Consider the following 72089-nt stretch of genomic DNA (forward strand, 5'->3'; position numbering starts at 1 on the left):
ATCTAACGAAAAAACAAAACAAAACAAAAAACTGAATCTAGTACATTAGACGATGTGGAGCACTTAAGAGCATCCTATCGGGCCTCATACTTTATTGCGAAGTCTAAGATAAGTCTGATAACACAAGTCTGATAACACAAGGTCTTCGCCTATAGCTTATGTTTATACGCCACAGGCGAAGATCTTGTGTTGTCAGTGACAGTAGAATCCAATTAAATTGTTCTGGGATAAAAACTCGCGAATGAATCTCAGGAAAAGTCACTGACAAATAGAGTGAGCTGAATGTTACTAAAATGAGCAATGACTAATGCGAGCAGTTTATTGCAAGAATAACAAGAACTGCGAATCTGCATTTCGGCTGCATGGATCGAATAATGCTACAAACTTCGTGCAGCTGTTGGCATATAATTACTACTGCGATGAGAGTGTGCACGAAGAGGTATTGTCTAGTTGACCTTTAGCTGGGCATTTTGCGGCTGAGAAGATGTCTGAAATGGAACAAATAGGTCGGAGAAGCATCTGCATCTGCGTCAGTACTTTGCAAACCACTGTGAATTGCAGAGCAGAGGGTATTTCCGTTGCACCACGCGTACTCAGTGCATAATTCATCGGGAAACTTCAGTGGTTAAGGAAATTTCTGCAGACCCTGTAGTAAAAAATGCAGTTAAACTTGTCAGTCCGATTAAAATTCGGGTACTTCACAATAATCTCTTTGCAAATTTCAGCACACGTTCTCTGCTAGAGAAGTGCGATTGTTATCACGGGGACGAGCTATAAAGCACCTCTTAGAATTAAAAAACGAAGTAATACTGTATTTTTGTCTCAAAATAATTCTGAAAAGGTCATATTCTTCCACAGTGGAACTGTCGTTCAGATTAGGTCTGTTTCCTTTGCGAAAGCCGGCCGGGGTGACCGAGCGGTTCTAGGCGCTTCAGTCTGGTACCGCGCGACCGCTACGGTCGCAGGTTGGAATCCTGCCTCGGGCATGGATGTGTGTGATGTCCTTAGGTTAGTTAGGTTTAAGTAGTTCTAAGTTCTAGGGGACTGATGACCGTAGATGTTAAGTCCCATAGTGCTCAGAGCCATTTTTGAACCTTTGCGAAACTCAAGGAGCTGAAAACGTCTCTCCTCGGGTGGAATACGAATATCTTTAGGCTGTTATGAAATGCGAGTAATTAAAAATTTGGAAGCCTAAGGTGGAAAACAACTCCTTGGAAGTGTTTTTATTTACAGATAATTTAATAAGTTTGATTTTGATTTGGTTACTCAAATATGGTATGTCAGGATAATAATTTTTTCAGATGTTTTCTATCACAATGAAACGATGATCACTTAGATTGGATTCAGTATCTTTTTGTCTCAGGAACGGAACATGTAAATGTCTCTCGCTATTATCTCAAGAAAAATTTGTAGAACTATCCTGTGACTCAAATAATGAACTTCAGTCTTCGAGGAGGACATCCTTGGTGTCAAGACTAGGGTTGCCATCTGTCTCGATTTATCTGGACCTTCACCATTATGGACCTTGTTGTCCCGACATCCCCATAAGACCCAATTTTGTCCCGATTTTGCAAAAAACTGTTACTAGCTTGGCTCAAATACAGTCGTAACGCCATCTGTTAGCGAAACATGCAACTACAGCCTCAGTTAGTTTTTATTTGTGTCAACATGTTTATATTGATAAAATCGTCTCACAGATGGCGTTGCATGTTGCGTATCCAGTATCGACTAAACAAGCACCTTCTAGTTCTAGCGCTATCAGTCGAGAAAATACCAGACTCCTCCAGGAGTACGATGCTGGAACTGTTTAAACATCGCCATCTCAGTGTGTCCCGACGAGACGAGATAGAAATTACGATACTATCGGATTCAGCCATTTGGTACCACTTATTTGTGTGAATCGTTATTTTCAGCCACGGTGGCCATTAAATCAGAATATCGCTCAGTCCGGCAGAACTTCGAGAGTGTCACGAGAACAACAATGAAGGACATTTTAAGCAACACTTTTACATCTACATCTGTAGCTACTCTGCAAACCACCGTGAGGCGCATGGCAGAGGGTAGTCCCATTGTACCAGTTATTAGAGTTTCTTCCTGTTCCATTCACGTACGGGGAGCGGGAAGAATGATTGTCTGAATGCCTCTGTGCGTGCAGTAATTATTCTGATCTTATCCTCACGATCCCTATGTTAGCGATACGTAAGAGGATGTAGTACATTCCTAGAGTAATCAATTAAAGCCAACTTTGTTAATAGACTTTCTCGGGATAGTTCACGTCTTTTTTCTAGAGTCTTGCAGTTCAGTTCTTTCAGTATCTCTGTGGCATTCTCCCACGAATTAAACAAACCTGTCACCATTCGTGCTGCCCTTCTCTGTATACGTTCAATATCCCCTGTCCCCTATTAGTCTATCTGGTACGGGTCCCACACACCTGAGCAACATTCTAGAACCGATCGCACGAGTGATTTGTGAGTAAGCAATCTCCTTTGTAGACTCATTGCACCGTCCCAGAATTCTACCAATAAACCTAAGTCGCCACCTGCTTTACCCACGACTGAACCTGCGTGATCATTTCATTTCATATCCCTACAAGCTGTTATACCCTGGTATTTGAATGAGTTGGTCGATTCCAACAGTGACTCACTGATATTATAGTCATAGGATACTACGTTTTTTTTTTTTAGTTTTGTCAAGTGCAAACTTTTACATTTCTGCACATTTGGAGCAAGTTACCAATCTCTGCACCACGTTGAAATATTATTGAGATCTGACTGAATATTTATGCAGCTTCTTTCAGATAGCGCTTCGTTATAGAAAACTGCATCATCTGCAAAAAGCCTGATTTTACTATTAATATTGTCGGCAAGGTCATTAATATACAATATGAATAGCAAGGGTCCCAATACCCTTTCCAACCAAAAAATCCTCAATCCACTCACAAATTTCACTTGATATCCCACATGATGGTACTTTTGACAACAAGCGTAGATGCGGTACTGAGCTAAATGCTTTTCGGAAATCAAGATTTCACTGCTTCTACCTGGTTGACTTGATCCAAAGTTTTCAGTATGTCACGTGAGAAAAGTGCGAATTGGGTTTCACATGATCGATGTTTTCGAAATGCTGGTTGGCATTGAGGAGGCCGTTCTGTTCCAGATACCTCATTATGTTTGAGCTCAGTATATGTTCTAAGATTCTACAACAAATCAATATCAAGGATACCGGACGGCAGATTTGTGGATCACTTCTACTATCCTTCTTGTAGATGGGTGTGACCTGTGCCTTTTCCAAGAACTGGGTAAGTGTTTTTGTCGAGGGATCTATGATAGATTATCGTCAGAAGAGGGGCCATAAATTCCGTGTAGACTCTAACAGGGACTCCATCGGGGCCTGAAGCTTTGTTCAATTTTAACGATTTCAGCCGTTAATACCTATTTCATTCAGCTTTTCAGTGGTACGAGGATTAAATTGAGGCGGTTCTCCTGGGTTTTCCTTTGTAAAGGAACATTTGAAAACGGAGTTAAGCAATTCAGCTTTTGCCTTGCTACCCTCAATTTCAGTTCCTGTCTCATTCGCTAGGGACTGGACACTAACTTTGGTGTCACTAAGAGCCTTTACATGCGATCAGAATTTCTTTGGTCACTTGACAATATTCTGTTACGGTAGTCATTGAAGGCATTATGCACTGCTGTCTTGACAGTCAAACGCGTTTCATTCAGCACCTCTCTTTCTCTCTCTATAGCCCCAGCCTTTGTTTTACACCTATTACGCAGTAATCCCGGTAATCTCAGTGTCTTTAAAAGTTTCATTCAGTGACTGTATACCATGGAAGTTCCCTCCCATTATGAACTGTTCTACTGGGTACATATCTATCCAGACAACTATTCTTTTACACTTGGGCCAAAGTTCCTCTACATGCTCCTGACCAGTGCTGAAAGTTTCAAGTTCCTCACTGAGACAGACAATATTGATTTTTTATCTAGTTTACTGAACATATATATCTTTCTGCTTGTTTCAGTTGTCCTTTGTACCTTGGTAATCATTGTTGCCATACTCATGTTATGGCTACTGATACCAGTTTCGACGTGAACATCCTCAAAGAGGTCAGGTCTGTTTGTTGCCATTAGATCGAATTATTTCCATCATGAGCGCGGTTTCTAACTATCTGTTCTAGTTTTCAGAGAAGATATTTAGTAGTGTTTCACAGAATGTCCTACAGCGCCCACCATTAACAAAATGGTTCAAATGGCTCTGAGCACTATGGGACTCAACTTCTGAGGTCATCAGTCTCCTAGAACTACTTATACCTAACTAACCTAAGGACATTACACACATCCATGCCCGAGGCAGGATTCGAACCTGCGACTGTAGCCCACCATTAACAAAATCGAAATTTTCCCCCTATTGACTGTTGGAAGATTAAAGTCTCCACCGATGATTACAGTGTGACTGGGGAACTTACATACAAGAAACTGAGATTTCCTCTAAAGTTTGGGTTACATCAGGAAATGAGTCTTCTGTGCGATAGAAGGGTTCAATTATCATTTTATGCCCACCCATGATACTGACTCTTGTCCAAACAGATTCACATGCAGCTTCAATTTCTACCTCGGTGGGTTTGAGTTTCTTGTCTACTGCGACAAATACACCCCCTCCATTTATCATTTGCCTATCCTTTCGATATATACTTAAAATTTCCCAAAAAATCTCACTGCTATCAATTTCAGGTTTCAGCCAGCTTTCTGTACCTAGTGTTATGTGAGCTTCACTGTTTTTTCATGAGCACTTCGAACTCTGGCACTTTGTTGGGAATCCTGCGGTAGTTTACCATTACGATTTTAATACTGTCACCTGTGGGAAGCATTTCTTTCGATCTTACACTGATACTTCTGGGTTTCTTACAGCTATCGTTATTTGGATTGGATGGAGGGTCACCTAATCTAAAAAAAACCTTGTGTGCACGCCACACACAGTCAGCTACCTGAGTAGCAACCTCTGACAAATAGTGCACACCTGACCTATTCAGAGGAACCCTACAGTTCTCAACCATGTGGCGCAAGTCCAGGAGGTAGAAGCCTAGTTTGTGACAGAACCTTCGAAGTCTCTGGTTCAGTCCTTCCACTCGACTCAAAACCAAAGGGCCACGATCAGTTCTCGAGACAACGCTGCAAATTGTGAGCTTCGTCGAAACTCCGCGCGCAAGGCTGGTCTTTTCAACCTTCTCTGCCAGTCGCTGCAATGACCCAAGAGTGACCTCGGAGCCCAGACGACAGGCATCATTTGTTCCAAGGTGCGCCACAATCTGCAGTTGGTTGGACCCCGTTCCCTCAATGGCTGTCGGAATAGCCTCTTCAACATGTGAGCGCGCCTGGTGCCCTTTTCTGTCTCTTGCTGCCATTTTCCTAAGGAGTACCACCATTCGTTTGAACTGCCGACGATTAATATACCCTGTCCTTTAGTGTTTGCCTGGTCCTGACACCGGACAAAACAGGTTTCCCCAAAGCAGGTGAAGTGAGTCCCATTGGCTCAGTTTCAGTGAAAGACAGCACCTTAAACTTGTTGGTTAGGGGGATCAGTGCAACACCCTGAGTCCTCTCTGGTCCCCGTCCACCCCGTACAGGACGCCTAGTCTACCACTGACACGTCACTCGCAATCAAGTGGACGGTTAATAAGAGATTCTGTACTTTCTGCAGAGGAGACAGGATTTACAGGATAGGCCGTGCGGTTAAAGGCGCTGCAGTCTGGAACCGCAAAACCGTTACGGTCGCAGGTTCGAATCCTGCCTCGGGCATGGATGTTTGTGATGTCCTTAGGTTAGTTAGGTTTAAGTAGTTCTAAGTTCTAGGGGACTAATGACCTCAGCAGTTGAGTCTCATAGTGCTCAGAGCCATTTGAACCATTTACAGGACAGGGTAGTATTTGAGGTAACTTTGGTACAGATATCACAGGTACACGACTCTCGGGAGCTCTTGCAACACACTGATTCGCAGCAGCAACCAAATTCGAGCTATTGTGTCAGGATAAGCAGCCACATCCATCGCACTGAAGGCAAATTTATGTTTTTTCAGCTTTCAGTAAAATATCCTTTTATATTCAAATTGTATTTATAAATTAATAGCGTTTTTCTGAAATTTTAGTATCCCATTCTTTTTGTTCATTCCCTTGGTTGGATCGTAGTATGTTGTAATCATAGTTCTTTAATAATTTACTTATCTAGTTCAAGTATTTTTTATCAAATATTTTCCGCGTGCAAAAATTCACTCGGTCAGGATTTCAGTAAAAGAGTGTCGTTGTGATAGTGTTCATATAGAAACATACGCAGTGTATTGATTCTTTGTGTTCGCTGTCAGCATTGGTTACAATTAACATTTATTACCAAATCCTTTTCCTAAAAACTACCTGGAGCAAATAGTTCGGAACAGTACTAAAGACGATAGAGAGATGCGGAATGAAGCGTGTTTTGCCGTCAAGAGAGCAATGCGTGAAGTCTTCAAGGATTCCACAAATCCCAAAGAAATTCTGGTCGTATGTGAAGGCTGTTAGTGGCACAAAAGGGAGTGTCCAGACACTCATGGGCAAGAAGGAACTGAAATTTAGAGAAGCAAAGCAAATGCGGAAATACTTAATTCTGTTTTCAAATGTTCCTTTAAAAAAGGAATCTCCAGGAGCATTGCTCTGCCCAAATTTAATTCTTAAGCCACTGAAAAAATGAGTGAAATAGATATCAGTGTCAGTGGCGCTGAGAAACAGCTAGAATCGTTAAAACTGAACAAAGCCCCAGGGACCCATGGAATTCTATACCCAGTTAGCCTCTCTGTTAATTATAATCGCTAGTAGATCCCTCTAACAAAAAACCATGCTCACCGGTTGCAAGAAAGCACAGGTCACATCCATCTACAAGAAAGGTAGCACAAGGGAGCCACAAAATTACAGTGCTATATCCTTGACATCTGTTTGATGTAAACGTAGAATCTTTGAACATACTCTGAGCTCCAATGTAATGAGATGTCTCGGACAGAAGGACCTCTTCCATGCCAACCAGTACGGATTCCGAAAATATCAATTTTGTGAAAACGAACTCGCGCGACTTCTCTCGCATGACATCCTGGAAGCCATGGATCAAGGCAGGCAGATGCTGTATGCCTAAATTTCCGACAAGCATTTCACTCACAAGGGAACCTCCCCATCACACCCCCCTCAGATTTAGTTATAAGTTAGCACAGTGGATAGGCCTTGAAAAACTGAACACAGATCAATGGAGAAAACAGGAAGAAGTTGTGTGGAACTAGGAAAAAAAATAAGCATAATATACAAACTGAGTAGTCCATGAGCAAGATAGGCAGCATCAAGGGCAGTGCGAGCGCAGGAGTGCCGTGGTCCCGTGGTTAGCGTGAGCAGCTGCGAAACGAGAGGTTCTTGCTTATGCTTATTCCAAATTCACTCTGCCATACATACAAATGTAGCGTACCAAGACTCAGACAATAAACGGTGCAAGAAACATCTAAAAAACTCTGACTGACAGACTCTCGAAAAAAAATATTTAAAAAAAAAACACCAAATGAAATAATTACCTGGACAGTACAGTAACAGAAAAATAAAAGCAAAGAATGGATTGTCTCGTCTTTACAAGTAAAATTTAAACTGTATTTGTAAAACTAAATTGTTATTTTGTAAATAAAAGTCTATATACGTTTAAAAAAAAAAAGGTTCAAGTCTCCCCTAGAGTGAAAATTTTAATTTTTTATTTTCAGACAATTATCAAAGTTCAGGCACTCACACAAAATCAACTTCGCTCTCCAAAATTCCAGGACATGTTCAGATTTGTTTGGACATATGCAGGATTTGACGGTCTACACACGGAAAATTTGAAAACGTTAAAAACATATGTTTTGACAGAGTACAGGGAAAACTGAGCGACTGTGAAACTGTTGCATTCATTTGTTGCAGTTTATGTAACAAACTCTTATGTTTTGATCACTTTTTTAGGAGTGATTATCACATCCACAAGAAAACCTAAATCGGGCAAGGTAGAAGAATCTTTTTACCCATTCGCCAAGTGTACAAGTTAGGTGGGTCGACAACATATTCCTGTCATGTGACGCACATGCTGTCAACAGTGTCGTGTAGAATATGTCAGACGTGTTTTCCTGTGGAGGAATCGGTTGACCTATGACCTTGCGATCAAATGTTTTCGGTTCCCATTGGAGTGGCACGTCCTCTCGTCTACTAATCGCACGGTTTTGCGGTGCGGTCGCAAAACACATACACTAAACTTATTATAGTGAACAGAAACGTCAATGAACGAACGGACAGATCATAACTTTGCGAAAATAAAGAAAGTAAAATTTTCACTCGAGGGAAGACTTGAACCAAGAACCTTTTGTTACGCAGCTGCCCGCGCTGACCACGGTGACCCTGAGCTCTCATTATCCTTGATGTTGCCTATCTTGCGGATGGACTAGTCAGTTTGTATATTTTGCTTATTTTTTTCATAGTTCCATAAACGTCTTCCTGTTTTTTCGAGTGATCTGTGTTCAGTGTTTCAAGGCCTATCCACTGTGCCAACTTATAACTAAATCTGAGGGGGTTGCGATGGGGAGGTTCCCTTGTCAGTACCACACCTATGCTAAACAGCAAAAGTACGATCGTATTGGATATAAACGAAATCTATGACTGATCACAGGTGGAATCTGTCAACTCACACAAATACCTGAGTGCAACACTTTGCAGGGACATGAAATGGTAAGGGGAAGATCACATAGGCTCAGTTGTGGGTAAAGCCGATAGCAGACTCAGTTTATTTCGGGAATACTAGGAAATGCTTTCAGTCTACGCAGGAGATTGCTTACAGTTAATTCGTGCGATCCATCCTAGAATATTGCTCTTGTATAGGGTACTCGTACTAAATAGGACTAACAGGGGGTACTGAACGTACACAGGGAAGGACAACACGAATGCTCACAAATGTGTTTTGAGTTTCACAGAGATGTTGAAAGAACTGAACTGGCCGACTCTTGAAGATAGACGTAGACTATCCCAAGAAACTCTACTTACAAAGTTTCAACAACCGGCCTTAAATGATGACTCTAGGAATATACTGCAACCAAAAATATATCGCTCCCATGTGGATCGTGTGGAGAAGATTAGATTAATTAGAGCCAGGTTCGGCTCCAGGGATTTGGCTGTCCTGCGAAAATTTTAAGCGCCCCCCATCCCCATCCCCTCCACCCCCCTCACCCCCACCTCCGCTCTCTCTCTCTCTCTCTCTCTCTCTCTCTCTGCATGTTCAGACATAGTTAACCTTTTTCACAATGTCATTCGTCCGTGGCGTCTTATTGTCACATATCACACTTACTCACACGTCTTTTTGACGTGAGTACGTCTTAAAGCCCGGAGCCATGCATGGGACACCAGCTAGTGAAACTGAAGCATTTACATTTTGAGTTATAACTCCAAAATAAATTTACGTCACTCGCAGAGTACATTACTAAAATCTGTTTAATTTTTGTCGTTCCTTGGGCAGAGGGAAGCATGCTATGCCGAGGGAGAAGCACCATGACCACCGCAAGGGAGTAACAAGAGGGAAGTAGAAGCGAATAGAGTTCTCGCTGTTCCTCCCACACTCACGGTATGCACTTCATACCGATTGCTTGTTCTTGTATAAATGGCGCGCGGGAGAGTCAGATTTCGGGAAATCGCCTATTTACTTAGACACTTATATTCATATGCGGTACATACTCATATCACACCACAAAGGCAAAGAAATGAACGCACACTTGTTCAGTGCACTCTTAACGATTGTTCACTGCGGCGTAAATCGCAGACTGTCAGAAGATGCAAAAGCCACGAAGCTTTCCGAGTTGCGTCAACGAGTTCCGAGCAGAACTATGGGGCTCAGGGAACAAGAACAAGTAAACACACCATAGTAGAAGAAATAGGATTTCCAAAAATGGGTTTCCAAAGGCGGATGATATTTGGCAACCTGTATCGCCGTTAGACAAAACAGATTTAGGCCTATCCTATAACAAGTCTTTATTAAGTAAATGAATGAAAAACCACAACATACATAAATAAATAAAAACTAAAATTAATGGTAACGACTGCTCCAATATTTATTCCATAGCGAGAAATGTGTGGGGTTTGGATACAGTTGCAGAAGTGCAAAGAAGTGATGTGAAACCAAAAAAGAACAGATCATACCGTTGGGCCTTTGTGGCCTGTTCGGACAGAGTTTAGCTTTTGCATAATAAAAGTATGAGCGAGAACTTATGGAAAATTATTAGAAAAGAAATGTAGATACCAAAACGAGATTGGGTATCCATTATCTTTACGATTGTTCAATTATAGAAATCGAGAGTTCGAAATCAGATAACGACGGCTTCTGACCGTATTTCCCTACGTCTCAAATACCATATTACGCATTAGTCTGCTTCAACTTTGCATCCGTCGGCGCAACAATTCTCACATCCAGCCACGTGCCTCTCATTTTGGATTATTATCGATTTCGATTATGTTATACATCAAAATAAGGACAGACGCTGCACGAGAACAGTCCACGCTGTCGACGAGTGGCGAACTGATGTGTCCACAGTCGACCAAGGGTGAACACAGAACGTGCAACACACAAAAGCGACGAACACGTAGTGGTCTGCCGCAAGCGAATTTCTTACACTATGTGATCAAAAGTATCCGGACACCTGGCTGAAAATGAGTTACAAGTTCGTAGCGCCCTCCATCGGTAATGCTGGAATTGAATATGGTGTTGGCCCACCCTTAGCCTTGATGACAGCTTCCACTCTCGCAGGCGTATGTCCAATCAGGTGCTGGAAGGTTTCTTGGGGAATGGCAGCACATTCTTCACGGAGTGCTGCACTGAGGAGAGGTATCGATGTCGGTCGGTGAAGCCTGGCACGAAGTCGGCGTTCCAAAACATCCCAAAATTGTTCTATAGGACTCAGGTCAGGATTCTGCGGAGCCCAGTCCATTAAAGGGATGTTATTGTCGTGTAACCACTCCGCCACAGGCCGTCCATTGTGAACAGGTGCTCGATCGTGATGAAAGATGCATTCACCATCCCCGAATTGCTCTTCAACAGTGGGAAGCAAGAAGGTGCTTAAAACATCAATGTAGGCCTGTGCTGTGATAGTGCCACGCAAAACAACAAGGGGTGCAAGCCCCCTACAAGAAAAACACGACCACACCATATCACAACCGCCTCCGAATTTCACTGTTGGCACTACACACGCTGGCAGAAGAAGTTCACTGGGCATTCGCCACACCCACACCCTGTCATCGGATCGCCACATTGTGTACCGCGATTCGTCACTCCACACAACGTTTCTCCACTGTTCAGTCGTCCTGTTTACGCTCCTTACACCAAGCGAGGCGTCATGTGGCATTTATCGGCGTGATGTGTGCCTTATGGGCAGCCGCTCGACCATGAAATCCAAGTTTTCTCACCTCCCGCCTAACTGTAATACTACTTGCAGTGGATCCTGATACATTTGGAGTTCCTGTGTGATGGTCTGGATAGACGTCTGCTTATTACACATTACGACCCTCTTCAACTGTCGGCGGTCTCTGTCAGTCAACAGACGAGGTCGAACTGTACCCTTTTGTGCTGCATGTGTGCCTTCAAGTTTCCACTTCATCATCACCTCGGAAAAGTGGACCTAGGGAGTGTGGAAATCTCTCGCACAGACGTATGACACAAGTGACACCCCGTCATCTGACAACGTTCGAAGTCCGTGAGTTCCGCGAAGCGCCCCATTCTGCTCTCTCACGGTGTCTAATGACTACTGAGGTCGCTGATATGGAGTGCCTGGCAGTAGGTGGCAGCCCAATTCACACCTAATATGAAAAACGTATGTCTTTGGGAGTGTCCGTATACTTTTGATCACATAGTGTGCATCTGGAAGCAACGCGCAGTGAATAAGCTGCTTAGGAGTATGTCCCTATGTGTAGAAAGTTTTGGCTCCCTTCTTTTCATTGTAGGGACAGATTTCTAACCCAATTAAGAAATATAAGGATCTTCCACCTAAAAAAGAAAAAATACAAAATAAGTAAATAAAATGCTGTGTTCTATAAATTCTAACAACCAGCTACATCATCCACTGCTGTAAAATCAATACTCGGTCTCTTACAGCAATGGTAGTTCCCTGGTTTCATTCTTCATTTCCATGAGATGAATTGCATTCGCATATTTCATTTAGCACTGATGGTCATCATCCGGTTAGAATAAAACAGCAGTGTTATGATACGGCACCGCCGAAGCAGTTCTGGAGGAAACAATAATTGCAGCGCGAGACCACATGTAGCAACCTGACATGTCAGAGCTGTATTGTCGGCAGTATCGCCGGCGCCTCTGCCATTACCAATTGGAAGGTCACACGACAGCGATTGATTTACGTGTAAATGTTTTACTTGTTGAAAAAAGTGTATAAATCACCACTGCTTATTTAGTGTGTAGTTAGTATGTTAAGCAAGTCGGGTATCGAGACAGCGTGCTTTCCGACGTATTACGACCACGATTTATGGCTTAAGACAAGCAATTTTGAAATCATTTTCATTTCTTTTAGCGAAAAGTAAGAGTTAAATCCTCAATAAAGTTGTTGGGACGCAAACGATGTGAAATACGGCGGAACTGCATAAACAGTTCGTGTAGTACAATTTAGTTGCTTCAGGTCCAAAATAGAGATTGATAGGTTTTTTCCTTATGATTTAATATTATCTACTGATTATGGCTTCAATCTGAGAAATAAAAGGGATTGAGGGAAAACTTAAAATATGTCACAGAGAAAACAGAAGAAATTAATTGAGAGGTGCGTGGCACAGTATTAATGGCAGACCCACAGCAGATGGAAGGATATCATGCAGCTTTCCACGTGTAAACGGCACTTAATCACACTGTCTGGGTTCAAACGACTTTCGCATAAGTTCAAAAATGGCTCTGAGCACTGTGGGACTCAACTGCTGAGGTCATTAGTCCCCTAGAACTTAGAACTAGTTAAACCTAACTAACCTAAGGACATCACAAACATCCATGCCCGAGGCAGGATTCGAACCTGCGACCGTAGCGGTCTTGCGGTTCCAGACTGCAGCGCCTTTAACCGCACGGCCACTTCGGCCGGCTATCGCATAAGTCGGGCAGTGCTTATTTTACTTATTCTTTATTTATTACAAAGTGTTTTTATCAGCGATATTGTTATAGGAGTTTAAGGCCCTGTCAGCAACTGTATAAATATTAATTTTAATTATGAACAGCCTCAGTTGCACCGTTTACCTAGGTTTCAGTCGGGATAACCCAACCTTCTTCAGAATAACAGTATCTACTGTTTGTCCATAGTGGACATCGTCAAGCTAAAACTACAAATCCATAAATTATCGTCAAACTGTGAAACTTATCTGGCACTTTTCTAGTACAGCACTCGTGGCTGCCGCATCGCGGTCGCGAAGTGGGGCCGAGGCAGTGCCAGATAAGTTCTACAGTTTGACGATAATTTTTGGATTTGTAGTTTTAGCTTGACGATGTCCACTATGGACAAACAGTAGATACTGTTATTCTGAAGAAAGTTGGGCTATCCCGACTGAAACCTAGGTAAATTCTAGGTAAACGGTTCAAATGGTTCAAATGGCTCTGAGCACTATGGGACTCAACTTCTGAGGTCATTAGTCCCCTAGAACTTAGAACTAGTTAAACCTAACTAACCTAAGGACATCACAAACATACATGCCCGAGGCAGGATTCGAACCTGCGACCGTAGCGGTCTTGCGGTTCCAGACTGCAGCGCCTTTAACCGCACGGCCACTTCGGCCGGCTAGGTAAACGGTGCAACTGAGGCTGTTCATAATTAAAATTAAGTTTAAGGTTACTTTATAGGAACTGTCAGGCCATCATAATACCGACATTTATCTTTATTTTCTTATTAAAAGTTTTTTCACATCTGTAGGGGCTTTCAAGCAGACGTAGGTACATTTCAAGTGGTTAGTAGGCGCACATGGTATAAATTAAACTGTCAACGCTGTCACTACAATCTTCGCTATTTTGAAGGACACACCAAAGGGATCTGTTTCACAATATTGTAGATAATTTCCAGTACCGTAAGAAACCATATTTTATCAGGGATTTGCATTTCCAAATTATTTCCACACTTTCTCATGTAAGGAAAAATTCCATTGTGTTATATAATTCATCCTTTTGGAACCATTTTAAAATTTAAGATTTTTTCGCCTCCCAAAAACCTACCACTCTGGGTCATGACACGCCCCCCCCCCCCTTTTCTATCCCTAGATCATAGCATCGTCATTTTTTCCCCACGCTCTATAAACGGAAGAAGCCCGCGTAATTGTTACAATGGGATGTACCTTCTGCCATGCACTTAACAGTGGTTCGCAGAGTGTGGATGTAAATGTAGAAACTTAGAGGAGATCGTGAGGAAACGCGCATGTACGATAGAGGTTGCCGAGGAAAAAGTTTGAGAAGCCGTGATCCACAGCGATAGTAACCTACGTACTGAACAACAACAAAAAACTCTTAAGGGGGTTTAGGAGTCATTCTCATACGTCGTCAGAGACGGCGAAGACGAAACGTATTTTGAAAATCCTCTTAAATTACAAACAGATTGTGACGCCTTCTTACCTCTACTCCCAAAGAACCGAACCCTGGATCCGCGCTTGACTGCAAAGCACAAAATAATGCTTATCTCTACGCTTCCGGGTATACAGCCGAGTTGTTTCCATCGTATACATACTGTGGAAACAACAGCTCATCTGTATACCCTTACAGATCACACAAAATTGTGGGAGTGGAAAAACAGACAATACGGTAACATTGTTACAGAAGATTGCACAATGAAGCATACAGAGTGACTTGCAGTTTGATACAATGTCACATTAGGACCCAAGGCTGTTAGCGAAGAGGGGAAGCGGCGTCTGCCTGATACGGGAAGAGGAAGGAGTGGGGGGCGTGTGAGTAGCGCAGGGGAAGAAGGCGGGTCCAGGATAAATACTGCGTTAAGCTGCCCGCCCTGTTTACATTGTGTCATCTGCTGGAAGAGGCCGGTAGTGGAGAGAAGAGGACCAAATTCTCAACATCATGGCGAAAAAAGTGGACATCAAGTACACACAGGTTAGTGCTGGATTTACAAAGTGTCAAGATCATAGCTGTCGCCAACAGTGCTTTCTTTTAAAGAAGAAAATGCCGCAAGAATGGACTACATAGAAATTTGTATTGTCTGTAGGGAACTGTATTAATGATGTTACACTCTGGAGCCCACTGTATGGTGCATGGCCGAGGGTACTTCGTACCAGTACTAGCGACAGTCATATACTATTCCATACGCGTATGGAACTAGGAAAGTTAACTGTCTTTATGCCGCTTTAAGTGCCTGATCTCTTTTCTTTTATTCTATTAGGCTCCACGCGAGGTTGGCGACGGTGGAGTAGAATAAATGATGCCTTCTTCGGGTACTATTTCTCCAAATTCGTCCCTAGACAGTTTCGCAAAAACCTCATCTTTCTTCCAAAAAATTCCTCACGTTCCCTGGGCATCTGTTAAACTATCACATGGGTTGTACGGACCCGTTACAATTATGTAATCACGTCTCTGAATTCGTTTAATGTTTGCTTTGTTGACTCCCAGTGAATAGTGACCACTCCGAATCCGAAAACCGGTTTTTGCAGATCTAGGAGATGTGGAAAAACGACGGCCAGGGGGTTGATAGAGAGGGCTAACTATGATGAAATTAGGAATGACTGTAAACATGTTGGCTGAAACAGAGAAACTGAAATAAGCCGCTGCACTTGGAGCAAGGCAGATTTCGAACCGTTCCCGTAGGTTGTTAACTAATAACTCCTACAGTTGGTCGGATGAAGCGAAATAATTGCAGACTTCAAGCAATCTGGACATCGCTCATAGACACACAACGTCAGTACGCTGTACGGTAGTACTGATTGTGGAACGAGAAAATGTTATTCCCCATACTAAAAAAAAGTGTGCGTGTGTGTGCAATATCAGAGTGAATCCTTGAACAGTTTTTGATTTTAGTTTTCATACTTTGTTGTTTTCTGTATTTTAGTCTGAAGGCAACGTAACAGACATAATCCTTTTTTTTTCAGATATTCATCAACAATGAATTTGTTGATTCAGTTTCCGGGAAGAAATTTCCTGTTTACAACCCCACAAATGGAGAAAAAATTGCTGATGTTTCAGAGGGTGACAAGGTACAGAAATTTTAATTTTCTCATTCTTACGAAAAAATGCTTACTCAACTCGTAAACACAGCTTTCTTTGATTGGTGATGAAACCGAATCTTACAGGCAGATGTAGACAAAGCAGTTGCTGCAGCCAAAGCAGCATTCAAGAGGGGTTCAGAATGGAGGACAATGGATGCTTCAAAGCGAGCAGTACTGATGCACAAGGTAAATATTACAATTCAGAACTATTGACATTTTCTACAACTCCTCTCCCAACATCAAGGTTTTGATTGTATAGCTGACTTCAGCACAGTTCAAAAGCTGGTATTATATTGTGTAGTCCATAAATATGTCGTGCTGATTCACAAAGTGATAAACAATTTATTTATTTATTGTATTTTTTTGCATGGAGACACCAACTGGTGTCTTTTGCAAACGTCATAGCATTTTTTTTCTTTCTTTCCTTTTTTTTTATTTTTTTTTATATATTTTTTTTATTTATTACAAGTTTAGTACAGTCATATGTACATATGTGATTACATATACATGATACAAATGCACCATTGTACCTAATAAGGCACAATATTGGGTGTTACATCGTACCTATTACAAATATTCAGATTTTACACATATATATAAAACAAAGATGGCACGTCGATAGACACACAAACATACACACAAAATTCAAGCTTTCGCAACAAACTGTTGCCTCATCAGGAAAGAGGGAAGGAGAGGGAAAGACGAAAGGATGTGGGTTTTAAGGGAGAGGGTAAGGAGTCATTCCAATCCCGGGAGTGGAAAGACTTACCTTAGGGGGAAAAAGGACGGGTATACACTGGCACACACAGACATATCCATCCACACATATACAGACACGAGCAGACATATTTAAAGACAAAGAGTTTCTTGTCTTTAATATGTCTTGTCTTTAAATATGTCTGCTTGTGTCTGTATATGTGTGGACGGATATGTGTGTGTGTGTGTGTGTGTGTGTGCGCGAGTGTATACCCGTCCTTTTTTCCCCCTAAGGTAAGTCTTTCCGCTCCCGGGATTGGAATGACTCCTTACCCTCTCCCTTAAAACCCACATCCTTTCGTCTTTCCCTCTCCTTCCCTCTTTCCTGATGAGGCAACAGTTTGTTGTGAAAGCTTGAATTTTGTGTGTATGTATGTGTTTCTATTGACCTGCCAGCACTTTCGTATGGTAAGTCACATCATCTTTGTTTATATATATATATATATATATATATATATATATATATATATATATATATACAATAATTTATTTCAGTTTCATTTTGAATAAGTTCCCTTTGTGGCACCTTATAGAGCTCAGTAATCTGTTGTACCATATTTGACCACTAATGCATGAACTATGGTCGGTTGTTTTTAATGCTATAAAGCATTCAGTGAATGAATGAAAAGAGGAAAAGTAATTTTGATTCATCAGTTTTCTTCTTTCCCAGTTCAACACTCAACTCAAGTTGGTTGAGCAATTTTGTTTTAGTTGGTTTTCAACTGCACAGGAATAGAATCTTGTCATTAGGCCATTACAGCAATAGGCAATGTCATGCAGTGGGTACTATAATACAATTGATAAATTCCTTCATTTTGTGGGATGGATGTGTGAATAACTAGTCATGAAGTGTTTGAATGCTTATTCAGGTATATCTTGTACAGTTTGTGGAAGCTTATTAAATAATTTGTGCCCCATGAGTTTATAACTATTAATTGTTTTTAAAAGTCTGTAGAAGGGATTATAACTCATCATTGTTGTAACATTGTAGATTCTCTCTGCATACTGCTTCTTGGAGCTACTTCTTCATATAAAAAACTGTTTTTGTCATGATTTTTTGTTCAAAAAGCAAAGGTATACAATGTGCCATTTTTGATGTAACTACTACTCTAATAACTTTTTCTGTAATGTTAGAGATGTCTTACAAACAAACAGCTTCCCCACAGAATAAAACCATATGATACTATGCTTTCGAAAAATGAAAAAGCAGGAAGTGGTAACATAATTTCAGGGACAGCCCATGATGTGTTTAGATCCTATTTGACAAATAGGAAGCAGTTAGTTACTATTAGTACTACAAAGGGAGCATATAAGTCAAACACTACTGACATTAATTTTGGTCATTATTAGGACCACTTCTTTTTATTATTTATGTTAATGATATTATTCAGTCTATAACAAACACCACTAAAGCTATCTTATACACAGATGATACAGTAATATGCCATAATCCTGGCTGTTCACAACTTGAAGTGGAATCCAATATTGCAGCAGGCATTATTCTGCAGTATTTTAATGAAAACAAACTAAAATTAAATACAAATAAATCAGTCTATATTGAATTTTATCTTGGGTGGCAAACTCGTGGAAACCAAATTTTAATGGATGATGAATAGATTAAAAAAGAATACTCAACCAAGTTTCTTGACCTGACACTTGATGCAGAGTTAAATTGGCATGATGATGTATATGATATTTGCAAGAAGCTATCTACTACCATACATGCTTTAAGAAAACTGACACCTTTTTGCAACGCTACCACTCTGAGGCAAACATATTTTGCACTATTTGAATCCCATCTAAGCTATGGGATAGAGATATGGGGTTCTAGCAGTAAAGATAATATGAAAAAGAGTACTTATCCTACAGAAGAAGGCATTTAGAATTATAGGAAAGAAATGTGCCAGGGAATCCTGCTGAATTTTGTTTAAAGAATGTAAAATACGAACTGTTCATAATCTGTATGATTATGGCAGTAAACTGTAACAAAATACTTAATAAAGAAATACACGACCACAACACTAGAGGTTGAGATAAACATCACAATATCTCTCATAGAACCACACTTTATAAGAAAAGCCCTCACTATGCAGGCATTAAATTACTAAATTGCTTCCACCATAATATCCACAAATTACCCATAACAGAATTAAAAAATAAATTAAAATTAAGGGTCCCAAACAATCCTGTGTATTCAATAGATTAATTTCTAGACTTAGTACCTTGTACAATGGAAGACTTTTTTCTAAAAATATGAATCACAGATCTGAAGACTGTGTCACAAACTGCAAATTTCTTAATCTGTGTATTGCAATAGCAAATTGTTTTTATGTATAGTTCATAAATGTAACATTATTTTCTCGACTGAATTTAGAAAAATTTGTGTAGATAATAATACCAGGTATATAATATGTAACTCTAGTAAATAAAGCTTTGACTAATCCAGAAGATGGAACATAAAATTTTTGTGATCAGTTGATGTTGGATGCAAAATAAAATAAATAAATAAATAAGATACCAACCCATAAGTTGCCTAAATGAATAAATCACTCTCGATAACTTGCTACTAACATATTTTATGTGCTGACCACAAGATAATTCATAAACTAAAAATACCCTCAAAAATTTAACGTACTTAGATAATCTGCTGGAAGCCTGTCTTTGAGAGTAGAAAACCATCTTGAGTTTAGTTTTCTTTCAGCAAGATACCATTTCCTTTAAACCAGTAGGATGTTTGAGTGATGATCTTTTCAACACAAGTTTTAAGTCTACTGACATTATTACTTACTCCTGCTCCTTCTCTTCACATGCCAATAATGACCATATAAATGAAGTGTAGTGCCTCGGCAGGGTGTGTAGTGTTGTTGGGCTTACTGATGCCACATTATCTTGTGCCATGATGCCTGAGGAGATGGCATATGCAGGGCAGTGAAGGAAATGGCTAGTCATCTACTCATCTTGGTTATCACAGAGTCCCCATTTTAACACAGCAGTTTTACTTCAGCCATTTCCCATTTGATGGCAACTGAGTGATGAGCAGATGTTTCCTGGGGGTAGCTACTCGAGCAGTGGTATCCAATCACTTTTAGCTCTGATCTGCTGCAAAGACACTGGGCAGTGACACATGAAGTGAGTGTCTTATCATAAGTGTGGATTTTGCTCCTTTTAGATTTTGCTGTTGCTATGTGTCTAATGTTTGGGGGTGCTCTTCCAGCCAGAATTTGGATCTTCTCAATTGGAACTGGTGTCAAGCATCCTGTCAGCTGGTGGCTAGTTTGTTGAAGAGCAATGTCAACCTGTTTTGGGTGGCAGGATTGGTATTTTCCAGGGGAAGCCTAGTCTTCTGCTGAGTAACACAAGGCTAGAGCCAACATCTAAAGCACATGTGGGCTCGCTCCCCAACTTGTGCCTTTTATTTTTCTTAAGACATTGTTTTGTGCTGTGTCCTTCATTCTGGTACTGTCACATTGCTCCTTGAATGTCAATCTGCCATAAAGGGTAGAGCTGTGTTTGAGAGGAGTTCCGAGCTGTAAGACTTCTAACTGGTAGTTGGCTTGTTTGTTGCGGAGGTGGAAAGTGCTGACTACTGTTTTGGTTGGATTTGGCTTCAGGATGTTGACTTCCTAATAGTGTCTCAGTTAGTTAAGAGCAGACAAAAGTTGTCTTTCGATGTCTCAAATGTCTTAGGTCGAGAGGGGTAGATTGCATTAACAAATGAGATGCAACCCTTATTATGTGGCTGGTTACTGGTATAAAGGCTAAGTAATGTGGGAGAAAGAAAGATTCCTGGGGAAAGACCATTTTTTTGATGTTTTGAAAGCTAACATAGAAGTTACTGTTGCTCAGCAGCTCTGCAGTGATCTTCATAAAGCTGTAATCTTTTGCTGTATTGTACACCTTTGGAAGCAGTCTCCCAATATTTACTGTGTCATAGGCTGCACTCAGAACAGGTGACATCATTAACAAGACCTTTCTCAAAGCCGGGTAAGCTGGGTACACCCACACTGTGCAAAACCACTCTTGTCAAAAGCCAGCTTGTTCTCTAATGAATTTATCTTTAATGAGTGGTATAAGCCAAGACAAAATAATTTGTTCAAATAGCCTGAATGACTGGCAATGTTAAGATATTGGCCAAAAATTTCTCAGGTCATCTGATGATTTTATGGGCTTGAGCAATACCCTTTCTCAGATGTAATAAGGAAGTTGGGTGAGAGATTAATGAAGAGAACAGGGTCCACTCACAGAGGTGAGGATGTAAGCTGATGATAGATCTCGACTCACTCACAATAGCGAGGAGGCCAGATACACAGTAAAGAAATTGTCTGATGACCTGCATGAATCTGTGCTGTTGTGCAACAGCACTGCAAAACAAACTGTTAATGGTATCTGATCTCTGAAATAATGCAAAGCTGTTGGGGTACAAAACGTACATTTAAAGTTGCCAAAACACCTTGGCGAAGGAGGTACTGACTGGCACCACCAAATGTCCAACTGCTCAGAAACCTTTAACATTCCAGAGTTCTGGAGACAAGCTCACAGTATCATTCTGATCATTACCACTGTGAAGAAAATTTGTGTCATCGACATCAGGATGTTTGTAGCAGTGCATTGTGCAGTGAAGAGTGCAGGAGATGACTTCACTATGTTGATGATAGTGCAAACTTCCACTCCTTGACATTGTGCAATAGTGCTGACTCTCTCTTTCTTTATATTTGTCTCGCTCGTTCCACCTATCCTGCCATTACCAAAACTTTTTTTATCTGCCATTTTGCTATTAAGATCTGGAATAAGGGATTGACTGACAGAAATTCTTGGAGCATTTTTTATATTACTATCAAAAATACTTGCTTGAAATCTAATTTAAAAAAAAAACTTTCATGTACACATGTGGATACAAAAATAATCTTTATTTCACTGTGCAGATTAGGAAATTCGTCCTTCACCAAATTCTGGTAGAATTTGGCCAAATCTTTGATATTGTAAAGTAAATTCTTTCTGCTATTGTCAGTTTGCAAATTGATTAGTTCAAAATGTAAATCAAGAGGTGGTTTTTAAATTGCTATCGAAAAGAGTATTACAAACACATCAAGTATTGGCTGCAAGTTAGTAATTTCTTGTAACACAAACAAAACCAAATGTTAACAAATAAAAGTAATGTATAAAGTTGAAGTACTAAAAATAGGTACGTTCTAAATACACAGGTAATGTGGACTATTGTTTTTCATGTATGTTACACCATGTACATTTAACAAAATCAGCTTTATTTTGCTGTTGTCAACATACGGGTACATTATCTGGAATCTGTCATTAAATTAATTTTCAAGGGACTGTAGCACCACAACGTATTTATCAAAGTGTGCTCCTTCCCGCTTACCTAGCTCAGGGAAATGTGTACTTTTCTCTGAAAGGTTGTCTTCAAGGAGCTGAAGTTTATATTACAAAGCTTTTATTTTGCCAACCATATCTTTGATGAGACTATTTTCATTTTGGAGTTTCAGATTTAAATATTTAGAAGAGCCGTAATGTCTGCTAAAAATCCTAAATCAGTTACCCATTCAGGGACAGACAAAAGTGGCTCCAGACATCCTTTGTCTACCAAAAATGAGTCTTGGTGTGGTAATTGAAAAACTTGGGAAATAATTCTTTGTTTGCTCACCCAGTGCACCTCAGCATGGTAGGGGACACCTGGATACTCCTCTTCAAATTAAATAAAAAGATTCTTCGAACTGGTGAATGAGCCTATGAGAATGAATATAGTTCATGATACTCACCATTGCATTCATCACATATTGAGGCTGGACGACTTTTGTACAAAGATCCTCTTGGTGTGCAAAACAATGACTATAAGGTAAATTTGGAATGTTATTTTTTTCCTGCATTAGGCCAATAAACCCTTTTACTTTACCACACATTGCGGGCAATTCGTATGCAGTTACAGAAAACAGCTTTTCCCAAGTGAGTCCTATTCATTCAGCTGCCGTTTTGATCACTTCTAAAATATCTGCTCCTGTGGCACTATCCTTCATCAAAATCATAGAAATCTAGGAACTCTTCCATTACATGTAAGTCATCATCTGAGCCTTGTTGCTAATATCCATGGACTCAAGTGCAATGGGCTTTGACAGGAGGTTTTCAATTTTGTCTGCAAATTGTTCATGCAGATTCCTAGCAGTGTCACTGATTCAATACTGTCGTATTGGAAAGTGGTATTTTTCCATATGTGGGAGCTAATGTGGGATTCATTGTCTCTGCCACGACCAACAATATATGATTAATTAATGACCCTGACACAAACAGCTTCCCAGCTCTTGCCAAATGTAGAACAACTGTGTAGCTAACTCTTAAGACTTCATTCACAGCACGTGTCATCTCCTTTGTACTAACTTAGAAGGGAAAAAAATCGTGTGTTAGGAATAACAAAAGGAAAAACAAAAACAAATATACATTTGAGGGGAATGTAGACAGTCTTCAGTTTGTTTTGCAGGATCATTAACATATTTTGGTTGGCAGGCATGCTAAATTGCTCGTACAAATCTCATTTGTGGATACAGACCTGTCTTCTGAATGATTTGCAACTTCCTTAATTTTTACTCTCTGGTGTCCCATACGATTTCACTATACTTTGCTGAATGCAATTTTCTGTAGTGTCTTTCAGTAGATGATTTTCTTACACTCACAGTTATTTTTGGCATTATCATCACAACCAACCAAAAATACTAAAGTTTCCACTCCAGTTTAAATGGTTCTTTGGAAACATTTGCTTTTTTAGGATCATGTTGTTCCATTATTGTAGTAACTGTCATGAAGTGACCTATTTCAGTGTTGAATAATCTGTCTATCAATCTATTTGGCAGCTTCACCATGCAAGCTGAGCTGAGGTGAATTGAGCCAACTTGGAACGATGCACTATGCAAACACTCTCTGCACCTTACTTTGCATGCATGCGATTTTCTGTGTGTGAGAGGCCCAGATCTGCATATATAAAACCTGATCGAAATGATCTGGACACCTTTTAGCAGATATCAATATGAGGTGTGTCCAGCTTTTGACTTTATGGTGGCTTGAACTCTGCTGAGGACTCTTCAGTAAGGTGTCTGAATGTATGTGGAGAAATGGCAGCCTGTTCTTCCTAAAGGGCTGAAATTAGAGGAGATATTGATGTTAAATGTGTGGATCTGGAGTGAAGTCAACATTCTAAGTCATCCCTAAAAGCGATCCATTGGGTTCTAGTTGGGACTCTGGGCAGACCAGTGCATTTCATGAATGCTGTTGTCCACAAACCATTACCCCACAATTGTGCTGCTTTATGACAGTGCACATTCAGAGCTCTTTTCATAGGCCAACTGCAACTGTACGTGTCCATTTTCACAGAATTAGGAAAACAGTAACATTTGTTGATCAGTAATGTTTTATTGTTTATGGATGATTTTGGAATAATATGATTCCATCTTCTGATACACTCCAATAATAAAAACAATACTTTACAATTCTGGATAAGCAGCGATTCAGAAAATGTAAATTGGACAGCAGCAAAATGATGATCAGGCATTACCCACTTAAAGCATAAAAAACTAAGGCTGTCTTCCACCCTCTGTGGCCTGTGGAACAAAAGTAATGTGTCTTGCTTTATAAAATAAGAACCTAAGAAGTTACCACAACAACAAATGCATAAAAAAAAGAAAAAAAAGACATTGCTCACAGAAGCACAAAATACTTAAGAAATATAGAAAAGAGGAAAAACAGCATACAATATGTGAAAGCTACTTAGGATCCCAACAGCAATCACTGTCTTGGTCATCTGGCCATACTAACAGGAAAACCATAAACTGATGAGAGAGGAGACCAGTGAGAGTGCACACCACATGTGACGCGAAGAAAGTTGTGTGCAGCTGTGGTTGGTGGAAGGTTTAAAACCAAGAGTGGGGAAACCAAATAAGACTAAGCATACCATTAAACACTAGGAGGAAGAGAACCTGTACATCTAGATATAAAACACAAAGATGCGTAACCAGCACTTTAAAAAATTTTGTAGAAAAAAATCAGATCTGTTAACAAAACAACAAATAGACGAGGATACGTTCCAACACAGGCTAAACATAAGAAACAAAACTTAAGTGTATGTTGTGTGAAAGAAAGTGCCCCTTTCATTACACGTAAATGAAAGAGCAGTGTTAGGTCCTGTAGGATTTGTTACACATCTCAGGAGATTGGAAGAAAAATTTTGATAGCCAATATTGTTCTGATATTTTGTACCTTGAAGTTCAGGCACTAGGCTAATAAGTTGTGAAGCATATAAGAAGGATCTGCTGTTTATCATGTTGATTGTAATGCAGGACAAATACAATGGCCATACAGGAAGGAACTGTCATATTAGATTTAAAGAACATAAACATGTTGCTAACTCCAGGTCAGCTCTGACTATGCATTTGATTGATAGCCAATATGAATTACAACAGTTTAATGGTGACGTGGTAGTCTTGCACACTGAAGGTATAGGCTCCACACTTAATGTACTTACAGAGTCAGATATTCTAAGCAGCCTCCACTCTCACCCCTGTCAAACTATTAATAAGTGTACATATTTGTGACATAAAAAATGTTTTAGCTAATTACAACTTACATCAAGTTAAAGGTTAAGTTTGTTTTTTTAATGTTTTGTCTGTGTTGGAGCATTTCCTCTCTTAAACATAATTTTGTTAACTGGTCTGATTTTTTTCCAGTAAAACTGGTTAATATGGTGGTCACACAACTTTGTGTGACATCTCTTCCTCCGTAGTGTTTATTTAGAGTCTCCAAACTCTTTTATTTTGTTTCTCCACTTGTAGTTTTAAATCTTTCACCTACCTTAGCTCATGCAACAGCTTTGTTGTGTAACATGAGGCACATGCTCTCACTGGTCTGTCCCCTCAGCTGTTCACATTTTTCCTGTTAGTAAGCAAGACAAGCATGAGTGTGGTTGCTGTTGGGATCCTGTGTAAGTTTCTCTCCCATATTGTGTGGTTCTTTTTCTACTCTTAATATTTCTTAGGTGTTTCATCATTCTGCAGATAGTGTTTGTTTTGTTAACTTATCAGGAACACTGTTTTATACAGCAGGACACAGAACTTTTGTTCGTCAGACCACAGAGTTCTTTCGTGCCTTTTGTGAGTAATGCCCAATCGTGAGTTTTCTCTTACATTTTAATTTTTTGAATGACTGCTTATCCAGAATTGTAATACTTTGTTTCTAACATTACATTGTATGCCAGAAGATGGAATTACTTTGAAACCATCACAAACAACAAAATATTATTGGTTCAGCAACTATTGTGCTTTTTAATTGTTGTCCTGATACAATCTTCTAACACTTCCTCAAATGTATGCAGCACACAATGCTGTAAAATGTGATCACGCCCTTCCACATTTGGAATTAAGTAACTCGTGCAAGTAACTGGGTGTAACACTTTGTGGGAATATGAAATGGAATGAATGCATGGGCTCCTTCATGGCTAAAGCAGGTGGTAGACTTCAGTTTATTGGTAGAATAATGGAGAAGTGCAATCGGTCTACAAAGGAGATTGCTTACTAATCACTCATGTGACCAGTTCTAGAATACTGCTCAAGTGTGTAGAACCCATGCCGAATAGGACTAACAGAGGATATTGAATATATGCATAGAAGGGCAGCACAAATGGTTACAGGTTTGTTTGATCCATGTGAGTGTCACAGAGATGTGGAAGAAATTGAACTGGTAGACTCTTCAAAACAGATGTAAACTATCCTGAAAAAGTTTACTAAGGAAGTTTACATGACCTGATTTTAAATGATGCTTGTAGGAATATATTACAACCTCCCTATGTATCAAAACTTCCTGGCAGATTAAAACTGCAGGAGAGCTTCTGTAGAGTTTGGAAAGTAGGAGACGAGATACTGGCAGAAGTAAAGCTGTGAGTACCGGGTGTGAGTCGTGCTTCGGTAGCTCAGATGGTAGAGCACTTGCCCGCGAAAGGCAAAGGTCCCGAGTTTGAGTCTCGGTCGGGCACACAGTTTTAATCTGCCAGGAAGTTTCATATCAGCGTACACTCCGCTGCAGAGTGAAAATCTCTTTCTGGAAACATCCCCCAGGCTGTGGCTAAGCCATGTCTCCGCAGTATCCTTTCTTTCAGGAGTGCTAGTTCTGCAAGATTTGCAGGAGAGCTTCTGTAAAGTTTGGAAGGTAGGAGACGAGATACTGGCAGAAGTAAAGCTGTGAGTACCGGGCGTGAGTCGTGCTTCGGTAGCTCAGATGGTAGAGCACTTGCCCGCGAAAGGCAAAGGTCCCGAGTTCGAGTCTCAGTCAGGCACACAGTTTTAATCTGCCAGGAAGTTTCATATCAGCGCACACTCCGCTGCAGAGTGAAAATCTCATTCTGGAAACATCCCTATGTATCGTTCCCATCAACTGCTTCGGATGGCTACTTTGTCAAGCATAGGTTTGGTTCCTGTTGATGGTGTTGGTAGGTGGGACTTCACAAGACATGGCCTGCATCTCAATAGGAAAGGAAAGGGTAAACTGGCTGGGATGATAGCAAAATCTTTAAGGTGAGGGGGGGGGGGGGGGGGGAGGCACTGAAACTCATGGGAGTACTTTCTTTTATAGGCTAAGTTCAGTATCCAATCTTCCTACATTGATTGAAATTAAGCTTAATGAAACGTTCAGACAGGCAGGTACTAGAGATGTGAAAACATCACAAAATTCTCCTAACAGTACAGTGAACAATAATGTTAGTATGTCGCAAGATTCACATAAAAGCACACTAAAAAATAATGTTAATATATTGCATCAGAATATCAGTGGATTAAAAAACAAAGTAGATGAGCTGCTTCTTTGTATAGAAGATTTAGAAACTGAGGGTGGAATAGCTGTACTATGCCTGTCTGAACATCATATAGTCATAGGTATGGAAATGGTAAATGTAGGTGGATATAAGCATTCAGCTCATGTACGTAGAGACGCTGTTGAGAGAGGAGGAGTTGCCATATATTTTAAAATCTGTCGTAGTGTGAAAAATTTGGAAACTAAAAAATTTTGCGTAGAGCAACACATAGAAGCATGTGCATGTGAGCTTAAACCAAATAAAGGTACTTTTATAATTGCAGCCTTGTATAGATCCCCATTGGGAAATTTTCATCTATTTCTGAAAAACTTGAATGCTTTGTTGTGCTACCTGTCAGACAAAGGAAAACAAATTATTGTTTGTGGGGATTTCAACAGATTTTGTGAGAGAGTCAGATAGAAATCTTGACCTTGAAGTATTACTTGGTTCTTTCAATTTGACATCAGTTATTATTTTTCCTACTCATGTGTTACAGGAAAGCAGCACACCGACATATAATGTTTTCATAGACCAAGATAAATTTGATCAAATAAAAACTTTTCCTGTGAAGAATGGTCTGTCTGATCATGCTGCACAGCTAGTTACAGTATATGATATAGCTCCATACAGTAATGCAAAACAGTCCTCCAATATAGTGCATTCCATTAACAATTTAACACTTCATAATTTTAGGGAAAAGCTTGCAACAGTTGCACTGGGATGAAGTGTACAGGGAACATGATGCTAATTTAAAATTTAACCTATTTCATGATACCTTTGTGAGTATATTTGAAAACAGTTTCCCTAAGAAAACAGTGAAATATAATTGTAAGAAACCATGTAAAACGCCATGGTTTACTAAAGGGATAAAAATATCTTGTAAACAGAAAAGGGAAATGTATCTTATAACTAGGAGGAGTAATGATCCCAAAACAATGACACATTATAAAAACTACTGCACTGTACTAATAAAAGTTATTAAAAAGTCCAGAAGTATGTGTATTATGTCTAAGATTAGCGCATCTGATAATAAAATTAAAACAATTTGGAATATTTTGAAAAGGGAAACATGGCAACCGAGAGCACAGGAAGACTATAATTCTACCAAACACAATGAAAAGTTTGTTAACAAGAAGTCAGAAGTAGATAACATTTTTAATAATCATTTTTAAGTATTGTAGAGAAAATAGGTTCCAGCTATTCATTAGAAAATGCTAGGCAGTTTATGGAAGAGGCATTACCTACGCAATTTGATAAAATTGAAATTCAACCCGCCTCTCCTACTGAAATTACGAAAATAATAAATTCACTCAAATGTAAAAGCTTACATGGAATTTATGGCATTTCCAACAGAGTGCTAAAAGCTTGTTCCCAACAAATAAGTAGGATTCTCAGCCACATATGTAGTAGCTCTCGGTTGCCCTGTTTCCAGATAGACTGAAATATGCTATTGTTAAAACATTGCATAAAAATGGGATAGATCTGATGCTAACAACTACTGCCCAATCTCACTTCTGACAGCTTTATACAAAATTCTTGAAAAAGTGATGTATTTCAAGAGTAGCGTCACATATTTGTAAAAGTGAAGTACTGACAAAATGTCAATTTGGTTTTCGGAAAGGCTTTTCAACAGAAAATGCTATATATGCTTTCACTGATCAAATATTAAATGCAATGGATAACTGAACCCATTGGGATATTTTGTGATCTCTCAAAGGCTTTTGATTGTGTGAATCATGAAATTCTTCTAGATAAGCTTAAGTATTGTGGTATGAGTGGGACAGTGCACAAATGGTTTAATTCCTACTTAACTGGAAGAATGCAGAAGGTTGAAATTAACAGTACAGATAGTCTACAGAAACCAGCAGAGTCCTCTAACTGGGGAGGTATTAAGAATGGTGTCCCGCAGGGTTCAGTCTTGGTTCCTTTTTGTTCTTAATATATATTAACGACTTTCCACCCTATATTCATGAAGATGCAAAGTTAGTTCTTTTTGCTGATGATACAAGTCTAATAATCACACCCAAGGAGCAAGATTCAGCTGAGGAAATTGCAAATAACGCCTTTCAGAAAATTATTGAGTGGTTCTCTGCAAATAGACTCTCACAAAATTTTGAGAAAACACAGTTTATACCATTATGTACAGTAAATAGCATAACACCATTGATAAATATAGACTATGAACAGAAGTCTGTTGTTACGGTAGTATACTCAAAATTCCTGGGTGTGCGGATTGATGAGAAATTGAATTGGAAGAAACACATTGATCATGTGCTGAAACGGTTCGGCTCAGCTACTTATGCTATTAGGGTTATTGCAAATTTTTGTGATAAACATATCAGTAAATTAGCCTACTATGCCTATTTTCATTCACTGCTTTCATATGGCATCATATTTTGGGGAAATTTGTCATTAAGAGAGAAAGTATTCATTGCACAAAAGTGTGTAGTCAGAATAATAGCTGGAGCCCACCTAAGATCATCTTGCAGACATTTATTTAAGGAACTCGGGATATTCACAGTAACTTTGCAATACATATATTCACTTATGAAATTTGTCGTTAATAACCCATCCCAATTCAAAAATGGCAGTGAAGTGCATAGCTACAACACTAGAAGAAAGGATGATATTCACTATTCTGGATTAAATCTCACTTTAGCACAGAAAGGGATGAATTATGCTGCCACAAAAATATTTTGTCATTTGCCAAATAGTATTAAAAGTCTGACAGAGAGCCAACCAGTATTTAAAAGCAAATTAAAATAATTTCTGAATGACAACTCTTTCTACTCAACACATGAATTCTTAGATATGAAGTAGTAACTATTAAAAAAAAAAATGATTAATTATTTTGTGTAAAAAAAACTTATGTTAAAGGACACATTCCCCAACATTACGAAATGTTGTATTCATGATCTGTGGAACAAGGATTAATGTATGTACATATGTATGTATGTATGTATGTATGTATGTGTGTAGGTATGTATGCATAGGTATTTTGAGGATAAGATAGAATAATTACAGCACGCACAGAGGCATTCAGACATTCGCTCTTCCCACGCTCCAAACACGAATGGAATGGGAAGAAAGCCTGATAATTGGTACAATGGGACATATCCTCTGCCACGCACTTCACAGTGGTTTGCAGAGTATAGGTATAGATGCAGATTTAGCATTTTCTTAAGTGCTGTAAGATGACCACACACCAACCACGGAAAACACTCCCATACTAACTGTAATGTTACATCCTCCATACTTCTTTGTTGGTACTACACATGGTGGCAAGTAACAGTGTCCGTTCATTTGCCAAACACAAACCCTTTCTTCGGATTGCCTGAAGGTATAGTGTGATTCATCACTCATTTCTGATTAGTCATGGTGCACTGGTGTCACAGAGTGAAGTGGCACACTGGGTAGCATGTTGGACTTGCATTCAGGGGGATGACAGTTCAGATCTGTGTCTAGCTGTCATGATTTAGGTTTTCAGTGATTTCCCTAAATTGCTCCAGGAAAATGCTGGGATGGTTTCTTTCAGAGGGCTATGGCCGATTTCCTTCCCCATCCTTTCATAATCTGAGCTTGTGTTCCATCTGTCCTGACTTTGCTGTCCGATGGGACAATAAACTCCAGTCTAGTCTTTCTTTTTCCTTCCTCTTTCTCAGTGGCATTGCTCTTTACTCAGTCTCAAGTGTCAGTTAGTAACGACTACAGAAATGTGTCGCTTATTGCTCAATCGTTCTACCCCATTTTGCTAACTGAGCTACTGGTAACACTTTGGACCTCATGATGGATTCCTTCTGCTGATGTCATGCAATTTTTTAAAACCACCTTCTGCGATTCTCAATGCTCCCTATCTATTAGTACATAAGATCTGCCTGATTTTTGTTTAGCTGTTTGGATAACAATGTAGCCTTGTTTTGCAAATCAATAAGATGTTTAGTATACCATGGACTTTGCCTGTTCGGAAACTTAGTTTTGAAACCTTTGTTAATTACTTTGCATTTCTTTATGGGAATACTATCATTAATTTCACACACATCCACACACACACACACACACACACACACACACACACACACACACACACAAGAGAAACGTACTACCGAAGTAGGAAAGAAAAAAAAAAATTGTGCCATGTTGTGGCCTTGCTCCATTTATTCCTGTTTTGGTAGATAGTGAGAGGGTCCTACCGTTCTTAGATTATATTATTAGGCTTTGTATGTAACAGCTCTTCTTACTGAGGTGTCATGTACCATGTAATGCAATATAATAACACCAACTAACTGAAGATAGTGTGTTTCTTGTCATTGTTGCAAAAGATAAGGAGTATTACAGTTTTTGTTTTACTTCAGAGTACTATGTTCCCTTCACTGGGCCATTAAAAGATGCAAGTTTATGATTCACACTTAATCTAGTTTTTTTGTTTTTTATTCTGTTTATAGCTAGCAGACTTGATAGAAAGAGATATTCACTATTTGGCTGTACTGCAGAGCATGGAAGGAGGGAAGATATTCCCAGCTTCATATGGTGAAATCATATTTTCTGCCAACTGTTTACGTTACCTTGCTGGCTGGGCTGACAAAATCCATGGTCACACCATACCTACAGGTAATGAGAGTTCATATCTTTAACTAGAGTAGTGAATGATAACTGCATACCAGTGTAATAGGTCAAATGCAACATTTAATTGCTGTGTTTTGCCCATAAAAGATAAACTTTAGTAGTACCTGCCCTACACACACACACACACACACACACACACACACATACATAGACAGACAGAGAGAGAGAGAGAGAGAGAGAGAGAGAGAGAACACCATTGTTATATGCAAATGACTAATTATTTCAGAAGAAGGGAGAAAGAGAATTGGGAGGGGGTAGAGGTACAATTTGATAGCTCAGATACACTGCATGTGTGGCCGTGCCAGTGCAGACTTAACTGGGGCATTGTCATGAGCCAAAAAGACTGCCTTGGCAATCTCCTGTAAGTAACCTGGAAATTATGGTAGTAACGAGCATACTCAGTTAACATCACAGCATGGCAATCCCAAAAAACTCATTATACACTACTCCGGAGATGATTGGTTGTTCACCATTTTCAGTGGTGATGAATCCATGTGCAACATGCTTTACTGGTGATTAGGAAGCTAAAGAAGTAATCTTGAGTGGCCTAACACAGCTGCAACATTTCTGCTGCTGCCACAATTAGGTGGGCTTTCTGAATGGGGTTGGGCAATCACGGAACATAGTGTTCAGTGATCTTTGTCATGCTCATAATGTTGTGCCAGACACTGAAGTCTAAACTAGGACTTGTTTTCAGTTTTTCCATTGACACCTTGATTGTGGTATGATGGTTTTACAGCACATGGGCCTCCACTTGTCCTGTGATTCTCAACTCTTCTTTGCCTTTCAGGCTTTTTTGCCTTAATTGAAGTGTCTGTGCCATTTAACAGTTGTCCTATAGTGCATTGTTAGCCATACATTTACACCAACTCAGCAAGAATTATTTCTCAATCGATCTTCTTCAATTGCAGAAAACAAATTACCACACAATACTCCTCTATACCAACAACAAGCTGCGCAATTTTTAATGCCTCTGGCAACATGTTACAGTACCTGCACAACATGATGGAAGAGGGTTAACTGTCTCCATAACTGGGAAGAGGAAACAGACATGAAAGAAAGAGTCAGAAGTAAAAATGACTGTTGCTCCTGAGGCTAAAAATATTCCAGGGCCTTACTACTGCTGTTTCTACAACAGCTTTTATGTACCATGAAGTTATCTCAGTCCATGGCATAGAACAACTTTCCTAACTCAACATCTATAAATCATTCCTTTTATCCTCCTTCCTCTTTCTTATCTACTGCTTCTTTCTAAAAGATGAACTTTTGAAAAAAAAGTCTCTGAAATCTGTAGATTTAGCATATTTCTGTTTCTTTCCTGTATTTTTTAGCCATATATCAGCTGATATTGTTCCAATAAGAAAGAAAGAAATTTTTGACATGTTGCCTTTGGCACTCATCCTAGGATCTTCCACTGATGGTCATTTTGTGTTTTTTGTCATTTTTCCAGAATGAGTGGTTAGCACTGTCAAATAATCATCCAGAATTGCTGGTGGTAGACTAGAAGGTGAACCTTTAACAATATTACCCACTCATGCTGGAGAAATTGAGACCCCAAGATAAGTGCCAACAGGCTGTACATCAAGAAATGGCCATGAAAGTTTAAGCAGTTGCATAAATAAATGTTTATCTTCTGCCCAGGCATCGTTAACACTTGTAATAGTGTTTCTCATATCAATTAGTACTATATTTCAGTTGATCAAAGGATAAAAATAAAATAAGACAGTTATGGTCTTTTAAATTTCAGATGGCCCTTACTTCACCTACACACGGAAAGAGCCTGTTGGAGTAGTTGGGCAGATAATACCATGGAATGCTCCTGTACTGATGGCTGTATGGAAATTAGCTCCAGCTTTCGCTACTGGGTGCACTGTAGTACTGAAGCCTGCTGAAGATACGCCTATCAATGCTTTATACATTGCAGCTCTGTGCAAAGAAGTGAGTCTGTGTGCTTCTTTGTCTTTCTTTGAGATACATACAGTGGTTGAAACTATCTGGATACTATTACAGCATATATGAATAGAGACATTGGTGTCACTTGCTGAGCAAAATTCCTAGTAGTATCTGCAGTCACAATGAAGCAATAGCTTGCCAAACTCAGGGACTCCCAATTAGATTAGGAGATGGCTTCTCACAGACAAAATACGTCAGTTTGAGGTATTTATGTGCCACTAATCACAACCAGGTGAAATATTTCTGATGTCATAGCAAACGGAAATTATGATATAATGTTTGTGACCAAACCACTGACCAGGCTCACATTTTAATATAGAGTGAGTGAAAAAAATGAAATTGACTGACAGGGTACAGTGATTATGATTTCTAATCAGAAAACTGAAGTTCACATCTGGAGATGGCCATTCATGATTTCTTAAATCACTTATTGACTGCAGACTCCATTTCTTGCAAAGCCATGGCTAGTGTTAGTATTAAGCAGTGGAAAGTCCAGGATGGAATAACAATATTATGACAAGGACAAATTGTTACTAACCACATAGAGGAGGCACTGAGTCACAGACAGGCCCAGTGAAAACACTGATAAACATTTAAACTTTCGGACAAAACAGTCATAGTACATGCACATATTCACACAAGCTCAACACACACACACACACACACACACACACACACACACACACACACACACATGACCACCATCTCTGGCTGCTGTGGCTGGAGATAGTGGCTATGTGTGTGCATGTTTTCTATTTTTGAATTAGGACTTTTTAGCAGTCTTTTTATTGGGCCTGCCTGTGACTCAATACCTCCTCTATGTGGTGAACAGCAATCTATCTGTTTGGTTATGTGTAATATTGCTAGTGCTAGTAATTTATTCATGCAAGGATAATTCTATGATGAATTAGTGTTTGGCAGGTTGATGCAAAAGAAAAACATTAGTCATAAACACAGATGTATGAAAGTATATACAAGTTTTTAATGACGAGAGTAGAGTTGGTCAGCCCAGTCCTTGAAGGCATCATCTTGGTATTTCTTGAAGTGATTTAGGAGCACAATGGAAAACCTTTATCAGAATGGCTGCACAGAGCATGAGCCTCCATCCTTGTAAATCTGAGGCCAGTATTATAAAAAATGCAGTACCTGATTCATTTATGTCTAGCTTATAATGATGGCTTTCATACATACCTGGAACAAGTTATTTTGATAACAGAAAAATATAATTGTAAGCTGTTCATTCAGTCACTTGGCCATTATCAGCAGGACACACCACACAGTCTTGCAGCTGACTTTAGGCCCATGATCATGTTGTCATGTCTGTGTAACATCTTTGCCTTTCTTTCTATCTTTCTGAAAAGCTAAACAACTTGAGTGAAATTTTAAGTTCGGAAGAATGATGGGACATTAGCATTATGTACTGCCTAACTTGTGTGTGTGGTTTTCCTGCAAAGAGCATTAAGTTTTAGATGTGTAATATGGTGTGAAAGATATTATTTAGTTATTACTATTTTTTATGAACCCATACTCACAGTTCTGTAGCTAATCTTAAATTGTGTAGTGTGTGTTATTTAAGTCCTACACTCTGCCTTTCTAAATACAAGTATTTTAGTTATCTCTTTTGTTTCCTGGGGCAATCTCTGATAGAAAATACTATTAAAGAGTTCTTATGTTTGATTTTACTTAGTAAATGGTTCTTGCTCCATGAGCAAGGGTAGAACTATTTATGATATTACTAATTTTTCTTCTCATGTGACAAGACTGATAGATTAACTCACTTGGCACCATAAGACATAAAAAAAAGGCATTTCCTTACAGTGAGCCTGACTACTACTTTTTCTTTATTTGTATAGCCTGTTTTAGCAGATTTTCCCATTTTGCATGCATTTGATACCCAGAAAAGAAGTCCATAGGTAAGAATTTAGTGTACATAGGAACAGTATGTTGCCATAAGTCACTTCCTGTTATACAGTGGTGATAGGGTCCTATAGACGGAACATTCTGTAGCATTCTCTTTGACAATATCTTCAGACATTCATTCCATGTCAGATGACAATCAATATAAAAACTTTGTTTTTGCTACACAATCTATAGATTTTCATGCATGTTTAATGTGATGGAACAGTTTTCTGTCTTTACACTGAAGTTTATGCTGTTTGTTTGCTATGATCGGAGTTAATTTATTACATGCTACCCCAACTGTAAACATCCTTAAGGGTTTCATGTACCTTCTAAACTAAGAGTTATGATGTTTTATCAACAACTATAATCTTGCTATCATGAGCAAGGAGAATTTTTTTTCATGTCTTGTCTTGTCTAGATATTCATTTATACACATTAAGAGCAGACTTTTCCTAATATAATATCCTTAGGGACAGCTGTGTTAACATGTTTTGGGTTTGATGCTTGCTTCACAAAAAAATTAGTATCTCAAGTGTGGGTTATCTCTATCTTTTGCAGTCTAATTTTCCAGGTTAAAGTGGCACTACTCATTAGCCTTATACCTACTGTTGTAACATCTTATATCTAGAACTAACACTTCATTTAGTAGTCTTTTATAGGCAACAGTGTTAAACACCTTGGACAGCTATAGAAATGTGCCTGTACACAGTTATCCCTGTCGAGATCTTCAAGACTACTTTTGTAAAATCTGTAGTGGCCTAAATTGTACTTACTTGCTTTGTATGCCAAAGAGTGCTTTGTTGAAAATATTGTATATATTCATACAGATCATTACTCTTCCTTTCATAATTGACTCTATTACTTTTTTCTGTAAATGGGGTGGTATTCTCACTCCATTAACTTTCTGTAAATGACATGAAGAACTAACTGTGTTTTCGAAAACTAGAGAGAGTTATTTTGAAAAACTAATAATTATTCTTCCCATCTTACACTCATGGTTTTGCCCATTGTATTGGGATTTATTCGTAACGCTAATTATTGTTAGACAAAGGCGGTTCACAAGGCTGAATAACAATTAATATGCCACACATATGGAAAAAAATTAAAAAACTGTCCCAAGCTGAATACTAATTACCTGTGTTAGAGTATGGATTTATAAAGACATCTAGTGTGGTTGCACATCATGATACATGCTGTGCCATTCTATGTAAGAGTATGGGTGCATTGTCGATTGACGTTTTTCAGCTACTCATATATTATATACGGAAGAAGGGGAAAAAATAAGTAAAACTCTCTGTAAATACAATGGAGGATGCCATTTATTTACCACTGATTACAAAGTTTTATTATTATTATTTTTTATAACTAAATCAGTCCTTTCTTGAAAATGAAAATGTTTCTTGAAGTTGTACACATGCCTCCATAGGTCCTCATCAATTGCTGCAACTTTGTCACCAGTGGCTTGCCTGAGTTCTTTAATACCCATGATGTGCCTTTGGAATGCATGGTCAGAAACATCCACAGGCCAAGTAAGTTCACCGAAATGAGAGAACAGTTCCAAACATTTTACGAACTACAGACATATTGTATTATGTGATGTAGGCTGTTGCTCCATCCTGTTGGAAATATAGGTTTTTAGGATCACTGCCAAGCTGCCTTACCTTTATTTCAACAAAGCCTTCCAATATAGTCACGTACTTTCTGAATCAATGGTCACTGTCTGTTCATTTTCAAAGAAATAGAGGTGTACAATTCCAAAAGCACCAACTCCAGATCAGTCACTTTAGGAGAGTGCAAATGCTTTTTGTGCAGTTTGTTATGGTTCACTGCAGTTTACCCAGCCAGAAACATGAAAATTTGCTTCTTTGACCATGAGGACAGAGAATTTCATAAAGTCAGATGGCTATAAAGTTTATGTTACACAGCTGTAAAGGAAATAGACCTCCATCTCATTTTGACAGCAAGTTTCAGGTCAGGTTCAGATATGCTCATCATCTTTTGTATGTAAAAATGTATCTAGATTGATAGCTTTATTTTCTTTGAGCTTTGAACTTTTATCTTTCAGTACTGTATTGAGCAGCATTTTGAATGCTGTGCTGTCGAATTAAAACTGGAAAAGCCATCCCTCATAATATTAACAGTTTACAGGACACCTGTGGGAAACATTCATAAGTTTCTTTCCCCCCTAGAATCAGTTTTTACAAAACTATAAAGTAATAACAGTAATTTTATGGTATGCAGTAATTCTAACATAAATTTTCATTCAAATAATAACAATCATAAGCAATTTGAATCATTGTCTACTTTCAACATACTCTGTAGGGCAACATTTCCAACAAGAATATATGGATATAGCAAGATCACGATTGACGATGTGTTCCTGAACCCCACAGATTAAAGTGCAGTAAAAACACAGACTGTAATAAGTGACTGTCTGACCACAATGTTAAAATGAGAGCTTCGAAACTTGCCTGCGGAAAAAACAGTGCATGGTCGTACCTAAGTTAAACATGTTAGAACAATAAATTTTGAATCTACTCAATTGTTTATAAATAGTTTACATCAGGAACAACAGGATGAAATATATCAGGCAGACACAGTGTATGAGAAATTGAATTCATTCTAGAACATATTCGTCAAACACTTTGAAACCTACTTCCCTCAAGGACAAATTAAAATCAAAGCAACCTGTATTGGAAGCAGAAGGTGGTTAACAAATGAGATTAAAATAGCACTTGCGAGGATCTGTATATAGAATACAGGACTAGTACAAACCAAGCGATTAAATCACAAGAAGTACTGCAAAATACTTTATACATGTGTAATCAGGATGATTGCATTATTCACAAAAAAGCAAGCCAAACAATAAAGTAAAAACCATAAAAAGTGAGACAAATAGGAACATGAAATCAGAACAAACAGGAAGACCACAGCTGTGTGGTAATGGCACTCATTAGAATAAACAAAAAGTTCCAACCTCAGAATTCAATAAATTTCTTCTCACTGTAACTGAAATACAGGGAACCATAATAATCAGTCTCCCACAGAACCCATAGAACTGCTTAAACACATGGAAAACACGCCAGACAAAGGACTTTATTTCAAAAAAGCAGAACTTCTAAAGAAATTGTAAAAATCATAAAATTATTTAATAGCACTCAATCCTCTGTGTGTGATGGTAGATTAAATAGGATTTTCAAATTATGTGCAGGCTTAATCAGTTACATGTGCTACTATGCAATGAAAAGCATGGTATTTTGAGATGGACTAAAACATGCAGTAGTGATGCCTGAGGCATGTAATATTTAACTGTCAGCCCAGTTCTCTGCTGTATGTTCTCAAAGGTATTCGAGGGAATACTATATGATAGGGTTTATGGCCACACTACATAATATGGCTTACTGACACCTACACAGTTTAGCTTACATACAGGATTTTTCACTGAGTGAGCCATATTTAGCCTCAACAGATGAAATTCTAGGTGAACAACATTTCATAAGGTATCCAATGTGGATCTTCTGTGACCTTGCTAAGACAGTAGGCTGTGTACATTAACACGAACTTTGAAAGCTTCCACACTAGGCATCAACAACAAACCTTTGGCTTGGCTAGAGTCTCACTCACACAACAGGAAACAGAGTTTTGTTAATGGAGACGGGTGTAACAATAAATTCAGACTGGAGCCACTGATTTTCTTAATCTACATTGATTATCTACCAATTACAATTAATAAAACATCTGCTGATGATACAAGTATTCTGATCAGAGGGTCTATCTCCAAAGTGCAGTATACAGCATAATCAGTCACTAATAAAGTGTAAAATGGCTCCAACAAATAGCTTAACCTGGTTTTTTTTCTCCAAATACTAATATATAAAGTTTCAGACAATAAATATAAACTTAAAGTTCCTGCAATGGGCATTAACAATCACAAAATTAATGAAACACACACACACAAAAATTCCTAGGCACCCAGAGGGACATTAAGTTAAGATGGAATGTGCAAATTGATCAGCTGCTCAAGAAACTTAACTCAGCATGCTTTGCACTGTAAATAATTTCTTACTTTGGTGATACAGAAATAATGCTATTGTCACATCTTGCCTTTTTTCCATTCTATAATTGCCTGTGGTATAATCTTCTGGGGAATAAAGTCAAAATTGAAAAAAATTTTAAAATTAAAAATGAGTGGTGAGATGAACATATGTATAGGGATCTTTTCAAGTATCTCAGTATATATACTCACTGATGGTCTTTGCAGCCAATAACAAGGAACTGTTTAAGATAAAGTGTGACATTGACAACCAGGTCACAAGACAGGTGAAAAACTACCACCGGGGGCTCCTCAACTCTCACGAAAGTACACAAGGGAGTTCGCGAGCCAGGTATAGAAGTAGGCAATAAGCTTTCCATCAATGTAGAAAAGGAATTAATAATTTACAGGTATCCAAAAGAAAACTAACAAATATTCCTCATAGATGAACCTGCTATAAAATGAAGTAAAGAAGTAATTCTTCGAGTTACAAGGCATCCCTTAGAGTAAGAATAGAGAAAAACCATGTAGGTAAAAACACTCTTAAAAGAAAAAGATATGATACTTCCACTCATCCCATAAAAGCAAAAGCATTGTATTTTAATTTGAATTATGATGTTAAAAATGTAATTTTATTATTTATTTATGTCATTAGGATAAGGTTGTGTTCTTTCATTGCATCTTACTTTTTAAGAACTCATTTAAATGTATGTGAATAAACTGCAAGTTGCATTGTTATATGCAACTAATTCCTCTTATAAAATAAGACAAATATTGTGTATATGATATGTAAAATGCTCATGTAATACTGCATTGTTTCACTTGATGTGGCATGTATTATTGGCACACTACTTGTATAACATGTAATCAATAGGACTAAGAAGAAATCAAATCAGCAGGTGCCAACCATAATTTCTTTTGTAGGCTGGATTTCCTGCTGGAGTTGTCAATGTTGTCCCAGGATATGGGCCAACTGCAGGATCTGCCATTGCATCACACCCTGAAATTTCAAAAGTGGCATTCACTGGTTCTGTTGCGGTAAGAAAATTATTTCTAGAACATAATTTAATATATGAGTGCTAATATTTGAGTGGAAGTCTGATTAAAAATATCATAATAAGTTTTTTCTAAGAGTTTGGAAAATCATTGGAACACTGACACTGTTGTTGAAAACATACACGAACACTTAAAGCAACAGGCTGGATGATACAGCCTTGTAACATTGCCCTACACAGCTTTGATGTGCTGGAACTGCAAAAAGCTGAAAGGTAGGGGAAACTACTGCCATGAGCTTTTTCCTGAGGGCATGCAGCTCTAATTTATGGCTTAATTACAATGGCACCTTCTTCTGTAAAATATTTTGGAGTTAAAAATAGTCCCCCATTACATCACTGGGTGAGGATTACTCAGGAGGATGTCTTCATCAGGAAAATAAAGACTGACATACCACAAGTTGGAGTGTGGAATGTTACATCCCTCCGTAGATTAGAGAATTTAAAAAGGGAAATGGATAGGTTGAAGTTGAATACAGTGGGAATTAGCATAGTGTGCTGGCAGAAAGAAAGACTTTTGATTGGGTCAGTATAGCGTTATCATCACAAAATAAAATAGGAGTACTGTAAGAGTAAGCCTAATTATGAGTAAGAAAACAGCAGTGCAGGTAAGCGACTAAGAACAGCATAGCAAATGCATTATCGAAGCCAAATAGATGTGAAGCCAAAAACCACAACAGCAGTGAAAGTTAATAAGCCTACTGGCCTCACAGAGAATGAATGAGAAGTGTGGAAAAGGAATTAAAGTTCATGGAGAACAAATAAAAACTTTGATATTTGCCAATGACATTGTAATTGTCGGAGAAAGCAAAGGACTGAAAAACAGTTGAATGGAACAGATAACACCCTGAAAAGAGGTTGTAACATGAACATCAATAAGAAAAAAATAAGGGTAATGGTAAGGGGTCGAAGTACACCAGGCAATGCCAAAGTAATTACCATAAATGAAGAAATGGCACATTGAAAGTAGTAGAAGAGTTTTATTATTTAGGCAGCAAAAAGACTTAAGATGACTGACTTAGGGAAGATATAAAATGCAGACTGGCATTAGCAACAAAAGAATGTCAGAAAAAGGGGAATTTGTGAACATCTGATACAAATTTGCCCCCAACAGTCTTCTCTGAAGGTATTTGTGTGAAATGTTGTATGGAAGTGAAATATGGGCAATATGCAATTCAGCCAAGAAGAAAGTAGAAGCTTTTGACATGTGGTGTTACATAATAATACTAAACGTATTAGATGAATAGATTGAATAACTGATGAGGTAATGAGTCAGATTGGCCCAACTTGCCTAAGTGAACAGATTGAATGATAGGGCACATACTGAGGCATCACCAAATTTTCAATTCGGTTGTGAAAGGAAGCCTATGTGTGTGTGTGTGTGTGTGTGAGAGAGAGAGAGAGAGAGAGAGAGAGAGAGAGAGAGAGAGAGAGAGAGGGGGGGGGGGGGGGGGAGAGAGAGACAGAGAGAGAAGGGAAGGAAGGTGGTTTAAAGGGAGACTAAGGTTTGAAAACAGTAAGCAGGTTCAAATGGATGTAGATTGCAGTTGTTAGGCAGAGGCAGAGATGAAGTGGCTTGCAAAGGATAGGCTAGCATGAAGATGCACATCAAACCAGTTTTCAGATTGAAGACATGACAACAATGAGATGACGTGTGAACATATGGCACCACCTAAGTATTGGAGTGCATGGTGTACAGGTATCTAAAGGTATACATAACATTCATGGTCTATTCCTTTAGAGCTGGTGAGCTCATTCCATTTCTGAAAAGAACCTCCCCACCCCCACCCCACCAAAAAAAAGTACCATTTACTGCACTCATAATTATGTCTGGGCAACAATACAGGAGAGATGAAAGCTGTTTCCCTGGTGGATCTTCTTCTTATTCTTCTTCTTCTTCTTCTTCTTCTTCTCTCTCTCTCTCTCTCTCTTTTTTATGTTTAGTTAGAAGACTTGAATAATTTGACTAACAGCTGTTTGTTGCTGTGACAGATTAGTCATAATGAACATTTACTGACAGAAGTCATACTGGCTTTGGTATTCTACTGTTGGCCACATGCAATCATTACCAATACTTTTTCATTGTTTTTGTTTTATTTTATTAATTGCAATAATAATAACTGAGAAACTGTCCGTATAAGAGACACAAAATAATGCATGCATAACAGGCAACATTGATAAGATATGTCGATAATACACCTCATCTATAAATAAAACTTTAGAGCAAAATCTCTCTCAAAAGGAGGAAATAAAATCTTACAAATTATTTTGAAAATATTAAACATCACACTACTGCTTTCACTCCATCAGCAAATATAGGAATTCTGAGCAAACTTCATTAATGTGTAACTGTGAATAAATAATGGCATACACAGTATTTAGGAGCATGTTGATAATATGCCAGTATTATATGAACATTTATGCAGTTACATAAAATTTTATCAAAAATCCGCTAAACATGAGAATTATTTGTAACCATATTGGACTATGTACCTGCAAATAGTTCACAGCAATAGCCTACTCCTAAATTTTTCAAAACCAATTATTTTACAGTTCCACAGAACAAATAAACTTCATATTCCTGAAATGAATATTAACAATCAGAAAATTAATGAAACCACACATAATAAAATTCCTAGGCATCCAGATGGGCAGTCAGTTAAAACTGAATGAGGAAATTGATCAGCTGCTCAAGAAACAGCTCAGCATGCTTTGCACTGTGAGAAATTTCTTACTTTGGTGACAGGATCCACCAGTCCATCAACATGAACTTCTGATCGCCCTTCACACTGGAAAATAAAACAAATCTTTCTTTTATGCCTGATATGTTGTAGTAATAACTGAGTATTAGGAAGTATTAAAATTGTGTCCAGGTTGGAAAAGCAGTTATGGCAGCGGCTGCACAGTCAAACTTGAAGAAAGTTTCACTGGAGCTGGGTGGGAAGAGTCCACTGATAATACTTCCTGATGCTGACAGTAAGTAAACTATTTAATTCAAATAGAAATATCTAAATACAAATGATACAAGTAGTTTAAAGACATTCATTGTGAGCATCGCATCATTGAAATTTAATAAGGAAAGACCTCCTGCTACCTTGCAAGGAGCACTGCAGAGGAAACATGATTTCCAGATAAGTTTCCGGCTTTCTCTCTTAAAATAGTTAGTGTAGAGAAGCCAAAAGATAGATTAGTTTACATACATAGATGTTTTATCTTGCATAAAAATTAAGTTGTGTGCTGCAAAAGCATGTATTTCTTCTACCCCCCATACAATAGTAGGGAAATAACTTTGTCTCCGAAATGATGTGTGGCTGCCCCCATTTTCTGTAAAATAAGAAACATCAATAGATGAATGTAACTTCTGTTTGTATGAAGTTTGCATATCAGGTTCCAAGTATCTACTTATCAATGACCAATGAGATATCATTGAGTGAAGTTGACTGTTACTGCATTATTTGCAACTTTTATCTTTGTGTATTCTATCACAGTTTTATGTTTTGACAAACAGTAAGTTTGGCTACTGAAGAAATTCTCTCCCAGTTGTGGTAAAGCTAATTGTTTGTACAACCCAGTAGTGATTTCATTTATCTCTTTTGTAATATGACTTCAGGTATGTTGTTGTTGTTGTTGTTGTTGTGGTCTTCAGTCCTGAGACTGGTTTGTTGCAGCTCTCCCTGCTACTCTATCCTGTGCAAGCTTTTTCATCTCCCAGTACCTACTGCAACCTACATCCTTCTGAATCTGCTTAGTGTATTCATCTCTTGGTCTCCCTCTACGATTTTTACCCTCCACGCTGCCCTCCAATACTAAATTGGTGATCCCTTGATGCCTCAGAACATGTCCTACCAACCGTTCTCTTCTTCTACTCAAGCTGTGCTACAAACTCCTCTTCTCCCCAATCCTATTTAGTACCTCCTCATTAGTCATGTGATCTACCCATCTAATCTTTAGCATCCTTCTGTAGCACCACATTTCGAAAGCTTCTATTCTCTTCTTGTCCAAACTATTTATCGTCCATGTTTCACTTCCATACATGGCTACACTCCATACAAATACTTTGAGAAATGACTTCCTGACACTTAAATCTATACTCGATGTTAACAAATTTCTCTTCTTCAGAAACGCTTTCCTTGCCATTGCCAGTCTACATTTTATATCCTCTCTACTTCGACCATCATCAGTAATTTTGCTCCCCAAATAGCAAAACTCCTTTACTACTTTAAGTGTCTCATTTTCTAATCTAATTCCCTCAGCATCACCCGACTTAATTTGACTACATTCCATTACCCTTGTTTTGCTTTTGTTGATGTTCATCTTATATCCTTCTTTCAAGACACTGTCCATTCCATTCAACTGCTCTTCCAGGTCCTTTGCTGTCTCTGACAGAATTACAATGTCATCGGCGAACCTCAAAGTTTTTATTTCTTCTCCATGAATTTTAATACCTACTCCGAATTTTTCTTTTGTTTCCTTTACTGCTTGCTCAATATACAGATTGAACAACATCGGGGAGAGGCTACAACCCTGTCTTACTCCCTTCCCAACCACTGCTTCCCTTTCATGCCCCTCGACTCTTATAACTGCCATCTGCTTTCTGTACAAATTGTAAATAGCCTTTCGCTCCCTGTATTTTACCCCTGCCACCTTTAGAATTTGAAAGAGAGTATTCCAGTCAACATTGTCAAAAGCTTTCTCTAAGTCTACAAATGCTAGAAACGTAGGTTTGCCTTTCCTTAATCTTTCTTCTAAGATAAGCCGTAAGGTCAGTATTGCCTCACGTGTTCCAGTGTTTCTACGGAATCCAAACTGGTCTTCCCCGAGGTTGGCTTCTACTAGTTTTTCCGTTCGTCTGTAAAGAATTCGTGTTAGTATTTTGCAGCTGTGACTTATTAAACTGATAGTTCGGTAATTTTCACATCTGTCAACACCTGCTTTCGTTGGGATTGGAATTATTATATTCTTCTTGAAGTCTGAGGGTATTTCGCCTGTTTCATACATCTTGCTCACCAGATGGTAGAGTTTTGTCAGGACTGGCTCTCCCGAGGCCGTCAGTAGTTCCAATGGAATATTGTCTACTCCGGGGGCCTTGTTTCGACTCAGGTCTTTCAGTGCTCTGTCAAACTCTTCACGCAGTATCATATCTCCCATTTCATCTTCATCTACATCCTCTTCCATTTCCATAATATTGTCCTCAAGTACATCGCCCTTGTATAGACCCTCTATATACTCCTTCCACCTTTCTGCTTTCCCTTCTTTGCTTAGAACTGGGTTTCCATCTGAGCTCTTGGTATTCATACAAGTCGTTCTCTTATCTCCAAAGGTCTCTTTAATTTTCCTGTAGGCAGTATCTGTCTTACCCCTAGTGAGATAGGCCTCTACATCCTTACATTTGTCCTCTAGCCATCCCTGCTTAGCCATTTTGCACTTCCTGTCGATGTCATTTTTGAGACGTTTGTATTCCTTTTTGCCTGCTTCATTTACTGCATTTTTATATTTTCTCCTTTCTTCTGTTACCCAAGGATTTCTACCAGCCCTCGTCTTTTTACCTACTTGATCCTTTGCTGCCTTCACTACTTCATCCCTCAAAGCTGCCCATTCTTCTTCTACTGTCTTTCTTTCCCCCATTCCTGTCAATTTGTCCCTTATGCTCTCCCTGAAACTCTGTACAACCTCTGGTTCTTTCAGTTAATCCAGGTCCCATCTCCTTAAATTCCCACCTTTTTGCAGTTTCTTCAGTTTTAATCTATAGGTCATAACCAATAGATTGTGGTCAGAGTCCACATCTGCCCCTGGAAATGTCTTACAATTTAAAACCTGGTTCCTAAATCTCTGTCTTACCATTATATAATCTATCTGATACCTTTTAGTATCTCCAGGGTTCTTCCATGTATACTTCAGGTGTACTGTTACATTTTTCAGATTGCCTTTTGCTTATAAAACTGAGACTTGTAATGTAAAAAAAAAAAAAATAAATAAATAAAATAGAAACTGTAATAGTAGTAGTAATAACACAATAACCATATGTTTCAGTTGATGAAGCAGTACAGATAGCACATGATGCACTGTTCATCAACCAAGGACAAGTCTGCTGTGCAGGAACAAGAACTTTTGTGCATGAAGATATATATGACGAATTTGTTAAGAAAGCAAAAGCAAAAGCTGAAGAAAAGAAAGTTGGTGATCCTCTGGCAGATGGCATTCTTCAAGGTCCTCAGGTAACAAATAATTGTATTACATGAACAATGATATAGAATAAGTATAGCATTACATTCTGGAACTCCCTGTGAATTTCATCCACCTTTTGGACAACAAATACATATTTTTACAATGAGGAACATTAAGTTCTAATAAATAATACAATAAAATTGCAAGAACAATGAATAGCTGACCAATACTTATCTTCCATGTAAGTTAACAGTTTCATCAGTGAATTGTGCCTTCGATGCAAATATTAAAATTATCAATACTTGAAAACACTGTATGATATGGACAGATAAAAAATTTGATCATCAACTTGCAGCAGGACAAAAACACACACAAAGAAAAAAAAAATGTGTGACCTTTCAGAGCGTCGCTTCTTCTTCTGGCAGCAGGGTGGAAGGGAAAAGAAGAGGGATGCAGGAAAAGCTTTAGTGAGGTTGAGGAAATGGGAGGAGTGATGGAAATTTTACTGGAACCTCATTTCAGGGGAGACTTCCTACACACACCAAAAAAAAGTTTTGCATCACCTTGCTTCCGAGAGTTCCGGAACCTGTACAGAAAATTGGAATAGAGTTCAACCTAAACATTATTTCTGCCCTTTTTATTGCTCATGAAAACCACACATTGCATGTTATACCACCATACAGTGAGACCTTCAGAGGCGGTGGTCCAGATTGCTGTACACACCGGTACCTCTAACACCCAGTGGTACATCCTCTTGCACTGATGCATGCCTGTATTCATTGTGGCATACTATCCACAAGTTCATTGAGGCACTGTTGGTCCAGACTGTCCCCCTCCTCAATAGCAATTCACCGTAGATACCTCGGAGTGGTTGGTGGGTCACATCATCCATAAACAGCCCTTTTCAACCTATGCCAGGCATGTTCGATAAGGTTCATGTCTGGAGAACATGCTGGCCACTCTGTTCGCGTGATGTCGTCTTCCTGAATGAAGTCATTCATAAGACGTGCGTGATGCCGGCGCGAATTGTCATCCATGAAGACAAAGGCCTCACCAATATGCTGCTGATATGGTTGCACTGTCGGTTGGAGGCTGACATTCACGTATCGTATCCCACATAATGCCACTCCAAAACATAAGGGAATCTCCACCTTGCTGCACTCGCTGGACAGTGTGTCTAAGGCATTCAGCCTGACTGGGTCGCCTCCAAATACATCTCCCACAATTGTCTGGTTGAAGGCATATGCGACACTCATTGATGAAGAGAACGTGATGCCAATCCTGAGCGGTCCGTTTGGCATGTTGTTGGGCCCATCTCTACTGTGCTGCATGGTGTTGTGGTTGCAAAGATGGACCTCACCATGGACGTCGAGAGTGAAGTTGTACATCATGCAGCCTGTTGCACAAAGTTTGAGTCATAACATGACATCCTGTGGGTGCGCAAAAGTATTATTCAACATGATGACATTGCTGCCAGGGTTCCTCTGAGCCATTATCCGTAGGTAGTGGTCATCCACTGCAGTAGTAGCCCTTGGGTGGCCTGAGTGTGGCATGTGATCGACAGTTCCTGTCTCTCTGTATCTCCTCCATGCCCGAAAAACATCGCTTTGGCTCACTCTGAGACACCTGGACACTTCCCTTGTTGAGAGCCCTTCCTGGCACAAAGTGATAACGTGGATGTGATCGAGACATGGTACTGACCGTTTAGGTATGGTTGAACTACAGACAACATGAGCCATGTACCTCCTTCCAGGTGGAATGACTGGAACTGTTCGGCTGTCAGACCCCCTCCATCATGCATGGTTGTTTACATCTTTCAGCGGGCTTAGTGACATCTCTGAACAGTCAGAGGGATTGTGTCTGTGATACAATATCCACAGTCAATGTCTATCATCAGGAGTTCTGGGAACCGGTGTGATGCAAAACTTTTTTCGATGTGTGCAGATGGGATCCTTCCACATCATCTTATTCTATGGCATTTTCATTATCTTTGTGTGAATGTTAAACTGAATGTTATTATAATTTCTGACATGTACATATCTTTTTAGCTCTTTCCAGAGAAAAGTTAACTACTGCTGCAAGTAGTGAAGCGATTCAGAAAACACAAACAATGGAAATTTCAGCTAGGAATACCAACAATGTAGGGAAAGACAGATTGCTACTTATTGTAAAGAAGACATTTCAAGTTGTAGACAGGCACAATTAAAAGACACTTACATAAAGCTTTTGGACACATCCTTCATCAGTAAAACGCACACCACACACACACACACACACACACACACACACACACACACCATTTACACATACAAGCAAGCACACCTCACGCACACGACTCCCAACTCCAGCATTTAGGGCCAAAATGCCGAGATGCTGGAGTTGGCGGTTGTGTGTGCATGGTGCTTTTGTGTGTAACTGTGCCTGTCTGCAATTTGATGTGTCTTCTTTATGGTAAGTAGCGATTCAGAAAATACTTTAACTTTGAAGTAAATGTTGATGTATTTTTGAATAGACCATTTCACTTTATTTGTCTTGCATATATTGTGAGATACGTAAATCACGTTTCTTATGATATGATGCACACTTTTAGTTAAATATATCTGGGTTTTACCACTGTAATAATCACTTAGTTTTGCCAAATACTGTAGTTTGTATCATAATTGGGCATAATATTTGTGCCCTGTTTCAGTACAGTGCAATGTATTTTTAAAATATCAAGAAAAATTATCACAAATTGTAATATGGAAACTGAGAAAAAAACACAATTTAAGGTGAACTTTTTTGATAAAAAATTATGTTTGATAGAAACATTGTTTCCTAAAAAATAAATTCTTTTCAGATTAATGAAAAGATGATGAATAAAGTTCTGAGCTACATCAAGGCAGGAAAGGAAGAAGGAGCTCGTGTTGAATGTGGTGGAGAACGTATAGGTACAGCTGGCTACTTTATCAAGCCAACAGTGTTCTCAAATGTTACTGATGACATGAAAATTGCGAAAGAGGAGGTAAGAACTTTATAACATTATCCTTTTTACTAGATGAAATTTGCTTGTGTGTGGACTGCTAAAATATGTTCTGTTTATTATTGCCAATTTTTCCCTTTTCAAACAATTAATCTATAGGTTTTCATAAATTCTAACACATGAATATTTACAAGACACTATAGAAAGTTCAACAAAAATATTAAATGTTTTACATTTGATCTTTGTATCTTTTATGTTTGAGTACAGTGCTTTACAAAAAATGTTTCAGATATTTGGCCCTGTACAAAGTATTCTAAAATTCAAAACTCTGGAAGAAGCTATTGAAAGAGCTAACAATACGACTTATGGATTGGCATCTGGAATTGTGACTAAAAATATTAATAATGCCCTGGTGTATGCAAATGCTTTGGAAGCTGGCAATGTCTGGTTAGTCTTATTCTCACTATCAGTATCTGTTGATATAATGAAGGAATGCTGTTCTTGTCAAAAATGGTGATGTTGATTATGTTATTTATTAATATAATCATGACAGGCAGTTTTATTCACTTCTTTCTGCGTGACCTTGAGTGATAAACTGGTTGTTATGAGATTGAGATCTACCCAGTGTTTGTTTGTTTTTGACAAGTCTTGGCACGGACTAACTGGTCTTGCTGGTAACAACAGGCCTCTACTTTAGAAGTTAGTTAGTTATACGCTCCATGGCTCATTTGCACAATGAATCATAATGACAAGTCATTTTACATACATATCACAACTTAATTTTTAAATATGGCTACATGCTGAACAGTTATAAAGTTTTTTATTTTTTTAATTAACATGGTATAGATTATTTTGTGTATTAAATAATAAAACAGATAACTGCAATATTATGAAAAGAATAGATTGTTACCCATCATAAGGATGACACATTGAGTTACAGATAGGCAAAATGAAAAGACTGTCACATATTGAACTTTTGGCCAAAACCTTCTTCAGAAAATCACACACACACACACACACACACACACACACACACACACACACACACAGACAATTCGCTGCTCTGGCCAGAATGCAACTGTTGCATTGCTGGAAAGCAGCAATCCTAAGTAGGGTGGGGAAGATGGTTGGGGCAGCAGGGTACTGACACCAGGAGAGAAGAACATTTGTCTGGTGGAGCCTGCAGGGATTAAATGTCAGCAGGACAAGGGACAAGACCACCAGGCACAGTGTTGGGAGGCTGTGTGGGAGTGGGAAACTGGGAGCCGAAAATAAGAGGAGTAGAGAAAGAGAAATGACCGATGGATGTGTTGACAGGTAATGGCACACAGTGAGGATGAGGGGACATAAAATGGGAGAAGGTGATATGACACAGGGAGCAGAAACTGTTGGGTGGAGGGTTTGGGGATAATAGTGGAGGCCGGGATAATTTTGGGAATGGAGAATGGGTTGTAAGAACTCACATCTGTGCAGTTCAGAAAGTTGGTGGTGGAGGGGAGGATCCAGATGGCTCAGTTTCTAAAGCAGCCATTGGAACAGGGATGTTATGTTCAACTACATGGTGTGTCACAGGGTGGTCCACTTTGCTCTTGGTCACAATTTGGCAGTGGCTGTTACTCCAGGTGGACAGTTGCTTGGTAGTCATACCAATATAAAAAGCTGTGCTATGTTTGCAGCAGAGCAGGTATTACATGGCTGCTTTCACAGGTGGCCCGACCTCTGATTGGATAAGCTTGTGTCAGGATTGGAATAGGAAGCACAGGGTTGACTGGATAGGTCTTGAACCTGGTCTTCCACAGAGATATGATTGCCGTAGCAAGGAGATTGGATTGGGAGTATCATAAGTATGGACTAGGATGTTACGTTTGGGTGAGTGAACACCACTTTAAGAGCAATGAGAAGTGTGATGGTACTTAATGGTTACTGCTAGTATCATTGCTCTTCCAAGCAGCATCTCATACGAGCAAACCAGTTGCATCTTTACCTGCAGTTAGGTGTACTTTAGGTACTGGGCTGTGCATGGCTTTGTTGAAAAAGAATAGTTCAATTTAGTCATAGGGTTGAGCCACGCATGTATGCTTTCAGGCCCTACAACTAATTCACTGCAAATAATCTGTAGCTGTGATCCTGCAATCAAATAGTCCATGAATTGGCTAGAATTGAGATTCAATAAAAAACACAGAAACAAAAAAAGAAAAGTTAAATGAATAATTTAATAACAAGAGTTCCATTCTAATGTCTGTAATTGATGTATTGAACTAAGTGTGTAGAATCAATGAGACTGGAGACCCACTAACAGACTTCTTGAAAAATATCATCCACACATTTCTGAAGATAACAACGGCAGATAAGTGCAGGAACTAGTACACAATCACCTTAACAGCTCATGCATCCAAGTTGCTGGCAAGAATAATATACAGATGAATGAAAAAGATAATTGAGGATAACTTCGATGTTGATTAGTTCTATGTGAGGAAAGGTAATGGCACAAGAGAGGCAGTTATGATGTTATGATTGAAAATGAAAGCAAGACTTCACAAATATCAAGACTCATTCATAGAATTTGTTGACCTAGAAAAAGCATTTGTCAATTTAAAATAGTGCAATAGGCTCAAAATTCTGTGAAAAATACGAGCAAGCTTCGAGGAAAGATGGATGATATACAATATGTGTACACAAGAATCAAGCTGGAAGAATATGAATAGAAGATCAAGAACAAAGAGCACAGATAGGATCTACGATGGGGGTGCAATGTTTCTCTCCTAATGTTCACTCTATACATTGAAGAAGAAATGATGGAAATAAAAGAAAGTTTTAAGCGTGGGTTTGAAAATCTGGGTGAAAGCATATGAGCGATAAGATTCACTGATGACATCACCGTTCTTAGTACAGGTGAAGAATTACTATGGGATCTGTTTATTGCAATGAACAGTCTTAGAGTCAAGAAAATGAATTCAGAGTAAATGGAATTGGTGACCATAAAGTAGATGAAGTTAAAGAACTCTGCTACCTTGGGAGCAAAATAACACATGGTGGATGAAGCAAGGAGGACAGGAAAAGTAGACTAGAACAGGCAATGAGTGCATTTCTTGACAAAAAAAAGTTTACTTGTTTCAAACGTCAGCCTTCATTTGAGGAAATAATTTCTGAAAACATACATTTGGTGCGCAGCATTGTATGCTAGGGAAACATGGACTGTGGGAAAACTGGAAAAGAAAATAATCGAAGTGTTTGAGATGCGATGCTATAGAAAGTTGTTAAAAATTAGATGGACTGATAAAGAATGAAGAGGTTCTCAACAAAATGGCAAAGAAAGGAATGTATGAAAAACACTGATAAGAGGAAGTAACGAGATAATAGGACTTGTGATTAGACATCAGGGAATTCTTACGTAGCTCTAGGAGGAGGTGCAGAAGGTAAAAACTATATGACAAGAATAACTGGTGACATATGGTGCGAGTGCTAATCTCAGATGAAGAGGGTGGCACAAAAGAAGAATTCATGGCTGGCTGCATAATACCAGTCAGAAGACTGATGACTCAAAAATAAAGAAATAAATAAGAGCTGGCTGTGATAGACTTAAAGAGATGAAATACTAAGGTGTTCCCATCACTTCTTAAAATTGTAATTGCACAAACTGTTTGTAAAATAGTTGATTAGCATTAGAGATACTACTTTCTTGACATACCATCATTGCTCTGTTCATCCACTGTAGCGTATTAAATCAGTAAGATATGATAGGTGTTGTACTACACTACCCACTTTCTTCATTTAGTTGTGTAATTAATTTAGCTTCAATAATTGAAGGTTTACCTACTCCCTTTTTTTTATAGGATTAACTGCTACAACGTCATTACACCGCAAGCACCATTTGGTGGCTACAAGCAGTCTGGAATTGGCAGGGAACTGTAAGTAAATAGTATAGATTAAAAAGTAAAATGACATAACTAGTAAAACAATTTTTGATTATGCTACAATGCCTAATATTTTTCAGGGGAGAAGACACACTGCAGGAATATCTGCAGGTAAAGACTGTGTCTGTGAAACTTCCAAGCAAATCGTAAGATCTTTCAGCCACCAAATAAGGATTTTGTTCTGTTAAACAAATCATTATTGTGAAGCTTTAACAAACTTTTGTGCTGATCATATTGTAAAACCAGTAATATGGAAATAAATTTATATTTTTTTATCAGAGTATTTACTTTCTTTGTAATTAGCACCTTTTGCTCATTTTGGCAATAAAACTATAACTATCATACGACTTTTGTAGATCAGTTTATAAAAATAATGGTAATTGTTAATATGTACGGGAGAGATGGATAAACTTGGGGTAGAATAAAGCTGACCTAGTACAACACAACAATTAAAAAAACTGAGTGTTCACCCATTAAAACTGTAGTAAATAATGCAGAATACATTACCATTTTTCATTAATATGCACAGTTCAGCTAGCAGCACTCATGCAACATTTCTTAATGATTTAGATCTTGCATTAAATAGTTTAATAAATGTAAATATAATTACAAAATAATTTTGTTACAGGGAGACAAAATAGCTGACAAGTACTTGCCTTCAGGAGGAAAAATTTTAAGTACTGTGTGTGTGTGTGTGTGTGTGTGTGTGTGTGTGTCATGTTGAGAGGTGAACCCCCCCCCCCCCCCCACCTTCCCCATATGGGGAGAACGATCTGAGTTGAAAAATGGGAGGCATCAGAGAAAATCTGGGATAGTTTTTCGTATTTTTGGGCATCTATCGACGGTATGTAAATTTCATCCCCAAAGAATAAGTCCTGGCCAGGCATTCTGTCTCCTTGTAATTTTATGTGGTTCTCTCCCTTGAATTTTTTTATACAAATAACATTGTGTTTTCATTTTAACAGTGATTACCTTAAAGAATAAAAATTGAAAGATTTTCCTCATTTAACCCATATACCAAGCAAGTAATACATGTACATTACTGTCCATTTTCCATACAACAATTATTGCAAATGCTACAACTGCTGTAGATTATATATCATCAACATACGGGCAGATAAACAGTAAAAGTGGTTGAAAATAATCTTACTGTAACAGAACAAATTAGCTTCATAGAACCAAAGCCGAACAGTGGGAAGCTCAATGTTAAGTGCCAACTGTTCCGTAATAATATATTGAAGTATAATCTTGCTAACGAAGGCTGGACATAAATCCTCAATGGGGAAGGCAGTATGAATAAACAACCATATTATGTGAGTGTATACATAACTTGTAAAGTAAGACAAGAGAACAGAATTGCATAGGGAATCATTGTAACTAGCAAAGATTTAAAGTCCTGACAGAATTAGTAAATATAAAACTCACGTTCAGCACAGTATTTAAATGGTTCTGTGATGAATAAAGAAAAATCTACAATAGTCATAAAATGTTCAAAGGAAATAACCACTGTAACTTATCTCCATAAACAGAGCTAAGACTGTGTTACCTCATTTTTCTCCTGGAATCCTCTAAACTCTCCATTGTTTATGGTATACAGGAGAAAAGTAAACCTTTGTCCAAAACCATCATCTACCAAGACAACAGAGCATCTCATTCATAGGACACATGGCCTTTTTATACAGTAGCTAGCTGTCTTCTCCACTGGCGATGGTGGCAATCAGTTGTAATTACTGAATAACAAATGACACTGGAAGACATTCCAACTACAGTTTGTCAGTGTACAAAGTCATGTTTGCTGCCCAAGGAATGGCCTAGTGGCAGGAGCTAGTGCCAATAATTTCCACACTTGGAAGAGTCATTGGATGACATTTCTGTATACAGGCTCCCTCTTCAACTCCTTGACATTTGTTGCAACATTTCTTGGGACACCCTCTATATATCTGAATAGAGTTAATACTTGTAAAATATTTGTGACATCCAATGTTTCATCTAGTAATGATAATAATGAGTGTATGGCATCGGTGGCCGGGAGACCCCTCGCGGGGCGGTTCGGCCGCCGCTCCACAAGTTCTTTAATGCCACTACGGCGACTTGCGGGTGAATGAGAATGAGAATGAGATGATGATGAAAGACACACAACACCCAGTCATCTCGAGGCAGAGAAAATCCCTGACCCCGCCGGGAATCAAACCCGGGACCCCGTGCGCGGGAAGCGAGAACGCTACCACAAGACCAGGAGCCGTGGACTTTCGCCTAGTAAAATAGCAACATATGTCGCTCCTTTGATTGGAGCTTATATATTGGATGGTTTGAAAGGAGATAATCTGGTGAACACAAAGGCTGTAGATAAGTGCGTTGTCAGTGTGTCGTCAAACTCTCTTGGTGTCCTACGATTCAGGTGGCCACTGTCAATCTCTTTAGTATTTCCCAACTCTGTTTCACTGCTTCATTGTGTTTTAAAATGTTTGCACACTTTTGTTCATCTAATTGCAAATCATTCCTACTTTTCCAAAGTGTACGTAGGGCAATCCATGCATGAAAACGTGATTATGACTTTTCTCACATTGAAACTGCAGTGTGCAGATTATTAAGTTCCAAATAACCAAAATCTTCACTGTTCCAAGGAGTTTTGTCCTTTCTGAGCAATAAACATGGTCAACAGTAGAGTTTCGACACTATTTCATTGTCTCATAACCAAATTATTTTGTCATAAATAAAAGAATTAAATGTTCATATGAAATTTCTGGATTTGTTATCTGCATTTTAATTGCTGACATAAGGAGTAGATCAATCATTTTTAACAAGTACTAACTTTTCAGTTAATGGTTGCGAGTGGAAACATTTATTAAAAATGGTTACTATAACACTACTATTCAATCATTCAGTTTGTGAAACTACCGGTGAAAATATTATTTAGACACAGAAAGAATGATGCACTCATCTATCACTAAATTCACTAAAGCACACTTAATTCAGGCCAGCAGAAGAGAAAATGTGATGAATGCAATCTTCCTATTGCATGCATCCACCTATGTTACATGTGAGTTCGGTGTGACGTTACAAACAGCCAAATGTTAGTTGAGAGTACCACCAGTTTCTTGCTTGTAACTGTTAAGAACTATTACAAGGAAGTGCCTAAGCAGGTGCACCATCTCTTGTGCAGCACCGAAACTAGCTGTCGGTTGAAACGAAAGAAAATACGAACTGTGAAATATGTATTATAATATGATTTAATTATTATGCATGGACTTTTAATGAAAATTTGTGCCTTAATGATTCAAATATTTAGCATGCAATGCGAGAATTGCATTTGTAGAGAATAAACCCATGGATGATGCAACTATTTCAACTACAGAAACAAATCTGGAAGAAGTGACTAAATAAGCAGAAAAAATATTATTTACACTAGAAAAATGGTTTAGGTACAACAAATTTATACAAAAAATGAAGAACAAGGAAACAAAAACTTCATGAGATTTGAAAACAATGAAACTAGGCACTCAGACTTTAATAAAAAGAAACTAGTGTGATATGAAAATGTCAATACTTACGACCTTCACGTGGATTATAAATGGACACAGGAAGAACACGTCAGTAACATAAGCCATCAATTAAAGTTAGTCTACTATTTATTGTGGAAGCTAGCCCAGATAGTTAGTACTCAAATCCTAAAATCATTCTACTTTACACACTTCATCTCCACCAAAGGAGGTGGTACAGTGGTAAGGTAGGAGCCTTGTATTCAGGAGGACGGTGGCCCAAATCTCAGTAAGACCACAGAATTTAGGTGTCCTGTGATAAACCTAAATCACTTAAGGGAAATGCTATGGTGTTTTTTCAAAGCTCGCGGTCAATTTCCTTTCCCATCTTTTCGCAATCTGAGCTTGTACTTCATTGCTAATGACCTCTTTATTGATGAGACATTAAATCCTAATCTTGCCTCTGCTTGTGCTACTGCTGTGTTACATTGTATGGAATAGAGGTACGTGTGATCTCAATGAATATGAAAAAAATAATCATTATGCAGAAAACGACTATCTTCATGTTGACCAGCAAGTTGCAGACTAAAATTCAATATAAACGTGATCCCTGGTTACTGTTTATTCAAAATGGCAGTAATCTGAGCCCCACTAATAACATAACTTCCCAAAATCCACATCACTCATAGGAATAGTTATCCTGTAGCCATTTGTTGTCCAGGGTTCAGTTCCATGGCTTTTATGTATGTTTGACGTGATATTTTTAACATTACATAAATCAAAAACAAAAGTTTTGTATAATCTTGGTTTATTATTCTTCTGTGCATAAACAACAGCACAGTGGTTAACACACTGTACTCTCATTCAGGAGGATGACAATTCAAACCTGTGTCCAGACATCCTGATTTAGGTTTTCTGTGATTTCCCCACATCTCTTAAGGCAAATGCCGGGATGGTTCTGTCACGTATCCCCATGCACTTTGATTTTATATACAGTTTATGTTGCATGTCACTTTTAAGTGAACTATATGTTGATTATTGTTGATGAACATGATCATGTCCCATACTCTGAGGAGCGTAGGGGATGATGCAGGACACCCGCACCGCTCACTAGGCAAGCTCCTAGCGGAGGTGGTTTGCCATTGCCTTCCTCCAACCACAATGGGGATGAAGGATGATGATGAAGACGACACAACATCCAGTCATCTCGAGGCAGAGAAAATCCCTGACCCCGCCGGGAATCGAACCCGGAACCCTGTGCGTGGGAAGCGAGAACGCTACTGCAAGAACACAAGCTGCGGACTGTGAATGCAAAAAATAAAATGCGGTTGTTGCTACGGGTTTCTGTAGTTGAAAATTTTAACTTTGTGCCCTCTGATCTTTTATGTGGGGATACGCACAACAATAAAAGATTTCCTGCTGTGAATGTACAATCTTTAATTTGTAGGACTATGTTCTTATAATTCTGATCTGGCTTGTCAAAAATGGAACACTGTATCATTACTGTAACTGATTACGAAATTAAACATGTCTTTCTCTACTTTCATCTCTGAAATGCATTGAAAATTACTCTTATTATATGCACAGAAGTTAGAGTATGTAGTATTTGACAAACATAAAAGCTGCAGTGGATTTTTTAAATATTTGAACACTACTGATTGCCACAGCTAACACGAGAACATGGAACTAAAAATGAAAACTGATTTTAATGTTATTAGTCAGACCAGATTTCAACACAGCAGTCTTTGATATCACACAAGTAAAGTTTTAACACTCTGATTTACATAAATTATTTATGTCACTGATATTGTACTAGTAGTTGACCATGTCCATCTGAAAATAACATAACAAAACCTACAATACTCCTCTGGGGTCACCAGGAAGCTGAAAGAAATATTTTAATGTAACATCACCTGCCCGCTTAGTTGCGGGAAAACTGCTTTCCTTCAATTATAGTTTGAATTTGCCATGGCAACGGCTCCTGCGATCGTGGCGCAGCACTGCGTCACAGAAAATTCTAAATTCGCTGAAAATGGCTAAAAATGTGGAATGAAATACTGGGCAAGCTAACTACAAATTATTACAAGCATTTTTAACAATTTCTATATTCAAAATCAACATGAAATTCAAAGTACACACCTTTTTTATACATTAGTATCCAATGGCATCTTTCTTGATAAAAGAACAAAAGAAAGCTAACCCAGCATTCAAGAGAGCGTCACAGGCTCTTACAACATTCACAGATACAAGAACACACAGACATTAATGTATAAGGCTTCACTGTTTATAAGCAATTTAATATGCTAATATATATCCTTGTTATATTTTTAATTATCATCGTCTGCTTTGGTTTCCACACTTGCCGACCGCAAACGTGATTTTCAAAATGGGCATACGTAATATTACACAAACATAAAAATGAAAAATAATTATTTCCTTTTTTACAGAATCCATATAGTCGATAACTGTTCATACAGAAATGAATTATAATAACACACATAAATTTTTTTCACATATATTACACTGATTTTACAAATGCCCTCTGGCAGCATATGACTGACATTGCCAAATGTTTGTGAATATGATGCCATTGTTGTCGACGCAGTCACTGTATATCACTTTACATTTTGTACATAATGCTTACTTTGTTCACTTTGTCACACGGTAGTCTATTTACATTGTCCAATGCTTTCCCAAGGAGTGTATGTGTCTCCTTCACTTTGCGAGCTGACCATATGCCTAGTCCCAGGATCATTGCAATTTTGGCTCCACCATCCAGGCTATGTGCGTTCAGGAAACCTGGGAAAACTGCCCTGGAGCTGTAGTCATCTCACTTGCTTCACAGTTTAACACAGTTCTATTGGTTCACAAATGAAGTTCGACTCTTGTCAAGAGTTCAAAATCGAACACGAAACATGAGAGTTATTTGTCAAAAAGTTAAAATTCGGTCCTTTTCGAAAATGTATATTTACGAAAGTCCAGATCAGTGGTAATGTTCAAGTGTATGTTTTGGGGAAAGCTAATATTAATCATTAAATAATTTAACAGTAGTGTTACGACTTGGCCTTCCAATTGTTCATTATAGACCTTCTTACAGTGGCAATGTACTCATACAAGTTTGTGTTGCTAATATGAAGAAAACATCTGACATATAGTGTCTAACAGGTTCATAGTTTGAGTTCATGATTTGAATGAATTAAAGTGTTTGTATTACAGAAATCATTCTGATGTTTAGTTCATCGACATTGAAGTTTTGTTGTTGTTGTTGTGGTCTTCAGTCCTGAGACTGGTTTGATGCAGCTCTCCATGCTACTCTATCCTGTGCAAGCTTCTTCATCTCCCAGTACCTACTGGAACCTACATCCTTCTGAATCTGCTTGGTGTATTCATCTCTTGGTCTCCCTCTACAATTTTTACCCTCCACGCTGCCCTCCAATACTGAACTGGTGATCCATTGATACCTCAGAACACGTCCTACCAACTGATTCCTTCTTCTAGTCAAGTTGTGCCACAAACTTCTCTTCTCTCCAATCCTATCCAATACCTCCTCATTAGTTATGTGATCAACCAATCTAATCTTCAGCATTCTTCTGTAGCACCACATTTCGAAAGCTTCTATTCTCTTCAACACGTGAAATCATTTCGGTTCACACACACTAATTGTTTCCGCCGAGCGATTGTTTATTGTTATCATCTCTGAATGGATTACTAACTACTCACTTACACTACACATATTGTTCAATAAATACTTTATTTGGTGACAGAATTTGCATGAATAATCTGTCCTATGGGACTACAGTGTAGTTTCCACGTAGAATGAATTAATTCGCATAATGTGCAGTTAATGCTCAAAGATGTGTACAAAATACGTAGGCTTCAATTGAAGCATTGGTACATGCAAAGTGTACGTCACATAAAAAGGGTTTGGTTCTGACTCAATTTATTCCAGTGTCACTCTCAAATCACTATTGGTGGTAACACTGGTACGCATAATTATTCTATGACTCAAAGTTACTTTCATTTAAATAGAGACCCTCTAAGGCTTTACTTTAAACTAACACACTTAAATATATTACAGTACTATATGAAACTGAATCATCAATTATCTATATACACTATAATGAAAAATGACTGAAGAAATTGTTCAATGCTTTCGAAACAAGAAATTGTTCACTGCTTGCTGAGCATGAAATATTTTTACTGACACTAATCTGGCTGTAAGCAAGTCTTCATCTTGCACATTATTGCACTTTCTATTGAGTCTATGCTCACACCATAAATATTCCTTAACTGTCTCGGTTTTTCAAAACTGAATATACAGGGCTATTACAAATGATTGAAGCGATTTCATAAATTCACTGTAGCTCCATTCATTGACATATGGTCACGACACACTACAGATACGTAGAAAAACTCATAAAGTTTTGTTCGGCTGAAGCCGCACTTCAGGTTTCTGCCGCCAGAGCGCTCGAGAGCACAGTGAGACAAAATGGCGACAGGAGCCGAGAAAGCATATGTCGTGCTTGAAATGCACTCACATCAATCAGTCATAACAGTGCAACGACACTTCAGGACGAAGTTCAACAAAGATCCACCAACTGCTAACTCCATTCGGCGATGGCATGCACAATTTAAAGCTTCTGGATGCCTCTGTAAGGGGAAATCAACGGGTCGGCCTGCAGTGAGCGAAGAAAAGGTTGAACGCGTGCGGGCAAGTTTCACGCGTAGCCCGCGGAGGTCGACGAATAAAGCAAGCAGTGAGCTAAACGTACCACAGCCAACGGTTTGGAAAATCTTACGGAAAAGGCTAAAGCAGAAGCCTTACCGTTTACAATTGCTACAAGCCCTGACACTCGATGACAAAGTCAAACGGTTTGAATTTTCGGCGCGGTTGCAACAGCTCATGGAAGAGGATGCGTTCAGTGCGAAACTTGTTTTCAGTGATGAAGCAACATTTTTTCTTAATGGTGAAGTGAACAGACACAATGTGCGAATCTGGGAGGTAGAGAATCCTCATGCATTCGTGCAGCAAATTCGCAATTCACCAAAAGTTAACGTGTTTTGTGCAATCTCACGGTTTAAAGTTTACGGCCCCTTTTCCTTCTGCGAAAAAAACGTTACAGGACACGTGTATCTGGACATGCTGGAAAATTGGCTCATGCCACAACTCTAGACCGACAGCGCCGACTTCATCTTTCAACAGGATGGTGCTCCACCGCACTTCCATCATGATATTCGGCATTTCTTAAACAGGAGATTGGAAAAAAGATGGATCGGTCGTGGTGGAGATCATGATCAGCAATTCATGTCATGGCCTCCACGCTCTCCCGACTTAACCCCATGCGATTTCTTTCTGTGGGGTTATGTGAAAGATTCAGTGTTTAAACCTCCTCTACCAAGAAACGTGCCAGAACTGCAAGCTCACATCAACGATGCTTTCGAACTCTTTGATGGGGACATGCTGCGTCGAGTGTGGGAGGAACTTGATTATCGGCTTGATGTCTGCCGAATCACTAAAGGGGCACATATCGAACATTTGTGAATGCCTAAAAAAACTTTTTGAGTTTTTGTATGTGTGTGCAAAGCATTGTGAAAATATCTCAAATAATAAAGTTATTGTAGAGCTGTGAAATCGCTTCAATCATTTGTAATAACACTGTACACAAATTCTTACTTAAAACTAAACACCCTTATATTCTAAGATACAAATATGAAATTTTCTTACAGCTGCTATTTACAAATTATTGTAAAAATAGTTTCACGTCTTTGCTTGGGTATACTCCTTTGATTTTTCCAGTTTGAGGATGTGCCAACAGCTAACTACATCCATGTGGCACCTTAACCACTTCAAATGTAGCTCCATTCTTATCCGTCATCTATCAGAGATCATTCGAACGGCGGAAAGCTCCACGGGATTTGAAAGAAGGCCCAGGTCATAGCAATCTATAAAAAGGGTAGAAAATCGGGTGCACATAGTTACCGGCCAATTTCACTAACATCGATTTGTTGTAGAATCATGGAACATATTTTGTGTTCAGACATAATGACCTTTCTATACTCTGAGAAGCTCATCTGCAGAAACCAGCACGGTTTTAGGAAACAGCGGTCATTCGAGACACAACTGGTCCTCTTTGTGCATGATACACAACAGGCTCTAGATACCGTCTCCCAGGTTGATGCCATATTTCTCGACTTTAGAAAGGCGTCAGACTCAGTTCCGCACTGTCGCTTGCCCCAAAAAGTGCGCGCTTGCGGTCTATCCAATCACATATGCGGTTGGATAGAAAGTTTTCTAACAGACAGGGAGCAGTATGTCATCCTGAACGGGGTAACTTCAACAAAACAAGAGTAACTTCAGGTGTGTCCCAGGGCAGCGTAATATGTTCTCTGCTTTTTACGATTTACATAAACGATCTGGTTGATGGTATTGACAGCGGCCTTAGACTGTTTGCCGATGATGCTGTAGTCTATAGGAAAGTAGTATCACACGAAAGTTGTGACCAAATCAATGGGGATTTGCGGAAAATAAATGCGTGGTGTAATGACTGGCAGTTATCTCTCAATATAAGTAAGTGTAACCTACTGCGTATAACAAGGCGAAAATCTCCATTAATGTATGAGTACAAAATAAATGATTAGTCTTTGGAAGCGGTAACATCCGTCAAATATCTGGGTGTGTCTATTCGAAATGATCTCAAATGGAATGATCAGATTACACAAGTAACGGGTAAGGCGAACTCTAGACTGCGGTTTATTGGTAGAATCCTGAAGTGATGCAGTCCTTCAACAAAGGATATAGCTTACAATGCGTTAGTTCGTCCAGTCTTAGAGTATTGTTCGTCTGTATGGGACCCTTACCAGTTGGGTCTGATTCAAGAGATTGAGAAGGTCCAAAGGAGAGCGGTAAGATTTGTGACTGGTACACTTAGCCATCGCGAGAGCGTTACAAATCTCATAGAAAGTTTGAAGTGGGACACACTTGCAGATAGACGACGCGCTAAACAGAAGGGGCTGCTCACTAAATTCCGAAATCCAATCTTCACCGAGAATGTTGAGCATATATTATTACCACCAACTTTCAAATCGCGTAATGATCATCATTCAAAGATAAGGCAAATAAGAGCTTATAATGAGGCGTTCAGACAGTCGTTTTTCCCTCGCGCAATCCGCGAGTGGAACAGAGGGGGGGGGGGGGGGGAGGGGTGAATATGACTTCGGCGCGAATTGTGCCCTCCGCCACACACCGCTTGGTGGCTAGCGGAGTATATGTGTAGATGTAGATGTAGAAAGAGTCCTGAATATATTAATTGCCACTTACTGTTTTGTTTCAGCGTGGCTGACGATTTGGGATGGTTACGAATTAGTACCAAGTTTCCGATATTGTATTTCTGTGTGTTCCTCACACCCCGATCGTATTTTTGCTTTCTCCTGGCGGCATCTAGATTTTCCGGGCGTGTTCTTACGGGTACAATAAATTCGTTGATGTCGCGTGCGTCTAATACCAGACGAATTTTTCCATTGGCTTTCGCCATTGCTACAAGAGGGCTGCCATACGGTGAGAGACAGAGGGTTCGATGATATCCCACTATAACATCTTTCGGATCTCTTTCGCCACTTTCTCCCTTCTCTACCATGGGATGGAGTAAGACGCTAGGCAGTAAGTTTTGTGGGTCGTCACCTCTACATGATATTTGTAACCGTTGTGAATTATGAGAGCAGCTGCGTTAGCTGTTGTTTTTGCATGGGACTTAGACATTCAGATTCCTGAACTTTATTCTGTAATGCATCTACATTTACTTCAAAATAATTTCTTTCCTTGTTGGGATAGTAAAGATCTGTTGTTGGTGAATTATTATCTAAGTGCAGTACACACAGGTTTCTGCATCTGATAATTATCCTGTAACAGCATGGAACAAGTACCTCTTTCGATCGCATCATTGACAGTTCAACTCTTCTGTTTTTATTAATTATGCTTAGCTTTCCTGCGGAGGGGTCGATCACTGCGTCCCTCTCATGGAGAAAATCTACTCTCAGTATGCAGGCCACCCTTAACCCCTTAGCTACGAGGAACGATCTCACTATGGCTTCGCCCTCTTTACAAATTTCTGCCTGCACCTGGTGCTTAATTAACTGGCTCTATGCGCTTATGGCTCCAGGCACCTTGCAGTTGTTCACTGGGAAAGTCAGTATACTTCGTCCCTTCCCAAGTACTTTAAACAGTTGTACACTCATCACAGTGACCGAGGTACCTGTGTCAATGATTATCATTATATTTATAATAACATCATAGATTTTTGCTTCTATGATTGCTTGTATGCATTCATTATTATTCTCTGCACATATAGAGAGTCTATACAAGGGCGATGTACTTGAGGACATTATTATGGAAATGAAAGAGGATGTAGATGAAGATGAAATGGGAGATATGATTTTGCGTGAAGAGTTTGATAGAGCACTGAAAGACCTAAGTCGAAACAAGGCCCCGGGAATAGACAGCATTCCATTAGAACTACTGACAGCCTTGGGAGAGCCAGTGCCGACAAAACTCTACCATCTGGTGAGCAAAATGTATGACACAGGCGAAATACCCTCAGACTTCAAGAAGAATATAATAAATCCAATCCCAAAGAAAGCAGGCGTTGACAGATGTGAAAATTACCGAACTATCAGTTTAATAAGTCACGGCTGCAAAATGCAAACGCGAATTCTTTACAGACGAATGGAAAAACTGGTAGAAGCCGACCTCGGGGAAGATCAGTTTGGATTCCGTAGAAATATGGGAACATGTGAGGCAATACTGACCCTACGACTTATTTTAGAAGCTAGATTAAGAAAAGTCAAATCAACGTTTCTAGCATTTGTAGACTTAGGGAAAGCTTTTGACAATGTTGACTGGAATAGTCTGTTTAAAATTCTGAAGGTGGCAGGGGTAAAATACAGGGAGCGAAAAGCTATTTACAATTTTTACAGAAACCAGGTGGCAGTTATAAGAGTCGAGGGACATGAAAGGGAAGCAGTTCTTGGAAAGGGTGTAAGACAGGGTTGTAGCCTCTCCCCGATGTTGTTCAATCTGTATATTGAGCAAGCAGTAAAGGAAACAAAAGAAAAATTCGGAGTAGGTATTAAAATCCATGGAGAAGAAATAAAAACTTTGAGGTTCGCCAATGACATTGTAATTCTGTCAGAGACAGCAAAGGACTGTGAAGAGCAGTTGAACGGAATGGACAGTGTCTTGAAAGAAGGATATAAGATGAACATCAACAAAAGTAAAACGAGGATAATGGAATGTAGTCGAATTAAATCAGGTGATGTTGAGGGAATTAGATTAGGAAATGAGACACTTAAAGTAGTAAAGGAGTTTTGCTATTTGGGGAGCAAAATAACTGATGATGGTCGAAGTAGAGAGGATATAAAATGTAGACTGGCAATGGCAAGGAAAGCGTTTCTGAAGAAGAGAAATTTGTTAACATCGAGTATAGATTTAAGTGTCAGGAAGTCGTTTCTGAAAGTGTTTGTATGGAGTGTAGCCATGTATGGAAGTGAAACGTGGACGATAAATAGTTTAGACAAGAAGAGAATAGAAGCTTTCGAAATGTGGTGCTACAGAAGGATGCTAAAGATTAGATGGGTAGATCACGTGACTAATGAGGAGGTACTAAATAGGATTGGGGAGAAGAGGAGTTTGTAGCACAGCTTGAGTAGAAGAAGAGAACGGTTGGTAGGACATGTTCTGAGGCATCAAGGGATCACCAATTTAGTATTGGAGGGCAGCGTGGAGGGTAAAAATCGTAGAGGGAGACCAAGAGATGAATACACTAAGCAGATTCAGAAGGATGTAGGCTGCATTACGTACTGGGAGATGAAGAAGCTTGCACAGGATAGAGTGGCATGGTGAGCTGCATCAAACCAGTCTCACGACTGAAGACCACAACAACAACAACAACAACGCAGCATGTTGATTGCAGGTATACTATCATTTGTGGTGCTCTCACTCCACCCCACGGCCATCGACGGAGACCATATCGTGGCCGATTCTAGTTTGCTGAACTATTTTCGTTCGAGGAGCTCGGACAGTTGTTGTCCGTGACCTCTATAATATGAGCATTTTGATTTGCAGGCCGCCACGGCTGCGGTTTTGCTGCGGTGGTCTGCTGTTATCATACCTCTCATTATTTTGCTGGTCTTGGTTCGGTCGGGGATTATGATTCCAGTTACGGTTATTTTCATTGCAATTGCCGTGCCATTGGCCTCGCGCGTTTTTCCAGCGGTTGGCCCCGGCTGGCTGGAATCATATCGATCGTCAAATCTATTTTTTCTATTACTTGACGGTTGACCATAACCATTTTGATTTCCGTTATTGCTACTACTCGGCGTATATTCGTGCCATTTGCCATCGCCCCCACCATTTCCATGGTTTTGGTTCGTTGCGTTACTATTTCTATCGCTTTTGCATCCTGAGCCATTGTTTCTCGCGGGTTCCCACGCTGACTTCACTACTTCCTGGATTCGGTCGATCGAATCTAGTACTGACATGAAATGTTCCATGTCATTTTCGGGAGCGTGTATCAGCTTTTCCTTAATGTGGGTAGGTAGATGAGATTTAAGTAGCCTTATTAATGTCTCTCGACGATATAGGCTCTTCCCAATAGCCCGTCTTGTTAATGTATTTTTCAAAATATCGTCTTCTCTTACGTTTCCAAGACGAGCTGAATAAGGTTCGGGATTACACATCTCTTTCCTAAGCCTCTCTTGGATGCAAGGCGACCAATATTTTGCTAAAAACGTTTTCTCAAATTGCGCATTTGTCATGCAGCTTTTTGCTTCTTCAGTAGCCCATAATGCTGCGTCACCCAGAATATAGGACATGACGTACTGTGTTTTCCGCGCTTCATTCCATGCACTTGGCAAGATGTTTCTGAAACTTTTGATAAACACTACCGGATGTACGGACTTTCGTTCGGTAGTGAAAGTCTGGAATTGTCTATTTTTAATTAAACTCTCCTCGACTAAAATTTTTGAGTTGTGTGCTTTTGCGCCTGGTGGATAGGCTGCCTGCTCTGACCTGGAGCTGCAGCTTTTCGCATTATCGCACGAAGATATCTCATTATTACGTCGCGCATATGTCTGTGCGTTACCAAACACATTGGTTACAGGTGACACACTTTCATTTTCTACACGTTTGCTGCTACCAGCTAAGCCCTTTTCCAAGTCTGATATCCGCTTAGCTATGTTCATCTGCCAATGCGGAATATCATCACTTAGTATTTGTTTGATAGTCTGAACATCACCCTGTACCTGGCTGCTTTCACATTTGAGTCAATCATTTTCTCAATGTCATTGTCTTCCGATTCTAACCAAGAATTAAACTCAGCCTCAATTTTAGTCGCTTGTTCGTTCAGTTTGTGTTCGACAAGCTGTTTAGAATCTAGTTCTAATTTTTCGATTCGGTTAGCTAAAATGCCCATTTCATCTACAATGGTAGTGTTCTCTACCTGCAGATTATTTACTTGCGTAGTCAACTCCTGTACAGCTTTAGGTATTGACTCATATGTTAGTTTCATGTTTGCCATATCCTTTTGCACGGATTCCAAGGACTGTTCTACTTTCGATTTTGTCATCCTTTTCCGATTGCTGGCAGAAAAAGGCTTCCAACTGCTTGCCTTTTTCCGCTTGCTGGTGGTCCCGCTCAGCCTGATGTTGCGCTAACTTCGCCTGGTAATTCAGCATGTGCTCTTATATGGTCTGAATCGAATGTCCACCAGCCAGATTACCAATATCTGGTTCCTGCTCTGCTGGTGGTTGTACTACTTCTTTTTCTACGTCTCCTTGGGGACTGGTGGACGGTGGCACCACTTCCTATGCCTCGCCCCCACATTTTCGCAGGGTATTTCTTCAAACAGATTGCTTGTGCTGTCTAAAGCACTCGCCTCTACGTTTACCGCACTGGTTGGTTGCTGTTCCTCAAGTATCCTTGTTGCCTGTACGTTGCCTATGCAGTTTGACCATATTTATGGTTTACGAACTTGGATACAGTATCTATGAACTTAATCGTTGCACACAAAATATATGAACTTGTATACAATAGACCACACAATGAAAACTTCCATCTACACTCGAACTCTGTTCTGTCGCAAACAACTATCCTTAAACTACACACATTCCACTAGTGACATGAAATGACTTCACTGAAATTCATACTCTACTGACCGGACAACTACACTGTAGTGTTACCATTAATTTGTATGGTTCTGAGTTCGGCTGCCCCAGGACTATGTTGTTGTTACAATTTCTCTGTAGCATCGAGTTCTACTCGTTCGGTTTGCTAGCAGTGGTGTAGTTTTCATGAAAGAATTTTACATGCATTAACTCATGGCATTTGTTACAAAATACACATGTACATTTATCAGTAAACATACATACACTATCTATTCTGAAGCACAAAGTTGTTAGTACACTTTCGTGGCCACTGCTCATTCGGGCCCCACGCTTCTGGGCGCCAAATAGTCGCCTATCCCCGTGCACTTTGATTTTATGCACAGTTTATGTTGCATGGCGCTTTTAAGTAAATTATGTGTTGATTATTGTTAGAAACATAACAGATAACATGCGGTTCTCGCTACGGGTTTCTGTAGTTGAAAATTTTAACTTTGTGCCCTCTGATCTTTTATGTGGGGATACGCACAACACTAAAAGATTTCCAGCTGTGAATCTATGATCTTTAATTTGCAAGACTATGTTCTCATAATTCTGATCTGGCTTGTTAGAAATGGAACACTGTATCATTACTGTAACTGATTACGAAATTAAACATGTCTCTCTCTACTTTCGTCTCTGAAATGCACTGAAAATTACTCTTATTACACGCACAGAAGTTACAGTATGCAGGGTTTGTCAAACATAAAAGCTGCAGTGGATTTTTTAATATTTGAACATTATTGATTGCTATGGCTAACATGAGAGAATGAAACTAAAAAAGGAAAATTGATTTTAATATTATTAGCCGGACCAGATTTCAACGCAGCAGTCTTTGATATCACGCAAGTAAATTTTAACACTCTGATTTACATAAAGTATTTACTACACAGATATTGTACTAGCAGTTGCCCATGTCCATCTGAAAAAAAAACTATGATAAAATCTACAGTTCTCCTCTGGGGTCCCCGGGAAGCTCAAAGAGAAATAATTTTAATGTACCATTACCTGCCCGCTTAGTTGCGGGAAAACTGCTTTCATTCAATTATAGTTTGAATTTGCCGCGGCAGCGGCTTCCGTGATCGTGACGCAGCACTGCGTCACGGAAAATTCTAAATTCGCTGAAAACGGCTGAAAATTGGAATGAAAAACTGTGGAAGCTAGCTACAAATTATTACAAGCATTTTTAACAATTTCTATATTCAAAATCAACATAAAATTCAAAGTACACACCTTTTTATACATCAGTATCCAATGACGTCTTTCTCGATAAAAGAACAAGAGAAAGCTAACGAAGTGTTCAAGAGAGCGTCACAGGCTCTTACAACATTCACGGCTACAGGAAGACAGAGACAGTAATGCCTAAGCCTCCACTATTTATAAGGAACTTATTATGCTAATGTACATCTTTGTTGTATTTTTAATTATCATTGTCTGCTTCGGTTTCCGCACTCGCCGACCACAGACGTTATTTGCAAAATGGGCATAAATAATATTACACAAACATAAAAATGAAAAATAATTATTTTTATTTTTACAGAATCCACGTAGCCGACAACTGTTCATACATAAATGGAATATAATAACACAGATAAATTTTTTTCACATATATTACATCGATTTTACACATGTCTTTCTAGGAGACGTCACAGTTCCTTCTCCATCCTTCCCTAATTGGAGCTTGTGCTCTGTCTGTAATGACCTCTTTGTCGAGCGGACGCTAAATACTAATCTCCTTCTCCCTCCTCCTCCATAAACAACAACATTAAAGTCACGCACTGAAATATCTAGCTGCTTCCGTGAGTAACCTTCATCCTCTTGGAAACATATTCATTTTTGTCATCTGCTAAAGGGTCTGCTGAGACTTTTACCACAACTGCCATCCACATAGGTGCTAATGCCAAAAGGTGCGCCTCAGCCCTGTCAACTGAGGCTGGTACTTTTATTCTAGTGGCTAGTGACATCACTCCTATGGCTACTGTCTGGTTTA

The 72089-nt window shown here is 39.0% G+C and overlaps 1 protein-coding gene across 1 annotated transcript; it reads left to right on the forward strand.

Moving 5' to 3' along the window:
- The first annotated feature begins 14971 nt into the window (after positions 1-14971).
- On the forward strand, positions 14972-54711 carry LOC124612467 (aldehyde dehydrogenase 1A1-like). The gene is made up of 12 exons (XM_047140696.1): positions 14972-15128; positions 16118-16222; positions 16319-16420; positions 32267-32432; positions 34195-34385; positions 41260-41373; positions 44261-44363; positions 47418-47602; positions 50392-50556; positions 50804-50961; positions 54348-54422; positions 54509-54711. Exons 1-12 carry the CDS (start codon positions 15096-15098, stop codon positions 54576-54578), a joined length of 1467 nt encoding a protein of 488 aa, XP_046996652.1. The 5' UTR covers positions 14972-15095; the 3' UTR covers positions 54579-54711.
- Positions 54712-72089: the final 17378 nt, after the last annotated feature.

The sequence above is a fragment of the Schistocerca americana genome, chromosome 4 (genome assembly GCF_021461395.2).
Source record: "Schistocerca americana isolate TAMUIC-IGC-003095 chromosome 4, iqSchAmer2.1, whole genome shotgun sequence".
Lineage (NCBI taxonomy): Eukaryota > Metazoa > Arthropoda > Insecta > Orthoptera > Acrididae > Schistocerca > Schistocerca americana.

Excerpts from the sequence above, each read along its gene's own strand:
- LOC124612467 (XM_047140696.1), top strand. The coding sequence starts at position 15,096 with ATGGCGAAAAAAGTGGACATCAAGTACACACAG. Across the intron at positions 34,386-41,259 it reads TTGCAGCTCTGTGCAAAGAA|GCTGGATTTCCTGCTGGAGT; the intron begins GTGAGTCTGTGT and ends TTTCTTTTGTAG. Across the intron at positions 54,423-54,508 it reads TCTGGAATTGGCAGGGAACT|GGGAGAAGACACACTGCAGG; the intron begins GTAAGTAAATAG and ends AATATTTTTCAG.